This window comes from Erpetoichthys calabaricus, chromosome 18, assembly GCF_900747795.2.
Source record: "Erpetoichthys calabaricus chromosome 18, fErpCal1.3, whole genome shotgun sequence".
NCBI lineage: Eukaryota > Metazoa > Chordata > Cladistia > Polypteriformes > Polypteridae > Erpetoichthys > Erpetoichthys calabaricus.
In genome coordinates, this window is record NC_041411.2 from 75,540,154 (window position 1) to 75,612,242 (window position 72,089).

The 72,089-nt window shown below is 44.4% G+C and overlaps 1 protein-coding gene across 1 annotated transcript; it reads left to right on the forward strand.

Annotated features, from left to right (window-relative positions):
• Positions 1-5,284: 5,284 nt before the first annotated feature.
• On the forward strand, positions 5,285-45,379 carry lrrn1 (leucine rich repeat neuronal 1). Its single transcript, XM_028825142.2, has 2 exons — positions 5,285-5,584; positions 42,866-45,379. Exon 2 carries the CDS (start codon positions 43,028-43,030, stop codon positions 45,176-45,178), a length of 2,151 nt encoding a protein of 716 aa, XP_028680975.1. The 5' UTR covers positions 5,285-5,584; positions 42,866-43,027; the 3' UTR covers positions 45,179-45,379.
• The last annotated feature ends 26,710 nt before the right edge of the window (positions 45,380-72,089 follow it).

The window sequence follows — 72,089 nt, forward strand, 5'->3', positions numbered from 1 at the left end:
AGCTGGATGGAGTGGGAGAACAGGGAGAGATATAAACAGATGATGTATTTATGTTAGTTGAATTATTTAGATCGTTAATTTTGTTACAGAAAAAGTGGAGCAATTCCTCACAGACTTCAGTAGAAGAGGTAGTCGGGCCAGATGCGGGTTCAAGTAGTTTATAAAGTATCTATCTATCTATCTATCTATTAACTACAAAGAACAAAACCCTTGGGTTATTGTGGCCACTTTCTATTATTCTGCCGTAATGGGTGTTCTTGGCATCAGTTAGTACTTCTCTGTAAGCTCTTTGGTGGTCAGAGAAAGCCTGGATGTGCACGGTGAGGCCCAGTCTTACGTGACATTCTCTCAAGGCGTCGGCCAGCTGCTTTCATAGATCGGCAATTCTGAGGTATACCAAGGAGCTGAATGTTTAAAGGAAACCTCCTATGTTTTAAAGGAGCTGTTTTATCTAAAACTGAATGAAGGGCTGAGTATAGTGGTCAACAAGGACTATCTAGTGTTGATGGAATAGGTGCAGGACAGTAAAAGATCAGAAATGGATCAAGAAAGGATAGAGGGACAGATATTTTTAAGGTGTTCTGTAAGAAATTTGTCGTTTACAGGTAAGAGGAGGGAGAGACAGTGAAACAGTGAAAAATACTGCTTTATGGTCAGAGAGTCCCAAATCAGTGCTGTAAGTGATGGCAACAGATAGTCCAGAAGTGCAGATCAGATCCACTCTATGACCGCCAGAGGTGGTTAGAAAATCAACAGTTGTGTGAGCGCCAAAAACAGTCCAGTAAGGATAGGACTTCATTTCTCAGTATAGATGTGGGGGTGTCAATATATGGACGTTGAAATCACCAAGAAGGATCATTCTCTAGAGTAAGAGCTTAGGTGGTCAAAAGTTCAATCAGATTGGATAAGAAGGATGCATTGTATTTTGGGGGACAATAAAAGAACAATGAGTGAGACAGGACCTGATTCCCGTTACTAGTCTTAAGAGCCAGGCACTCAGAAGACAATGGACAGTCAATCGGGATTCTTATATGTTTAAGTCCTGCTCTGACAATTACTGCAAGCCCGCCGCCTTGTCTGAGCTGTGAGGCTCTGTGTGGAAAGATGGATGGAAAGGCACTATATGATAGATAGATAGATAGATAGATAGATAGATAGATAGATAGATAGATAGATAGATAGATAGATAGATAGATAGATAGATAGATAGATAGGGATATGAAAGGCTCTATATTATAGACAGTGTGATGGAGACTGGAATCACTGTCAGAATAGACTCTCTTCCACTACCTGGTCAGGAGACCCAGGTGGGAAATAGACATGGAAAGAGGCAGGAGGTTCCCTGCCTACACAAGGATCTGGGCATTGGATTCCTTCCAAAGAATGGGTGTTCTGACATCCTGCCAGGTTTAGATGAAGGAACACTATCCAACAGGGAGGCCAGCTTGAAGGAAGAATAGGGGGTAAAGTAGGCATGATTAGATGGATATATATTAATTTATAATATAATAGGCAGGATTAGATAGATAGATTGATAGATATTAATTTGTAGTATAGTAGGCAGGATTAGATAAATAGATTTGTTACACGGGTGTGTATTTAACTTAGAAATGTATTGTGAACAGAGAGAAGGGTTTCATCAATACTCATATTGCAACCTTTCAACAGATTGATGGACAGACAGATTCCTGTAATTATCTGCAAGTAGCCTTCTATTGGATAGATGGATGGACAAAATAATAGAAAGACCCTGTATAATAGGTAGCTAGATTGCAGTAGTTGCCTCTAACTAGTCTTCTAATAGATAAATGGGCACTTTATAATAGACAGATGGATTGACAGATTCTTGTAATCTCTAATGGGTCTTTATTTAAAAAAAAAAGTATTGTGAACAGACAGAGGAATTCCTATAATACCTTCTTTTACTAGATGGAAAGATTCCTATAGTAGTGTCTAAAGTATCCTTACATAGAACTTGCTGTCCTTTAATAGGTAGGCAGATCCCTAGAGTAGGCATTTGGAGACTTTAATAGATGAGTTGATTGATATAGTCATTTCTGACTTGCCCTTTAATAGATACACTACTTGACCAAACGTATGTGGACACCATCCAAATTACTGAATTCAGGTGTTTAATTATTTTTTTATTGATTTTGATTAGAAACAGACGACAGTCCATGCAGTCAAGTCAAATTTAACAAACCAAAGCAAAATTTGACCCCCCACTGAAAAGAAGGAGGGAAGAGCCAACAACAGCAGCTACTCTATAAAAGGAGCAAGAAAAGCAGAGTATCCTTTTCTCTGAAATGGAAGCTTATTCTAAAATGTTATTGTTTAGATCCTGCCATATGCAATAAGATGCTGCAGATGTTCTATCAGACGGTTGTGGCGAGCACCCTCTGCTACGTGGTGGTGTGCTGGGGAGGCAGCATTAAGAAGAGGGACGCCTCACGCCTGGACAAACTGGTGAGGAAGGCAGGCTCTATTGTAGGCACGGAGCTGGACAGTTTGACATCCGTGGCAGAGCGACGGGCGCTGAGCAGACTCCTGTTAATCATAGAGAATCCACTGCATCCACTGAACAGGATCATCTCCAGACAGAGGAGCAGCTTCAGCCACAGACTGCTGTCACCGTCCTGCTCCACTGACAGACTGAGGAGATCGTTCCTCCCCCACACTATGCGACTCTTCAATTCCACACGGGTTTGAGGGTAAACGTTAACATTAAACAAAGTTATTGTCTGTCTGTATACCTGCATTGTTATCACTTTTTAGTATTTTCTTTATCAGTATGCTGCTGCTGGACTATGTGAATTTCCCCTTGGGATTAATAAAGTATCTATCTATCTATCTATCTATCTATCTATCTATCTATCTATCTATCTATCTATCTATCTATCTATCTATATTTTGAAAAAGTTTTGAACTTAGATTGAAATTTGAATTTTTTTTTAAGCTCAATTAGTATAGAACATCGGTTGATTGCCCACTGACTTAAGAGTGGTGGGATGGGAAGTTGTTTTACTATTAACAGGTTGTCAGGCATGGTCACCACCTTCCAGGCTCAGACAAGGGATGTTATACCCTGCCAGGGCAAGAGGGGGTACCACCAGTAACAATGCCGTCTCTTTTCTCCCCTGAAGCTCTGAGAAGCCGCCCAATGAGGGCACAAGTCACGCCCACCATCAGCTTAACCTGATCTCTCATGTTTTATAAACTTTAACAGAATGGGAAAAAGGAAAAAGAGCTGAGAATGTGGTGGATTGCATCACAGCTATGAAGCCTTTGTACAGCACTGGCTCCATCAGGCGGCATCCTATTGGCTGTCAGGAAAAAGGGGCGGGCATGATTGTGCTGGGAGATTAGCGCTCCCGTCAATAAATATGACATGGGCTGCAATTCTTAGTGGTGTAATTTGACATGGTGCAGCGCTGAGATAGTGATTGCCAAATCTGAGATACCCCATGGTAAAAAGTCCTGTAATACAACATCGACTTAAAGGCCATGTCACATTTGATGACTTTTCTAATGATTTCCAGTCGCAGCATTCATTTACATAGCGACATGCCCAGCGACCCACTCCAACTATTCCACGACTTCAGTCTGCTTTTGTCTTTAGTCGTGGGGGCGGGGTCTGTGTGCTGGAGAGCTGACAGCCAATGAGAGCTCATCTGGAAGCGCAATGGAATTCAGTGACAAGGAATAAGAAACACAAGTGCTTTGATTCTCATAAACAGAAGAGAGGCTTGTCTCTCTGATATCTCGTGTTTTTGGTACCACGAGAGAATGGAAAAGGTAAAAAAAAAAAGGGGGCCAAAACTGTGGCTGAGCTCACCATACCTGTTAACCCGTCATACAGTGGCAGCTCCACCAGGCAGCAGAAAAAGAGGTAAGGATGACTGTGCTGGAAGGCCAACGCTCAGTCACTAATTGTGACAATGCCAGTGATTTTTTTATTTTTTTCAGTTGTGTAAAGAGACACATTCCATCGGCGAGATCAGCAACTGCAATCAGCAAATCTGACTTACCTCAGGACAAAAAGTTGTATAATGTAACAACGGCTTTACCTGCTGATAGATAGATAGATAGATAGATAGATAGATAGATAGATAGATAGATAGATAGATAGATAGATAGATAGATAGATAGATACTTTATTAATCCCAAGGGGAAATTCACACTTTATTATTATTTACAATTATAAATTATTTATTTATTATTATTCACAATTTATACTATTAAAGTTTGGAATGTACATGGCACTAATCACCCTTTGCATGTCTTAATTGTATATACAATTGAAGAACGGGGTGGGGGTTAGATCCCGTTTTTGGTTTTGCCCCCATCATGCACCGTGCAACATAGAGCAGGATCTATGTCTTATATAATGTGGGGCTAAACACGATTACAAAATCATGGGGTGGGAAGAAGAGATCAGGGTCTTCTGAACAAAACCGGCCCCGCCACCTCCCGAAACGTCACTGGTTTAAAAGTATCGTCAAACAAAGTTTAAAGCTTAAGTCACTCACCGTGACGAAGACAAACGCTTTTTAACGATGCGGATTAAAGTCGAACACGGCAGATAAGGGCAATTGCAAAAAGTTCAATAAAAAGTCAGGTAAGGCAGGGAAAGAGTTAATAGGTTCGGGTAAAAACTCAGCGGTGCCCACTTGCCTCGGTGCCCTAAACACGTACTTATTTTACTTAATGGTTAATCCAGGGCTGACGCTATATGAAATAAAATATGACCTAGTTTGTCCATACGTTTAAAATTGAGTTTGAGAATTCTGCTACATAAATTGCAAATATTAATATGAATAAATTACTACTATGAAAACAATGCTGCAATGTAATCTAGAGACAGAGCGCGATGTTCAGTACGCTATATAATGTATTAACTTGTGCTGTATTTGTGATGTTGGATAACTCGCGAGTTAAAGTCCGTGAGGTACCATATTTTAGTCTCGTTTGTTCAATAAAGCGCCGGCGCATGGGGATGGCGCTATATAAACAAGCGCTGATTGGTTCACAGCAGTGATCTCGGCGTCCCCAAACAGGTTTCCGTGACTCTATGGCTTCGCATGGCTCCGAAATGAAACAAAGAAGAAAAGGAGGCAGTGTGCCCTCGCTCGAGGTGTTCCCACAAGTGAATAGCGCTCGCTCCGTCTCCTTTGCTCTGCCCATTGAGCTCCTTTTTTATCCTTTGTTCCTCTCCCCTACTCCGCCTGCCCTGACAGATGGTGCTCGAGTGACAGGCAGCTGCCGACAGCCAATCCCGAGGCTGCGGATCAGCTGACGCGTCCGGCCGCACCAGGTGCTCCAGTCGCTCGTCTGTACTGTGGTAGCACAATGCAGAGAGGAGGTGCGGTGTTATCGGCAAGAGTGAGGCAGTCGCGGCGGGACGCGTAGGACACACGCCTTGTGGATACAACGGCAGCCAAAGCAAGAAGGGGTGGCGATCTTTTTGGTTACTTGTCTTCAGTGTGGCTGGACTGGCATACAGATCGATCCGTGCGTGCGCCCGCCCGCCCGACGCAATGTTCAAGAGTGATGCACCTGGCAAGACGGATCAGCCCCACGATAGGTGAGTGCCTGGCAGCTTGTGCACATTTGGGTGGGTGAGATCGGGTGATTTCTTTCCATCGACAAGGCAGGCAAACAAGCAAGGAGACAGTACACTTGAGTGACCCGCTGCAGTAAAGCCAGAGGGCAAGACGCTACAATTCTCTCCAGCGCGGATGATCCAATGATACCTCTGGCGGGTGACGCGTGCGAGCCGCTGCGGACGCGTCGCTCTCCGAGGTGCACGCGGTGGCGATGGCGCATTTAACGGTTTACTTTTGTTATCCCGATAGTCGCATTTGCCGCTTGTAGTTCTTAGGATCTGCACAGAGAACGGGGCAAATGAGACCGGTCCCGACCCGAATCTCTTCCTTTCCATATCGGTAGCAGCTTCTTTAATGAGAACTTGTCGCAGAAGCACTTGAGTGTCCTTGTCGTGAGACACGAAGTGTAATGGCTTTAGAGAACTTTAGCAGACGACGTGATTTATGAGAAAAGTTTATTTGTTTTCGTATTTACCGACTCGACACACTTGGTGTTAGTTTTAAAGCTCCGCCCAACCTGCGCTACGAGTTCTCATGTTAATTTAAAAACGCATGTTTTGGGGTCGTTTTTATTTTTAATAGTAGTTATAGTGCCTACTGCCCACCAATTTCTATACATTCGACCAATCCCGCTGTTTGAAACTTTTTTTCCTCCTTTTTTCTTTTTTGTGATGCGGGTGCAGCTGATGGACAGCCGTACGCGCTCCCGCTGGTGTGAGTCCGGCTCCGGGAGCGCGCGTGCCCGTGCCGGGGAGCCGCTAATCTCTGATTTGCATTCGAATGTGCGGCCACTCTGGCAGATGTCTCGATTCGCCTATTCACATGGAGGAATGCGAGGAGACAAGGAGTCTTAAGAAAACCCCAAACAAAAGGCGTCGGCCAAGAAGAAGCACACAAAGAAAAGTGTCGCTGCATTGTGTCATTTGGGGTTTGGTTGGGGGGGGGGGCACAATAGTATCCAATTCGCAGCTGTTCTTTATTGAAGGCCTTCACCCCCATCTGACCATCAAATTATGCTAGAAGTGTCCGTCATGTCTAATTATTCTGCCGTGTGGGACAATTCGATCGCTGGACTGTACCGACGCGCCAGTATTGTAATAGGTGAAAAAAGACGGAATTACTAGATAACTATGGTGCATTCTTACTCGTTAGCAGAAATGTGCAATTTCATTGGGGCAAAAGGTGATTTCCAAGCTGAAGAGGAAAGAAGGTTAAATGTTTTGGCTGCATAGCCCTCATCAGGTGTGCAACTAAAAAGTAAAAAGCAGGTAAATGAATAAGAGGAGAAAGAGGGAACATAGGGCAGACAAAAGGTGAGAGGATATGTAGGAAGTCATTTAAAAAGTTAACCAGTCATTAAGACATGAAGTGATCTTTGACCAACCCCATCCCAGTCTGAGAAGGAGCTAAATATCTTCGGATTCTCTTTGAAAAGTGTCTTTAAAGCGCTGTGAAAGAACACAAACGGAGAAATCCGTGTGGCTACGATCAGATGAAGTGATCTATGGTAGGCTTTGTGAGGTTGTTGATCTTCATGCCTTGAGCGTCCTCCCTGAAACGGTCTGCTAGCCGTCCCCCTGGACACTTCCTACAAGAATTGCAGTCGATAAGATTTTTTAGACTGGCAAGAAACCCGTTGTTTAATATGGAAATGTATCAGAGGGACCAGAAACAAGGTGGCTCCGGTTACAGCTTAAACTTAAGCGCCTTGAGCATGGGAAAGGCGCTATATACATAAATTGCATTATTATTATTATTAAGGTTGCTGGTGAGGAGTGTGTCTTTCCTCTGTAAAGTGAGCTGCAGATAAATAGTTTGTGTAGGTTAGGTGGTCAATGGAAGGAGATCGAGGAAGGTTTGTGGGAGATAAAAAGACTCCTGTGGAAGGATCTGTCTGCAAAATGGGGCAGTTTTGTTTGGTGACCTGTGAGATAGAAACAGTATTACGGTGGAACTGGAGGACCATCCTCTTAGAGTGCATGTGGCGAGGTCTACTCCTGGCTTGATCAAGGTCCCTGTCTACAATATGACAAGGGTGTTCCCTGTCAATGAAGAAACTCGTCATTCTGAGTGCTTTGTTACAGAAGTCAACCTCATCACATGATGGAAACTAAGGAAGTGTGAAAGAGGTGGAGAGTTTTTAGAATGGAAGGAGCTGTAGAGAAGGTAACTGTGTGAGTCAGTTGGCATGTCATAGACAGCTGATGGAAAGACTGCTAACTAATAATAGCAGAGTTGTGGTGGAAACGTCAACTGTGAAACTGTGAGATGGATGAGGAGGTAAGGAGCAGGCGCTGATACATCACATCGCGGCACCCACCACATGAAAAGCCAACTCCAGGTCCCAGATTAGGACCCAAGTGCAGCCATGCGACGGGTGGCACTTCAGCACCACACCAGTTCAGATGGAATGGAACAGTGTGTTTTTTATGGTGGCTGGAGTGCCAATTCTCCCACCAACTCCCAGATGTTTCCCTGCAGGTTGGAGAACCTGTTTGCAGATTAACGTCAGCAGTGTGTCCAGGACGGAGCATATGCAGGTTAAGGGTCTTGCTCAAGAGCCCAATGGAGTAGAGTCACTTTTGGCGTTTACGGGATTTGAACCGGCAACTTTCCGATTACCAGTGCAGATCCCTACCTCAGAACCACCACTCCACCTGGAGATGGATGGAAATCTGTAAGATCAGTGAATTCCTGTAGCACGTCTGGAGCTGCACCAACACAATCTTCAATATATCTGTTATACAAAGCCTAGGTAGGACGAGAAAACGATTCGAGATGCAGGAGCACGTCTGGTGTTCAAAGAGCCAAGGTGGGCACAGGTCACTCCTCTTTTCAGATCACTAAATTTGCTCCCTGTAGCAGCTTGGTGTTTGCCTTCAAGGGAACCCCGTTCATATGGAGACACTTGTGAGTTCCTCTGCCCCTTCTCGACCATTCACATCTACTGCTGATCAGGTGTGGCATCAAATCTCAATCCAGACTCTTTCTTGTGTAACTCCTGGCTGGCAGAACGAGCTTCCCACCTCCTTTCGAACTTCTGACTTCCTCAATGTGTTTCAGAAGTGTTTGAAGACCCTCTTGTTTGGTGAACTTCCATCTAATGTGCTCGATTTTCATAACGTAGGAATTGTAACTCGCTCGTGATTTGTTCTGAGCGCCTCACTTAACGGTGATCACTTTTGTCACTTTTCTCCTGTAACATTTGATCCCCAAACGCCCCCCCCCCCCCTCCCAAACCGATGTTTACTCAATTATGTTGACTTCTTTTGTAAGTCGCTTTGGATGAAAGCATCTGCTAAGCAAAGAAATGTAAATGTAATAAAACAAACACTCTCCCGCCCGCCGCCTTTGGTTGTTTCTCTTTATATGTTCATCAATCAATCAGTCGTTCAATTAACGCTAACCCTCCTTAGCTTCAAGTCACTCTGTAACTCTGTAGGAATAAGTATGAAATCATCTATACAGTATAGCGTAAAGGCGCTATAAAACAATCGGTAGCACTTTTCAAAGCCTGAAGAACTTTTCATATGCAAAGACCCTCCCTTCCCAGATCGATACGACTCTTTGTCAAGCAATGGCTCTACAGGGACCCACATAGCCCAGAATAGTGCCACCATTTTTATGATATACTAGACAAAGAGCCCGTTTCGCTAACGTAAGATGAAACGGGCACGAGTGGAATAGTAATAAGTATAAGCACCACAAACCTGATATAGGTGTATTGAATGAATGCGTAATTAGGCCTTGAGCTGTAGTCGAAATCGCCTTTCAGGCCTCTAGATCTTTAATCGAAGTCGCCTTTCTCTTTGAATTTTCGCGGCCGTAAATCCACCGCCTGCCGTGATGTCGGTCTCGTAAGGTTTTTCGGGCAGCCGCGCAGAAGGTGACTGCGCATTCGGCTTTGGACGGACGTGAGTGAGATGAGTGAGTGAGGAGACTGGCGAATTATGTATTAAGATGTGCTCTGACACAGGGCCGTCTTAACGTACGGGCACAATGGGCACTGGCCGGGGCCCCCAGCACCATAGGGGCCCACCGTGTTTCTGATGCCTACGTATGTTTCTGTTTCGCTCTCAAAACAGGGGCCGCGCCACACTACTTTGCCCGGAGGCCTATGACTCTGTTAAGATGGCCCTGCGAGTCTGAATGACACCTTAACGGCAAAATCCCAAACGATGGCTCGTCCCCAACTTCCATGGACAGCCAGCATGGCCCAACCAGTAAGGCATTGGCTTGTAAAGCACCGGATTGCCAGTCAGCACTCATGCCTGGTCACCTCACCCGAAAGCATTCAAGATGTAGAAATGTGGAGAGCCTGTAAAGCACTTTAGATTGCTGCTCACTGTCAAGTCGCTATATAGTTAAGTATTGCAGTAGTCATACCACAGGGACTTCAGACCAGGTCATCCACCTGAAGCTATGGATGTTTGGGACCAGCCAATATTTGGATGGGAGACCATTGAGAGGTCAAATTTTGGGTTGCTGCTGGAAGAGGTGTTGGTGGGGCCAGCAGGGGGCACCTACTCTGTGCTGTTTGTGAGGATCCCAATGCGCCAGTGCTGTGATGGCAGACAGTGTGCTGCCATCCTTCAAATGAGACATAAAACTGAGGGCTTGACTCTCGGTGGTCATAAAAGATCCCTGGGCATCACCAGTAAAGAGTAGGGTGTATCCTGATGTCCTAGCCAAGTTGCCCACCATGGCTTGGTCATGTTGTTTATTTTATCTCATCGCAACCAGTCAATTGCAGATGCTGAGGCAGTATGAAGCATGGCAAGACCACTGCGGAACTTTAGGATGGTACAGTCATTGACGATTTGCTGTTGTCCACAGGAACAGAGCAGGTGGTCACCATATCCCCATCTATGTCGGCGTGCAGCACATCTGCCAACCCCTGTTTGGTAGCAGATCAGCATGGGCCCAGTCCAAATAGGGAAGGTCAAAACCTGGCACGCTGACCAGGAAAGAGTTTACAGGAGGGTCTTCCTCCCATCGCTTTTTCCATGTGTCTGCAACAGTAACTTCCCTAGGTGACAGAGTCTCAGATGTTGGATGATGTCACCATATATCGGTGAACAGTCTTGCTTCTTGTATTTTGTTAAAAAGCCTGGGTGCTACATTAGCTGGCATGGGTAGCCACTTGAGAGGGGTTGGACGGAGACCACCTCTTATGATGCTCTGAGATTTGTTGCGCTGTGCATCCACACACTGGAGACCACTGAGTATGACAGAGCCAAGGTGGAAGACCTCAACACATTTGCTTGTACCAGCCAGCTTTGACCGGTTAGTTATTTCTTGGTCATTCCGGCCCCCTAATCATCCCCTGCCTCTGATTGGTTAATTCAAGGTAGCTACTCTAAATAAATCTTTGGAGAACTAAACCACAAATCTTCAGGTGTCTTTGTGCTGAGAATTTGTTTTTTAGACAGGCATTGTGGACGACGGTGTAAACGCGATCAGTTAAGTGAATTTACGAGCGGAAGGCCAGAGTAGGACAAATTGCCACCTGACATGCCCCGTTGGCAGACTTAAGTCGGGTGTTTAACCGGCCTGCGCAACTTTAAAATGCTGCTATGGAGTTCATAAGAGGTGATCGCGATCGCTCCTTCTTAAGGGACCTTTTGTGTTTGCCTGTAATTTGACAAGGGGTTCGAGAAGTCAGTGCATTTTCTGTGGCACTCCGGGGCGCCGATCCAGATCACACTCGAGATGAGACGCCAACCCCAAATGGGCTTCGCACGGGTTGGATGTTTGTAATCTCGTAGATGATTCAAAGCGGGGTCACGTTTTGGAAGCAGGGTGTGACCAAGTAGAAGCGAAGCCCTCCCCTTACCCCCTTATTTAGTGACTGAGGTGACCACAGGTATCCATTCTGCTAACGTTCACTTCGGACACACAAGCCCACTTCCGCTCTCAGATCATTACCTGCAGCCCCCTTTCAGATTAACCGCAAAGTGAAAACAACAAGCTGTGGGTTCCATTAGAGGCAGCCAAAAGCAGACGTTTCAGTCCATTCATCCATCCATCCATCCATCTTGTAAAACTATTTCTCTTAATCAGGGTGGCGAGGCAGCTGAAGCCCATCCCAGCATGCATTGGGTGCAGGGCAGGAACAGCAGCAGTCCGTCAAAGGGTGAACACACACATCGGAGCCGATTTAACTCGGAAAAAGGCCACCACTGCGAAGAGTGGAATTCTAATCGTGTCCCCGTTATTTGAGGGGCATGGACTGTTGTTTGCTTTTTTTATTTATTATTTTATTCTATTACTACTGACTGAAAGAAATCTTAGAGGGTGGGTCAGGGGGCCGCCGTTGTGTCGCCAGTCACTGTTGTATTTAATGGTATTGTGTCGCAGATGGTTTGTGAAGAGGGTCGTGGTGGGTCGCCGCAGGTTGATCGACATTGCTTTGACGATCGTCCTCGATTTAACGCTCTGATGCTTGTCCATGATTATCCAAGGGGGGGGGGGTCTGCCCCCCCAACTTTGATCATTCAGGCATTTAACTAGGAATGGGTCTCGAAGACACTCAGAATGGTAAGATTGGGTCACAGCACAGAAATGAGTAAGAAGCCCTGTTATAAGGTACGTATTCGTTTTGCTTTCTGGTGATTGTTTTTATATAGCGCCTTTCTATAGTGAACACAGTTCTGGCACACGCTTCAATGCTCATTAGAGGGCAGTTGTCTGTATGTCGTTAGATGGCAGTCCCAGCAGATTAAGGGGGTCACACGGGGAGTTAGGGACAGAATGAAGTTGACAGTCTGGACTGTTGGAAGTACAGTACATCGTTAGATACGCTCTTAAGGATCCTGGTACTACCCTGGCACTTTACTGGGCTTGGTGGCTCCTCGTAGATCCCATTGCTTGGCAAAGAAACGTATCATTCTCTGAAGGGATCTTTCCATATGAAGTTGGTTATTTGGACTTTGAAAAGTTTCCTAATATGCGGATAACACAGACATCTTTAATGTCTGGTGGGCTACCCAGCAGGACACAAACAGATTAAGAAAGTCTGAATTTAGCCTGCGTGACCGTGTGCAGCGAGAGTCCTCCAGAAATCACGAGCCTGTTGGTATTTCACAAATCCGTTTATCATCTAATCATGGCTGTTTACGGAACAGATCTAAAAGAAGTTAAGGTTATTTCTGGAACCTTCATGTTAATGGTTCTTCTGGGAGCCCTAAATGGTTCCCCTAAGGCATCGCTCTCAAGAACCAGTTTGGCACTTTCATCAAAAATGGGGCAATATAAGCAAGAAGGGGACAAGAGCAAAGGTTTGTCCATTTTCTCCTCAGGGTCCGGCCCATTGCACATTTTTCTTTTAATTAGTTTGACTGTGTGGCCTAGCAGAGGTTGGATTTATTAAGCAGTCGTCAGTTCTTTTTTTTTTTTTTTTTGGGAGAGGGGGTTGGGGGGGGAAGGAGGGGGAGTTTGTAGCCATTTTTCTGGTCCTGTATTTATTAAACACAAATGCCCCATTAGTGAGGTGTTGGGCTGGCCTGACACAAGTCCTGTGTGCTGAAGTGCTCAAGCAGAAAAATGAGAGGACAATGGACCACATGTGGAGCGTGTAGATTAGCAAAGTCTCAATGCGCAATTCACAAGGGGGGCTCTTTAAAACGAATAAAAAAAAAAATCCAGATTTGTCTATTTCTGCTGAGCTCAGGGTTTTGTTTTGTTTTGTTTTTTTTTTTTCTTCTCACTTCACACTTCAGCATATCTAAAAGTGCGGCATTCTGAACAGCCGTAGAAATACACTGGAATACGCTGGAGTGAATCTGCCTGTCTGTTTGTGTAGCTGTTTGGAGACTGTAACAGGAAATCTATTAAGCAACAAATCAATACATTCAAAGACTGGTTGGGGTCTTCTAGAGGGACAAATACTGTATGGTGTGTGTACTGTATATATATATATATATATATATATATATATAAATATTAAAGACTCGTTAGAAACTAGCAACTACAGCAAGGTCTAACTGTACATCAGTTGAAAGCAACATTTTATTAATTAGCTTGTCTCACTGCATGTCTATTACATAGATAGATAGATAGATAGATACTTACCTATCTATCTATCTATCTATCTATCTATCTATCTATCTATCTATCTATCTATCTATCTATCTATCTATCTATCTATCCTGCCGACTACACTAAGAGTAAAATTATCTATTTTTTAATTATTTATTTATCAATTGTTCCTTATTTGTCTTTCTGTCCATCTCTCATATAGTTCCTTACAGGCCTCTATATCTGTCTGCCTATTAACATAGATAAATAGACATGTGTAGATACATGTACAGAACTACTGTATATAATTGATATATAATGATATATAATAATGATGAAGAAGAAGATAGATGGACACACATGTAATCATTTATACTGTAATAGATAGTTTCATACATGTCTATCAATCTGTTTATCTGTCTTCCTCTTCCTTTCCTTCTATCTATAATATAGCCCCTTACATGTTTGTATGTCTAACCACATTCTTCATCTATCTATCTATCTATCTATCTATCTATCTATCTATCTATCTATCTATCTATCTATCTATCTATCTATCTATCCAATCCTGCCAACTACGCTATCTAATCCTGCCAACTACGCTATCTATCTATCTATCTATCTATCTATCTATCTATCTATCTATCTATCTATCTATCTATCTATCTATCTATCATCTATCTATCTATCTATCTATTATATAGTGCCTTTCATATTCATTTACCAAGACACAGATTTGTTTAAACAAACAGGAAAACAAAGCAGTTTGAAAGTGATTCACATAAAGCAGTGTCTGTCCATTAATTAATTTGAATTTTGGCCAGTCGGTCCGGTGATGACGGTCCATTCCTGTTTTATCTTCATCCCACAACAAGAAGCCGGTGCCATTACAGGGCGAGGTGCCTGCTAAACCCCTAACAGGTGCTAACTGATCGTACTCGGACTCAGTCAGGGCTGCAGCCTTAACTAAGTATGAGTAATGTAGGAAAATACGTGTGGACAATATAAAGTGTTGGAGACCACCCCAGTACCCCATTCAATACATAAGGCAAAAGAAATGACAGTTTGTCAGAAAACAAATGATGGAAGGGCACAATGCGTCACGCAAATACAATCTTAGGTGATATCATAAAAAGTGTTGAATTTAAGTCTATATACTATGTCACGTGAAGCTGTGCAGAGGCCAGGGACATGAGGACATGTCCTACTGTGACACCCTCTGAGAGTTAAAGCTGTTTAGTCTCGAGCAGACGAGACCGAGTGCGGACCTCATCCGGGTCTTTAATATCCTCAAGGCGCTGATCAAGTGGATCCAGCAACATTCAGCTTTAGGGTGAATGGGGTTCTCGAGGATATCAGTGGAAATGAAGGAGAAGTGCGTTTAAAACTGAAGCCAGGAAGCACTTCTTTACACAGAGAGTTTTGAAACTCTGGAACAAACTACAGAGCCATGGAGTAGAAGTAGCAACCTCGACAACCTTTAAGAAGAATCTGGATGAGATATCAGGACAGCTTAGCTATTAGCTAAACAAACAGGCTTGATGGGCTGAATGGTCTCCTCTCGTTTGTCCAAGTTCTTATGTTTCTTATGTTGAAAGGCTTCTCAGATTTAGAGAGCGTCTGCGAGGGGAGCTCTGTCATCGTCCATTTTTTCCCCTACAAGGGTCTTGATTTTTCTAAGAATCAAGGCTGAGGGGATGTCAAGAAAAGAGAGCTAAAGCCCATTGAGGCGTTCCTGGTGTGATTTTGGGCCATACAAGAAATCAATTGTTGTTTTAGTTGAGGCAGAGTTTCAAGACTTGACCGCAGACATCTGGCCAGACATTCTGTTCAGACAGGGTCCGGTTCAAAACTCTCTGACTGGTTCTGCTCTGCTTCCAGTCTTTGACCTCTCCATGTGTCCCTTCAGGATGTCCTCTGCCCGTCTGGTGATGTGCCCAAACTGGACAGAGCTTCTATCATCTTTGCTCCCAAGCCGTGGAATGGCCTCCCTTTGGCTATCTGAACTACCTCATGTTTCGGTGTCTTTTGAAGACGTGCCGTTTTGGTAAATATTTTGGCACTGCTTGGTTCCTCTTCTCCAAGACTGATGCTATTGTCCTTGATAATGAGTTTGGGATTTGATTTACATCTTCGTCTTGTTGCAGCCTTAATTATTTAGTAGCAGTAGGGCTCCCTCTGGCTCGTCTTTTTCATGTTCTCTGTTGTTTTTGATGATTTCTCCTTCTGTTCACTTAAATGTGTTGTACCTTGCTTTGTAAGCCACCTTGGATAAAGGCATCTGCTAAATAATAATAATATGGCAGCAGTGGTTAGGGAAGCCAATGGAGGCTCTGACCGGGACTCTCGAGAGTCTGAGGGTCCTGGCCTGCGAGGGTCCTGATAAAAACCAACATCCAGGCCTTTATTGACCTCTTGGGCACGGCCATCAGCAGTGTGTCTGTCTGCGGAGAGAGTGTCGACCTCGTCATTGAGAGGTTTACTTACCTCGGCAGTGACATTCACGTCTTCCTATGAAGTCAGTAGAGCATGGGGGGGTCATGAAGTCTCTGGAAAGGGGTGTGTGGCGCTCCCGATATCTATGCAAAAGGATGAAGGTCCAAATCTTTATAGTCCTGCTGCTTCCTGTTTGTGAGACATGGCCGCTATCCAGTGACCTGAGATGAACACTGGACTTCTGTGTCTCTTCGGAGAATCCTTGAGTATCGCTGGTTTGACTTTGTGTTGCTCGTGGGGTCCCGAATGAGGAACATCGTGTGAGGGAGCGTCAGGTACGGCACTGCGACCATGTGGCGTGATCAACCCGAGGGTGATCCAGCTCACAGGACCCTCCATTGAGGAGTGGCTGGACCAGGCCAAGGGGTTGTCCATGTAACACCTGGCTGCAGCAGATAGAGGGTCATTTCCAGAGGGTGGGATCGGACCACGTTTCTGCCTTGGGGGGGTTACCAGCAAGGATCCTCAGCTGTTTCATCATATGGTGGGCGCTGTACCAGTGCCTGCTCCCCAACCTGAGTGGTTAAGGCTTTGGATTTCAAACTCTGAGGTTGTGGGTTCAAATCCTTCTGCTGGCACTGTGTGACCGTGGGGAAGACCCTTCAGCTGCCTGTGATCCGAATGGAAAAGAAGAAAGAAACTGTCTTTGAAATGTTGGGTAAAGGCGTCCGCCAAATAACAAATAATGATAATAAGAACACACAGCAGGGTGTCCCCGCCAGTGACAACAGAGAGCCTCAAATGCTTCATCCTCCACAGGAGAAGTTAATGACCTTGCAAACCCAGGCTGGGTGGGTCAAGTTCTTACCTCTTCAGAGCTTTGAAGGGTCTTGTCATTGTCTTGTGTGCAGCAGCGTGTGAGTCGCCCCCCCTTACAATACTCGGATGAATGAAAGGCACTATATGACACCGATTAGGAGGTGCTATACATGCATGGGTATGACAACGCAGTATACAGATCACTCGTTTTTTGCTCACCCACTGAGCCAATTTAGATTCTCCTCATCACCCAACAAAGGCACTTTAAGGAAAGTGAAAACTGAAGGTGGATCATCACCCGGCCAGGAGCTGAGCGCAGGTCCCTGCTGCGGCAAGACCACCATGCTGAAAACAGACTCCAGTTTCGGGGTTGTAAGGGTCGATGTCTATCCTGGCAGTGTCGGCCCTCGACAGAGCGCCAGTCCACCGCGTCTCGTTAATTTAAGTACAATCAGCTTGGAGGAAGGAAGATCCGCCAAATCCCTGGTAACCGCATGCTTGGCCACATACTGGAGATTAGTGGCCGGTAAAATACACAGAGAAAGCGCCAGTCAGCATATCTGGTGAACTTAAAAAAAAAAAAAAAAAAAAAAAGACGTTGGCACTTTGCCGTTTTCAAGGGGGGGATAGAAAACAAAAACTGGGGGTTTCAGCTCTTGGTAAGCCGCACAGAAGCATCTGCAGCAGCAGCGAGACACGCGGCGCTAATTGCCGTTCTTCAGATCACTACGCTGGGCTTTCTTTGGTCTTAATTAGCATCGGGGATCTGAGAGAAGTGTGCCAACACAGTGGAAACACAAAGAAGCAAGAAACAGACCTGCCAAGCGACACGTATTCTATACGTTCTAATCAAGTGTGAGTCGCTTTGGATAAAAGCTTCGGCTAAATAATGTAAATGTGGTGTAATTACCATAGATTATATAGTGCTCAAGTAGGCATGTACATGTGCGCGTGCAGATAAGGCTGAGCGTGACATTATAATCCTCTGTTCATTTGCCTTCCACTTTTCCTGGTGTAGGTTGTGAAGGCAACAAGCTGAGCAGGGCGCAAGAGACTAAAAAATATTACAGTCTGGGTCTGTAAGAGTGTTTTTCCACTCACCATTCTGGGCTCTGTTTTGTTGTGTGTTCAAGTACTGTGAGATGCGAGTATCCCAGTTGAAAATTTCACTTTACAGTTGTATTCGAAGACGTCACATAATTTTGACCAAACACTTCATTCAATAATCCACCTTAATAGAAGGACAAGTGGCTGTGCATGTGTGTGTCCATCCTATTGCTATGTTTCTGTCATTCCAACAAGTGGTGCATCTCAGTAATAAATTGCACTGCATCTGTCATTTCAACAGATGACGCATTACAGACATTACCACTGATTTTTCACATCCCATACCAAATAGTATATAACAGAGACATATGCATTAAATTAGTCATTCCAACAGTTGGAGCATTACATACATTAACACTGCTTTTACAAATGTCATACCAAATGACATATAACACAGACATACAGTATGCACCAAATGTCATATTATAGAGACATGTGCATTAAACTAATCATTCCAATTAGTCATTCCAACAGATGGAAAATTGCAAACATTAACACTGCTTTTACAAATGCAATACCAAATGACATATAACACAAACATACAGTATGCACCAAATGGCATATTACAGAGACATATGCATTAAATTAGTCATTCCAACAGTTGGAGCATTACAAACATTAACACTGCTTTAACAAACGCCATACCAAATGACATATAACACAGACATGCAGTATGCACCAAATGGCATATGATAGGGACATATGCATTAAATTAGTCATTCCAACAGTTGGAGCATTACAAACATTAACACTGCTTTAACGAACGCCATACCAAATGACATATAACACAGACAAGCAGTATGCACCAAATAGCATATAATAGAGACATATGCATTAAATTAGTCATTCCAACAGTTGGAGCATTACAAACATTAACACTGCTTTTACAAATGCCATACCAAATGTCATATAACAGAAATATACTGTATATATTAAAATTGTTCATTCCAACAGATGGCACATCACAAGCATTTGTAGTAATAAAATTCATCACATTTATCATTCCAATAGATGCCATATCACAAGCATTAACACTACTTTTACAAATCCCATACCAAATGGCATTTTATTACTACATGCATTACATAATATATTCCAATAAATGGTGCACTGCAAACATTAACACTGAGGTCTGCATTGATTATGTACAGTAGAAATTAACTTGTCTTAGACTGGTAGCACAGCTAGTCCTCCTTAATAAAAGTATAAGTGTCTTCATATCTATGTGTCCATCCAGTTACTATGTCTGTTGTTCCAACAGGTGACACATCACAGTCATTGTCGTAGTAAAATGCTTGCTTTTGTCATTCCAACAGATGGCACATCACAAACATTTGCAGTAATAAAATGTATTTTATTGGTGGTTTCAACATATGGAACATCACAGGCATTATCACTGCTTTTATGAATCCCATACTAAATGGCACATGACAGAGACATATGCATTGCATTTGTCATTCCAACAGATGTATTTAATTATTTCAAATGTTTGTGACGCACCATCTATTGGAATAACCAAGCCATTGCAAACAGATGCACGCACAGATACACGGACACACTTCTCTTTTTATTAAGGTGGAAACCTCATACTGTTCCAATGTGGTGCTGAATTGTCACTCGCTGCACTGGGGTCCCAGTCCAGGTGGTTCATTGTCTGGTGGGTGCAGCAACGAGCTATCGGTACGTGCTCCTAGTGACTGACTGATACTAAAACCTTTTTAGAATTCTATAAATGCACCCATTTTATGTCATCTTCCCCCAGGCTAATATAATGGGTTGACTTCTCTAAATAATCTTTAAATGTGATGGAAAGTAAGAGGATGTCCTCGTGTCCACCTTGGCACAGTTCTGGTACCCTTACATGAGTGGATCACACTCCAGCAGCTTGAACATTTTTTACTGATTGAGAATGTCATCTTTCTAGCTTCCCGCCAATTGGCATATGGTCACCTCCTGGCACATGCAGGCCTGAAAAAATGAAGAATTGTCTGAATTTGTACAACTCTATGGACCTTCATCTGCCAGCTAAACGGGTGTCCTCACTCAGTCGTAGAAAGGCGCTCTTAAAAGCTCAACTGATCAGTTTGAGGTGGAACTTTATCAGCAATAAACAGATTTGCAACCTTTGAAAAGAAATAAAATAAACCCATCCCGCCCAAAAAGCATTTCACACACCATTTATTTGATCGCATTAGTAAGAAACACCAGGATTATCAAACTCTGGGCATCCGTCCATCTGTCCAGTGTGGTATCCTGCTTATCTTGTATAAAGTTGTGAGTGCCATAGCCTATGCAGGACGTGTCCATTACTATGGAGCTGCCCGTTACCATCATACGCACATCTGGGGCAGCGTCTGCTGGTGTTGACGTGAATGCTTTGTACGGTTCTGCACCCGTTGTGCTAGAATGTTTTAATGGAGAGTTTCGTGACATTGGTTAATGAGCAGACACCTCGTTTCTTTATGCAAGTCTGCGTGCAGAGTGTGTTTCTTAGCAGCCCCCAGTGGAGGATGCGATATCTCTGAAGAAGAACACAAACTCTGAACTGTTGCTACAAGTAATATGTGTGGGCAGTCATTACAGATTGAATATATATTTATAGCACTGCTTTCACAAGCCTCGTCATCATTGTTTAAATCAAATCAGCGTTTAGGCTGATGTGACCTCTGCACGGCTGTGTGTGAAGCTGGCACACTGGTGGCATTTATAGGTTGCCATGGTGACAGAGACAATAACAAGCATGATACAAGATGTCTCATGTGACTGGCGAGGTTAGCTGAGAGACATGCTTGTAGATAGGAGCCGACTCCTAACGTGCACCTGTCTGTCTACACGTCTGTCCATCCTTTTCCTAAACTCACAGTTTTGATCCATGGAGTTGAAGGTGTATGGCTTTTTCCAAACTCTTTACTTTTCTCCTGGCCATCTTTGAAACATGGTAGATGGCAAAATGGAATATTTCTGCTTGGTGAAGGCTTAGCTTCAGAAGGAAATGATCTGCCTGCTTTACAGAGTTTCACTTAAGCAGTTGCACTGGAACCTGTTAAACAGCGAGGTGCACCAATGAAAGAGGAAACGATACATAAGACCGTAGAGTTTTCATAGCGGCCTCCTCGGCTGGATTTCAGTGCTTCCAGAGCCATAGTTTCGTCACACTGGGATGCTGGTTCAATACTAAATGCCAACATCCGGTCCATGTTGGTCTTAAACACTGGCAGGAACAGAAAGGGTGGGACTTCTGGCAGGATGGTGGAAGTGACATCACGGTTCCACTTAGTTTTCTTCCTCTGTTCTAAGAATGAAAAAGTGTGACACACTGCATTCACTCTCAGTCACTCACACCTGTGTAGAGCGCCAAAGATTATCTATCTATCTATCTATCTATCTATCTATCTATCTATCTATCTATCTATCTATCTATCTATCTATCTATCTATCTATCTATCTATCTATCTATCTATCTATCCAATCCTGCCAACTACGCTATCCAATCCTGCCAACTATGCTATCCAATCCTGCCAACTACGCTATCTATCTAATCCTGCCAACTACGCTATCTAATCCTGCCAACTACTCTATCTATCTATCTATCTATCTATCTATCTATCTATCTATCTATCTATCTATCTATCTATCTAATCCTGCCAACTACTCTATCTATCTATCTATCTATCGGCAACTCCACCATTACTCTCCACCTGTCCATTGTGAAATCCTGCTGACTATGCCAAGTGCTTTGTTGTAGAATCTATCTAATTGTTTCTGTGCACACATCAGATTTTGCTTTTCGTTTTGGCATTGTGCTGTGAGTTTTTGTAATTATATACAGCATGCTGGATTTTTAAGTTATGTTTGTCTTTTCAAGAATACATTAAAATGAATTTAGTATTTTCAAAAACATAAAGGATAGCTGAAAAGTTTTTTCAAGATTAAAGAATGGTCAAGGGGTAAAAGAAGTCTAATAAGAGCAGAAAAAGCTAAAATGAAACACACAAGGAAGAACATTTGTATTTTTCATTGGTTCTCGCCACTCAGTTACACACCGGAATCTTCAGGCAATGCTAAAGAAATTTTGTTTTTCGGAAGAAAATCAGCAACATTTTTAAATGAACGGTCAGGCTGACACCAGGAACAATAGGCCAGCTAATGGATGGAAGTGATTACAGAAGATAAGACCGAGAGCCAGCAGTGTGGATAAAGATGGCAGACTTGTGTTTTATGAAGCTTTCGACTGTGGTGCGCTTTACGATATTCAGTATCTGGATATTCATAAAGCCTTTGGAGGGATACTCCATCACAGGACTACAGATGACAGGATCTAACGATCAGTGTGCAGAATGTAGAATTGATTTAAGCACAGAAAGAAATGTGTGATGGTATAAGGAAGGTTTTTTAAAGGAATTGAGTTCAAATTGGTTTGAAATTGATATAAATGATGTACAATGCACACAGACACCACTAAATAAGTTGGCTTAGTGTAGATAACTTACAGTTCACAGAATCCTACCTGAAGGACTCGGGCATAAATAACAATACAGAAGAAAGGTGTAGGACGTATGCTAAGGGTACACATAAGGCAAGAGATAACAAATATTTAAAACTTTATTGTATTCCCTGTAATGTAACTAGTCTAATATGTAAAGTCTGTGTGTGTGTATGTCCTGTATACAAATCCACACCGCTTGATCAACTTCTGCCAAAATTTGCAGAACTCTCTCATTTGATCTGAAGAAGCCCTTAGACTGTTGTTTCCCAAGATTTGAAATGTCTTCCCAGTTTTTCCCATGCCAGGGTATTTTCAATCCATGGGGGATTGGGGTAGGGGGTTCAGTCAAGCATGATCAGGGGTTCATCTCATGCATTGGCCAAAAGTTAGAGCGCTTCTTCTTCTTGCCGAGTCGAGCACGTTAGTCAGAGCGAGGGTCGAGGAATTCACCCAAGACTGGCCACCTTCTATCTGTGATGCTGTTGCTGTGAATTTATAAAGATCGCCAGAGTAGTCGTCTTTGGGTTGGCCCACCTGCAATGCCAGAACTCACAAATTAGGAAATGTTGCTGTAGACTGTGCACCTATGCCAACAATCATTGATTGTGCTGGGCTGGGCTGGGAGTTTATGCAAATTAAATAAGGATGGATAAATAAAATCAATTAAACCCAAAGAAGTGAAACGACAGACAGAAGGTATTATGACGTTCTCCGTATTTATTGCATATACCAATGTGTGGGTTCTGCAGTGTGCTGGAGATGGGCAGACAGGCTTCTGTGCTTTGGTGCTCTTTGGTGCCACTAGATGGCAGCTGCGGTGGACATCCTGAAGTGTGACCTCAAAGGAGGGCTGAGAAAACTCTGTAGCCGCCTCTGAACGAGTGAAGAACTAAGCCGACGTCACATCATGCGACTGTCTCAGAATGCTATGAAGGATTAACAGCTGTGCAGTGAGTGCCCTTTACTTCTTTTTTCGATTCTGTTATGGTATGTCAGATATGAGACATCAGACAGACGAGATTCTCAGTGCCCGTGCTGCCTGATGGAGCCGGAGCTGTACAGACATTGTGTTACGAAAAGTTAATAGCTGTGGTGCGTTCTTCTTCAGTTTCAAAGTTTTTTTTATTTTAACCAATAAGTTTTAGTACATAAAACACAAGACATCAGACAGATGGCCTTCTCTTCTATTTGTGAGGTTCCTAATTACTTGTCGATTACATTCTGTGCATTTTACTTCCGGATGTGCATTGGTTGGTCTCCTGCATACACAGACTGTCCCTTCATCTAATGAGAAATCGTGCCAGTCATAGACTAGTTGGGCACGTCACCTTAGGCAATCATGGGAGCGTAGCACCAGCCGCCTTCTCACTGGCTATGATTATGTGAATGAAGGCAACGATGGAAAATTGCCGGAAAAAGTCGTCTAATTTGACAACGGCTTTAGTGGTCATCTTGGCACAAGCAGCGACATGACCAAGAGGAGAAACTGCCAGCTCAGGATCACCTTGGTGATGCCGTCACTTTTGTGACATTGAGGCGTGGGAGGTGTGGAAACGGGTGGAGGATGGGGCGGGGGGGGGGGGTGTCAGCATTTAAGTCTGTCGGATCAGCAGTGTTGGACATGTAAAGAAATAAGCTGCTGTCCTCCCGAGACCTGGCAGCTCAAGCCAGATGGCACCTGCAAGGACGGCATCGTCAGCCAGGCCATGTGACGGAGCTACTGCTGCCCAGCTAAGTTGATTAATTAGGTCTCTGCGCATTACTCTTGGGATGGGGGGGAATGTGCCAAGCACAACAAAGCTTGAGGGTACGTGAGGTGGGGAAGTGTCTTGAGGAGGATGGCATTGTGCATCTGTCCGGAGAATTCACGTTTTTTTGGCCAACTTTGAATTCTGTAATGCAGCACTCACTGTTAGAAGAAATGTGTTCAACTTTGATATAATCACAGGTCTACAATGTAGCGCCTTTACTTTAGACCACCATCCCAGAGCCTCTTTTACATGGGGTCTGCTTAGCAAGTGGCAGGGATTTTGACTACACATTAAAACTGTGTGTGTATATAGATATATATGTGTGTATATGTGTGTGTGTATGTATATGCACACACATACTGTATATATATATATATATATATATATATATATATATACACACACATATACACACACATATATATATATATATATATATATATGTATATACCGTATATACTCGAATATAAGCCAAGTTTTTCAGCTCCCAAAATGTGCTGAAAAACGGCGCCCTCGGCTTATATTCAAGTCCGGTCCTGCTGCCCCTGCCAACCTGACAGAAAGCTGGAGTGTACAGAGAGAGCACACAGGAGAGAGACACATACATGCGCGGGAGAGAGACACACACACACACGCGCATGCAAGAGAGACCAACGCGCACACACATGCAAGTGAGAGAGATACCATATTGTTTTTGTTGACCCTCTTCTCCACTTACAGAGCTAGTTTACTGTTTTTCTTTGAAATAAATACTCAAAAACATTTAACCTACTGATGCCTCAATTAATGTACAGTAATTTTACTGGTGTTTATTTTGATTATTGAAACTTACCAGTAGCTGCTGCATTTCCCACCCTAGGCTTATACTCGAGTCAATAAGTTTTTCCAGTTTTTGTAGGTAAAATTAGGTACCCCAGCTTATATTCGGGTCGGCTTATGCTCGAGTATATACGGTGTATATATAATATATACATATATATATACACACACACACGCACACACACACATACATATATATATATTTATATATATTGTGGAAAGCATACCCCCAGACACAGACAGACAGACACCAGAATGTCCAAAACACACTTCTTTATTTTCCTACAGCACCACAATGCCTTCCTTCACCAACCCTCTCTTCTTCTCTCTCTTTTCTTCTCTTCTCACCTTCAACCTTCTCTCTCTTTCTCTCTTCTTCTTTTCTTCTCTGTCTCTTCTTCTTCTTCTTCTCTTTCACCTTCGACCTCCTCTCGCCCTCCTCACAAGCTTTGTCTTCTTCCTCCCAACTCTGGCTCTCTTAGTGGAGGGAGGCGGCCCCTTTTATTACGACCCGGATGAGCCCCAGGTGCTCCCCATGACATCCCTTCCTGGTGTGGCGGAAGTGTCAGGAGAGCACCTGGAAGTACACCGGGTGCCTTTGGGATTACTTCCGGCAGCACTTCCTGGTGTGGCGGAAGTGCTGCCATCCAGGACTCCCTAACTGTCCGGGCGCCCCCTGGCAGTGGCCACGTCTTCTCACAGTGGTGAGTATCCTGGCTCCATTCCTGTGGCCCCAAATTAGGCCCGGGCGGCTGCCCTCCCGTGGCCGAGGAGAAGTATTGTCCAACTTGGGGACTATCCAGGCGTCCCGGCCGGGCAGTGTCCCTGCTCATCCGTGACAGTGCCCCCTCACCAGCTGAAGCCCATCTGGCAAAGCGGCCCGTCCCGCGAGGGATAGAAATGTCCCAAGGCGGGGTCCCGGAATACCATCTTCCACGGTCCAGACCTGTAAAATAAGAAACAGACGCGGAGACGTCGTCCCGACGCCGCCTAACGGCATCTCTGCTCAAGGCATAGGGACAACGTCTCCACAGATGCCCGACTCCATGGCAGATGTAACACCGGCGCACCCCTCGTCTTTCCGGTGCCCTCCAGGTCTGAAAACAGGACGGGAACGCCCGTGCCTGTATCTCTTCAGCTTGGCTTGGGGCAACTCTCCACTGCCTTGGAGAGAGCTCTCTCACCGCACGCGAGCTCTCGTGGTCTTGTTTCGCCCTGGGAGACCCTTCCGTTTTCCTCCAGGGCCTCCCGTTCCTCTGGGGTGCTGTAACAGCCTGGATCCCCTTATGGGACAAAGAGGGACCCTGTGCTGTTTGCACACCTCTCGAACGGGTTATGAGCGCCGCAGTTTCCTTGCGCGGGGTGGTCTGGGTACCAACACAAACAAGCCGGCACCGCCCCCGCGTCTCTGCTCGTACTGCAGGCTCAGTACTCGTCCCCTGATCTACTGTCGGAACCCTTGCTACTTGGATCCCTTCCGTTACATCCGGGTCCTTTTCGCTAGGGTTTCCATTATTATATTTGGTACCAGTATCACTTACCTGTACCCCGACATCGGACTGGCAGGAGAATCCCACGTCGCGCCGCCTCAACCATCTCAGTACGGTTCTCAGGGGCGCGTCCGCAGTCTCTTCCAGTGTCTTAATTACGCCCTTTACCTCACTCAGCATCTGTAGAAGAGGCCGTATAGGACGAAAGACTTTCTCCAAGTCCCATACAGCCAACAACAATTCACTAACATCAGCCGGCGGTGAATTCATGCCTTCTCTGCACTCACCTACCGGCTGGGAGCCGTGGAGCCCCTGCGCATGCTCCGTTGGGTCTTTGAGCGTTTCAGGATTGACGTTCGTTGGTCCCGCCTTCAAGTCTTCACCGGCGGGTATACAACAGACCCCGTCCAATCCTGTGCTTGTCGCTGGGAGGAACGTCCGGTCTTTCGACGCTCCCTCCACCCTATGAGCGGACTCGATTGGGGAAGAGTCTTCCGGGCAGCTTCCGCCCCGCAGCCCTTCTGCAACCAGTAGCGATTCTTCCTCGTCTTCCGTCTCCGTCTCGCCATTACTCCAGGGGTTGGCGTGCTTCGGCCACAGACGCGGATTCGGGCAGTCTCCTGCTAAAAAGCAAGACCAGGAGACAACAGGGTAAGCCCCGCCAAGCGTATCGCCGTCACACGCGAGACTTACCTCCCGGTTCCCGTCTTCTTGAGCATACTGCTGCTGGGTGGCCTCTTCTGCTGAGCTGTTAACCCGTGCGTCCGGAAAGACGACGTTGGGCAGAGGCGTCGCTATCTTAGGGGCGCGTTTGCCCTTCTTCTTCCCCATACTGCTAAACGTCCGTCAAGCGTGGTCTTTGGCGAGCGTTTTCTGGGACGTTGGCGCAGGACTGCGTGCCACAATAAACGTGTGTCTTCGTCCGCTGTGCGGGCAGCCTCCACAAAATTTTTTTTTTTTTTTTTTTTTTTAAAACGGGGTCCCCTCCTTTTAGCAGGAGGAGGGCCCCACGTTGGGCGCCATTGTGGAAAGCATACCCCCAGACACAGACAGACAGACACCAGAATGTCCAAAACACACTTCTTTATTTTCCTACAGCACCACAATGCCTTCCTTCACCAACCCTCTCTTCTTCTCTCTCTTTTCTTCTCTTCTCACCTTCAACCTTCTCTCTCTTTCTCTCTTCTTCTTTTCTTCTCTGTCTCTTCTTCTTCTTCTTCTCTTTCACCTTCGACCTCCTCTCGCCCTCCTCACAAGCTTTGTCTTCTTCCTCCCAACTCTGGCTCTCTTAGTGGAGGGAGGCGGCCCCCTTTTATTACGACCCGGATGAGCCCCAGGTGCTCCCCATGACATCCCTTCCTGGTGTGGCGGAAGTGTCAGGAGAGCACCTGGAAGTACACCGGGTGCCTTTGGGATTACTTCCGGCAGCACTTCCTGGTGTGGCGGAAGTGCTGCCATCCAGGACTCCCTAACTGTCCGGGCGCCCCCTGGCAGTGGCCACGTCTTCTCACAGTGGTGAGTATCCTGGCTCCATTCCTGTGGCCCCAAATTAGGCCCGGGCGGCTGCCCTCCCGTGGCCGAGGAGAAGTATTGTCCAACTTGGGGACTATCCAGGCGTCCCGGCCGGGCAGTGTCCCTGCTCATCCGTGACAATATATATATATATATATATACAGTACACACACATATATATGTATGTGTGTGTGTGTGTATATATATATATATTATATATATAATATATATGTGTGTGTGTGTATATATGTATATATATGTATGTGTGTGTGTGTGTATATATATGTATATAATATTTGTGTGTATATATATATATGTGTATATATATGTAAATATGTGTATATGTGTGTATATAAAGTCATTCTGTCCTTCTTCCAGTCTGGTTCTTTACTGAACTGCATACCTCTGGAGGCTTTGACAGTTTTATGGTGCCATCCCAGAAAGGGCGGGGCTTCACAGCGGAAGTGGAAACTGGGTCACTCACCTTCCAGCCAATGAGCTTCTGAACCAGACAAGTTGTTCCTGCTTGACGAAGCTGTCAGGTTTCTGGTGTCCTCGCTTTACCACCCCTTGTGTCTCGGTGAACATCTCTGGCTTTTGACCATCTCGGAAAGTAGGAGCTGTCAACGGCGCCCAGGGCTCCGGCTGAGTGAGCCATTAACTGCTTCAAGAATTTACAAGTGTGTTCAAAGAAAGAAACCCCTGGATTTATTGGTGATTAGTGGCCAGCGACAGGGAGCACGAGTGTCCTAATTGCTGCTTTAACAGAGGAGAATTTGTCTGAGAAAAATCAATGTTGGGGAACATGCAGTAAATTGCAGAAGGTGAGCATGGCTGCTTGATGTCTCTGTGTGACAGGCATCTCTGCAGCACCTGCGCTTAGTTTTTCAACCCCAACAAAATCACACTAATAAGCGGGCACAGAGAAGACTGTAATCTGATGGGTGTAATTATAATCCATTTGTGCAGTGAAGCATTGAAACAAAAAGACACCACTGATTTCGATCCTGCCGGCTTGTTACGGCTCACTTATAACACGAGTGCCCTCATCTTTCACCCAGCATTTCTCACATCAAAACGGCGAAGCTGCCCCATAACAAGGTACTCCTGGGACTGCTGGGATTTGCAGTCCATTTAAGTAACAGGGCTACAGTGTCATCTGCAGTTCTTCACAATAGGTCTCAATACTGGCAAAATAATTTCTATTTACTTATTGGTGACAAACCCGCGAATAGGCAGATCCATGAATCGCAAATCCACGGATCACAAGGGCCAACCTGGAATAGGACGGGATGCATCTGAGGCCAAATTTCACATGTCATAGCAACGGGTCTGAATACTTGTGTTGGTGGAATATCTCATTTTTTTAATTTTTAGTACATTTTTAAAAATTCCTAAATTCCTGTTTTCACTTTTTTGTTTTGGGGTATTCAGTATTGCTTAATGCTGGGGTGGGCAGATTTAAAGGATTTTAGCACAAGGCTGTAACACCACAAAATGTGGTAAAAGTGCCTGAAGGCGTCTACCTCTGCCTAATGTCTCTGTGAAGCATCTATCACATCTGGTGACATATCGCCCCCTGGTGGTCTAACATATTTTGTTCCAGCCCAGTTAAAAGTGAGCATTGCAGAGTCTCTTTCAGCTTGCCATTCCCTCCGCACGTCCCACCTCTGTTTTCAGATATCCACAGGGTTGTAAAAGTGGCAGGAAAAGCCTTGGTGTTTCCGAGAAATGGGACAAGCAGAAAGTTTATTTTCCTACCTAAGAGATGCTAACATTTCTAAGAATAGACCACTTTTTCACCAGGTGACAGGTCTCAGGAGGCCAATTCCTTGTAGCTTTTTGAATCTTCTGAAAAATGTAAATCCGTCGTCTTTTGGTAGACAGAATGCTTGGGGAAGCCCTTGGAAGAAAACGAAAGTAGGGTGAAGAGCAGAGTGGCCAATCAAACGCTCGTAGATGAGGTGACGTTAAGTCATCACTGTGACTCTAGTTAAAAGACTTGGTGGGGACACCTTTGTAGCGATGGCCCACGTTGCTATTAGAGATTTGGTTGAAGTCACTTGAAAGATTAAGAATGAAAAATGTTTATATACAAACGAAGCACAGGCTGCTTAAGTGAGTCTCTCCGAATCGCACAATACGTTGGAGTCACGAACTGAACACGCACCTTTCCGTTCCCCACACCACGCTGCCCTTGAAATGTTTTCAAAGTGAACAAATCACAGTGATTAACGGCCTATTACTACTAAACATGCAGGCCATTTCTCTTGTTATGGTTGTCTTCATATGTAGGACAGCGTTAACGCCCACCCCACAAACCTTCGTTATTTTAAGTAAAGCCTAAACACCTGATGGCCCCAAAGGAATTCCTCCCACTCACCTGTCCACCTAATCCGATAAAATGAGTCGGGAAGAAAGGAAGACCATCAGAGCGTGCGCCTAATTGGTTTTCTATTGCGCTGCCCACATGAGAAATGTTTCTTTGAAACGTACAGTAGCTGGTGCAAATTTAAATTCCCTTCCTCATCTGATAGAGAATATCACCTCCAGTCTGCCCAGTGAGACACAGTGGCCGCCACTGTCACTGTGTACTCTGATTTAACAAATGGCTTGCTCAGGTTTGGGTTCCTGGCATAAGCAAACCTAAGAGACCACCTGGGGTCCTGTGGCAAATGGGGAGCTGCCCACTCACACAGAGAAGACAGACTGGGTAAACCCCAAAATAGGCAGAACACTTAGGGTCCAAAAATTCTAGAAACATAGCCTCCATTGGGGTCTTTCAGTGGTAGATTTATGGCCGGTAGTAAGAAAACTAGTCAGTACTAGCGCAGTCATGCAAGATGTCACATCTGTACTAGCGGAAATGTTTGTTTCCTAAAGCCGGCACCCCTACTACAGGATTTGACTTGACGTGACTTCTTGTTGTGTATGAGGGTTGTGGAAGTTCAGCCCCCTAACACAGACAGACACCAAATGTCCAAACCACACACGTTCAATATTTCTTTTCTATACACAGCACCTGAAAATGTCGAAATTAGACAAACACTCAGTCCCTTCTTTCTCCTTTTTCTCTTCTTCTTCTGCCGCCTCTACCCCTCTCCTCGCAAGCTCTGTCCTCTTCCACCCGACTCCGGCTCGACTCATGGAGTGAGGCGACCCCTTTTATAACACCCTGGATTTGCTCCAGGTACTTCATGATGATCTTCTGACGGCACTTCCTGGTGTGGCGGAAGTGTCGCATGAGCACCCAGAAGCGCTCCGGGTGTGCCTGGAATTTCTTCTGAGTGTGGTGGAAGTGCTGCAATCCAGGGCTCCACGATCCTCCGGGCACCCTCAGGCAGTTGCCACGGGCCCCAACCGGGTTGAGCTTTTAAGCTCTGATCCCGTGGCCCAATGCAGACCAGGGCAGCTGCCTTCTCGTGGTCCCGGGGAGGTATTGTCCCTCTCCTGGTCCTTCCAGGTGTCCCGGCTGGGTCCGCCACAGGGTATCAAACTGTGCAACTTAGAATCGCAGGGAGAGACTAATTACACAATGCCTTCATGGCATTCCATCATATTTCCAAGTCCCCCGTTGTGCTGCAAACATATCTTGAGATCACTTCAGCTTGGCAGCCAATTATTATAAACGTCCTCAGTTAACCCAGTGACAGCTCAACCACTTCAGGTAGTCTCGACCCACCAATGAACCGATATCAGTTCTAGCGCCAAAGTCCTTTCTCCATTTACGTGGTCCAGAACACTCACTTGCCTTCGTTTCTTGTTCTTCAGCTTTTACTGTATAAGCGTCCTGCAACACCTTTCCCGGTTGAGCACACATCCAAGAGTCCGGCGACTGGCTAGGATGAAGTCAAACCTGGAGCTCTCTGTCCTCTACCCCTGAACTTTGGCAAAAGTTCAACGTCCGCCATGAAAGACTTAAAGGTGGGCCTATGTGCTCCACGGAAAGGTCTGCCTGTCATTTAGGCCAGTGTGGTAAGGGGCTATAAAACCCAAAGGCAGCGAGCGTTCAATGTCAATGACACCGTTGATGGGATTCAAATAGCATTTGTTGTTTTTTTTGTTTTTTTTTCTCCCCTACTGAATATTGATGGGCTGCCTTAAACTAACGTCGGACACCTTCACTCTTAATTATTCCCTGGAGTGGTATCCGCTTGAAAAGTAGCGGATCGATAAAGTTGTAATTATTTTATTCCTGCGGGAGAGAAGAAGCAGAGCGAGGGAGTGGGGAGTTGGGTCACGCAGGCCGAGGCTTTCTAGTGAAAGTAAGCCTTTGCAAAGTTTGTCGGCATCCTCGAGCAAACCTCAAGTTGAATAATGAAAGCTGCGGTCAAATTCAGGATGGAATGATGAGACAAGGCAATCTTGCTCTATGTTTGGGAGTCATGGATGCTATCCAGTGACCTGAGACGAAGACAGGACTCCTTCTGTACTGGGTCTCTGGTACTGAGAATCCTTGGGTACCGTTGGTTTGACTTTGTGTTGCTCACAGAGTCCCGAGTGAGGCACATTGTGAGGGAGCGTCAGTTACGGCACTACGGCCATGTAGTGTGATTACCCGAGGGTGGTCCAGCTCACAGGACCTGAGTAGCTGGACCAGGCCAAGAGGATGCCCACTTGACATCTGGCTGCGGCAGAAAGATGGGTGGGACTGAACGTGTCTGCCTAGGGGGGTTGCCATCCAGGATCCCGAGCTGTTTTGTTGTGTGGAGGGTGCGGCAATTCGCTGTCCTGAATGATGACGTCGCCATAACTCAACGTGGCCACAAATACAGGCGATGAAGACGGGAGAGAGGGAAGCGTTAGAAAATAAGAAATTTGACAAGCGAGGGGAGACAATTCGGTCAATCAAGCCCCTTTGTTTTGCTCATAGCTAAGCCCCGTCTAGTGAATTGTTCCTGCCTTGCATCCTATGCTTGTTGGCTTAGGCTGCAGCTTCCTGCAACCCACCTCAGGACTAAGCAAGCTTAAAAAAATGGTGTGGCGTGGTAATGATATGTTTCTTGACACTGCTACAATGACCACTATGACTTCACCGACTTGCTGAGAACCTCACAGCAACTGTTTGGCCTTTACAAACTTTGATCACCCTGCAGCACATCCAAATGGAAGCGATAAAGAGTTAAATTAGTTTTGTTTTGAAAAGGGGGAAAAAAAAAATAAATAACCCGTAGATATTTCACAGGAAGAGCTAAACCGAATCTCTCACCTTTGAAGTGACAGAAGCAAATTAATCACACTTTCTAAGTCTTCGGAATTTGCATAATTTGCATATTATAATAACATAGCATTCTCAGTCCTGCTAATCCAATTCAAGGAGATGATGATGATGATGGTGGTGGATGGCAGTCGATAGTAGCGCCCAGAAATGTTGGACACAAGACTGGAACCAATCCTGAGTGGTCCTCAGTCTATTGCAGAGCCCACTGACACATGCACCAGCATGAAGCTAATTAGGAGCCAATTAACGTAACACACAGGAAAACCGCACTACCTCGAGGGAAACTCAGGAACGTGCAAACTCCACAAAGGCAGCGACTGGCTTCATGCTGTAATATGTCACTAAGGTTATTTTTATTACTTCTGCTGTAGACGTTTGGTACACTACCAGAAAGAATTTTTTAAATATGTCAGGTTTATAATGTTAGTGCAGCACTTGGCAGGGTGGAGTCCTGAGTAGTGATGAGTAAAACAGGCAAGTTTCAATTTGTATACAACTTCACAAAAAATTGTGACGCAAAACTCACTGAAGAGGTTTTTTTGGGGAATTTAAAGGGTGTGGCGGACGGCCGGGGGATTATGCCCGGGCCGCGACGCCTAGAAGGACCAGGAGAGGGACTACACCTCCCCAGGGCCACGAGAGGACAGTAGCCCTGGTCTGTATGAAGGCCACGGGAACTAAGCATGGACGTTCAACCCTACTTGGGTTCCATGGCCACCACAGTGGGGGGGTACCCGGAGGACTGGAGAGCCCTGGATGTCAGCAGAAAGTGCCACCGGAAGGACCATTATAGGGCACCTGGAGCACATGCGGGTGACTATAAAAGAAGCCGCGTCCCTCGAGTAGGTGAGCCGGAGTTGGGAGGGAGAAGACAAAGCTCAGAGGAGAAGAGTAGAGGTGGTGGAAGAAGGACCAGAAAGAGGTCCGGACTTTGAAAGGGTATTTGGTGCAGGAACAATGTATTGTGTGCGGGAATTTATAATATAAACGTGTGTGTTTTCGGGACATCCTGTGTCTGCTTGGTTTATTTTTACTTTCTCGTATATGAAGTATAGGGAAAGTATTGGAATCGTCCAAAAATTCGATTTCGAGATTTTGATAAATCTCAACGTTTTAGATGTCCCTGAATCCGAAAATACCATTTTTGGAATTATGCCTGTGTGTGCGTGTGCATGTGCATGCGTGTGTGTGTAAACATGATAACTTGAGTTCGCTTTCACTTTGGTCCACCAATTGTTGCATACAAGTATTAGGTACAATACATAGATTTCTATCAACTTTTGGGCTATTTCCGCTACCCGGAAGTGGTACTTTACCTTTTATTCATGCAGCTGCAGAGTCCGATTAATTCAACTTTACTTTTATAATAATTGTTCAATATATTATTAATTTGATTTGTTGTTGATGGTTCTTTAATGTACAGTAACATAAAAAATAATCATTGTCTTGTGGTTTACTCCTCAAATATCGATCCCCATATCTGAGTATACGAGAAAGTCGAGGGGAGACCACTTCTGATTTTTTTATTTTTGGCAGTTTGGCAGACGGCCAGGGTCTTTACCTGGCTGGGACACCTTTATACTGGAAGGACCAGGGGAGAGATCATGCACAGGGTTTTACCTCCCCCAGAGCACTAGATGGCAGCCCCCCTGGGTTGCTACAGCACCGTGGATTCCCACAGGGCTCCATGGGAGTTGGCGAATCGGTAGAGCCCTGTTGGGTGCCACCATTGGGTGCAGTAGGGGCTGCAGAGCCCTACCTCGTTGGGCTCACGCCTCACCCGGAAGTGCTTCTAGATCATGCTAACAGATCACTGGAAGTGCTTCCGGGTGCAGGATAAAAGGAGTCAACTGCCTCTGCTCCAGGAGCCAGAGTCGGGAGGTGGTTGGCAAAGCTTGCTGGAGGAGGAGTGGAGGGGGAAGGAGAGACAGAGACGGAGACAGAAGGGCAAAGAAAGTGCTGCTGTTGTTGTGACCTGTTTATTGTGTTTGGTACTGTGCTGTGGGAAACGATTCAAAAGCATTTGCCGCAAATGAAACAGTTGTGTTCTGTGAAAGAACTTGTGTCTGCACCTGTTTGTGTTGAGTTTGGGGAGCTGGGGGGCTCACTGCAGGCCACAGCAGGAAAACAAAGGAATATTGGTTTGTAAAGCCCTTCTTACACTCCCATGTTTTGTGGTGTTCTTTTCTGCAGCCGTAAAGCCGATGTCACAATATTCAAATTCCATTCGTAGAGTATGTCAGACTTGTCAACAGCAGTTGCTGACCTCATTGCCAGATCGGCTAAAATTACACGACTGATAAAATCGGTGGACATGTCAAATTCCACAACCGTGTGACGACTGACAGCCAGTAAGGTGCTGCCTGACAGAGAAAGAGTTAACACATAAGGCAAGTTGAGCCACAATCTCGGCTCTTTTTTCCCATTTTTGTCGTGGTACGTTTTTCCATTTTTCTTTCCTTTCCATTTATGTCTGCACCTTGTGACCACCAGGGGGTGTTGCAACACCCCAAACACCCAACACAACAGCTGGGACACAAGTTCCTGTGAGGACAAAGGGTTTTATTGTGCGAAACATTTACACACACTGCAAAACTATAAATCACACTCTATATCCTTCCATCTCCTCTCCGCTCCTCCAGGAAAGATTTGTCTTCCTCCTTCCAACTCTGTGTTTCCTTATGGAATCAGGCTACTCCTTTTATGTAAAAACCCTAGAGAACTTCTGGTGTCCCCAAACTGTGGCTCGGGAAAACTTCCGGGTATGTTTGAAGTCCCACAAAGTAAAGTCTCTAGGCACTTCAGCAGCTCCTGGTGGCACCCCTGAAACCCAACAGGGCTGACCCATAGAACTACAATTCCCAAGATTCCCTATTCATATCCACAGGAGTACCATAGCCCAGGGTTACTGCCATCTATTGGATGGAGGGAGACAATCATCTGAAAACATTGCCTTCCCCTGTCCTTCCATAACAGTGGCGTCCCAGCTGATTAAGGATCCCTGATCATCTCCCAGCGTGCCATCTCTCATAACATAAAGTAGCTAACATGTGCGACTGAGTATGCCCACCCCCTTATGATACCCCCTTTTTTTTTTTGACACCCACTGCACGCCTAACCTACCTGGAAAGGGGTCTCTCTCTGAATTACCTTTCACAAGGTTTCTTCCATTTTGTCCCCTACAAGGGTTTTTTTTCTTGTCTTCTTAGAAAGTCAAGGCTTGGGGGGCTGTCAAGAGGCAGGGCTGTTAAAGCCCATTGCGGCACTTCTTGTGTGATTTTGGGCTATGCAAAAATAAATTGTATTGTATCTGCGCCTAAGGCGAATGCTTAATTCGTATTAATGGTGGTGCCAGCCCTGCACGTAGGATAATTATCGTATGTCTAGCAACACTGCGCTGCACTCACTCTCCGTGAAAACTGAACGGGACAGCCGACATGACCAAGATAAGAACAGTCATGTGAGCCACGGTGGACAAGGTGTAGCAGTTACCAAATTCTAATTTTGTTTTATTCACAAGATCTCATTATTTTTATTATTGTGTATATCTGTATGTCATTTATTTTATTTAATGCAGGAACCCCTTTTTGTGGAACCTTCTGTACCCTTTGCAGTTTTTCACCATTAATGATCCAGGGTAAATCCAGCAATAGAAAATGTCTGTTGTACCCCCCCCCCCCCCCCCCCCCCACCCCTTTCCCATGATGCTCTAAGCATGTCCTTATTTTGCTTAATGGTAAAACAGTTACACTAGAGCTGTAATTCTTAACCTTTTCTGAGTCACAGACCCCTTTAAGAATCTGATGAAAGCTATGGACCCCCTTCTCCAGAAATATTCACATAAACAGAACTTTGCATGCAGTGAATATAATGGACTTTATTTATCGAGATTTGATTGTCAGTCAGTCATTCTCAAACCTGCTATATCCTAACACAGGATCACGGGGGTCTGCTGGAGCCAATCCCAGCCAACACAGGGCACAAGACAGGAACAAATCCCCGGGCAGGGCGCCAGCCCACCGCAGGGCACACACACACACCAAGCACAAACTAGGGACAATTTAGGATCACCAATGCACTTAACCTGCATGTCTTTGGACTGTGGGAGGAAACCCATGGGGGGAACATGCAAACTCCACGCAGGGAAGACCCGGGAAGCGAATCCAGGTCTCCTTACTGCGAGGCAGCAGCACAACCACTGCGCCACCGTGCCACCCGAGATTTGATTGTCTCATATATATATGACCTACATAGAGTTTTATTAAACTTGAAAGTAAACAATCTAAAATAAACACTCCTTTTTATGGAAAAAATAATGGCCACTCATTATAATTATGAAATACAATCCTCTTCTGCAAATTAAAAGTATAGGAACCTAATCAAGGACTTTGTTAAATGGTGCGACTCAAACCACCTACAACTGAACACCAGCAAAACCAAGGAGCTGGTGGTGGATTTTAGGAGGACCAGGCCCCTTATGGACCCCGTGATCATCAGAGGTGACTGTGTGCAGAGGGTGCAGACCTTTAAATACCTGCAAGTGCAGCTGGATGATAAACTGGACTGGACTGCCAATACTGATGCTCTGTACAAGAGAGGACAGAGCCGACTATACTTAGAAGACTGGCGTCCTTCAACATCTGCAATAAGATGCTGCAGATGTTCTATCAGACGGTTGTGGCGAGCGCCTTCTTCTACGCGGTGGTGTGCTGGGGAGGCAGCATAAAGAAGAGGGACGCCTGGTGAGGAAGCCAGGCTCTATTGTAGGCACGGAGCTGGACAGTTTGACATCCGTGGCAGAGTGACGGGCACTGAGCAGACTCCTGTCAATCATGGAGAATCCACTGCATCCACTGAACAGGATCATCTCCTGACAGAGGAGCAGCTTTAGCGACAGACTGCTGTCACCGTCCTGCTCCACTGACAGACTGAGGAGATCGTTCCTCCCCCAAACTATACGACTCTTTAATTCCACCCGGGGGGTAAACGTTAACATTATTCAAAGTTATGGTCTGTCTGTATACCTGCATTGTTATCGATCTTTAATTTAATATTGTTCTTTATCAGTATGCCACTGCTGGAGTATGTGAATTTCCCCTTGGGATTAATAAATCTATCTATCCTATCTATCTATCTATCTATCTATCTATCTATCTATCTATCTATCTATCTATCTATCTATCTATCTATCTATCTATCTATCTATCTATCTATCTATCTATCTATCTATCTATCTATCTATCTATCTATCTATCTATCTATCTATCTATCTATCTAAAACAGATCTGCTACCATTACCACTACATCTACTCCAAATCAACAGTCCCAGGCTGTATAGTGAATATAAATGTTCATTTTTATCTGACCCTCACAGACCCCCTGAAACCCATCCATGGACCCCCATGTAGCTTTGCTAAGTACATAACGTCCTGCTTCTCAAAAACGCATCATGGATGTTACTGTAAGCAGCGCATACCTGTACTAATGATCTCCGCAGGGTCATTCCCACCATTTCACGTCACTTCATGAGCCTGCCTAGACAGTCACAGATCTATAAAAATGGATGGCAGAGTTAAACTCTCGACGTCCTCTACCCAGTGTCTGATGAAACGGGCCTCTCTGTGCCTCAACATATAACCCAGGGAGGGCCTGGAACCATACGGACTGGACAGGAACGGGTTAAAGATGCCTGGCAGGCTACAGTACACTTCTGCTCCATTTTTCATTTGCTTTGATTGATTCTTTCACTTCAGTTGCTTCTTCTAATGTATTGCTTTACCCGGCGCACAATGAATCAGTGTCAGAGAGTTTTATAAATATTTACAAAAAAAATGACTTCATTTTGGTATGATGCTATTTTAGTTGCAGAAAATGATAAACTGCACAATTGCGTGCTTCATAGGAGACGCACTAATATTGGGTATCAGTACAATCAGCTCTATCAGGAGTGCTGCAGTGGACAGAAGCCTGGTGAGCTCTCATTTTAAATGATTTTATTTCTTTAGTTTGCAATTACAGGAGAACTGGAAGCGATGATGACTGTGGTCCCCAACCCCCCCACCCCAATATATAACAGTGGCTGATGCAAACTGGCTAATGGGGCTAAGATTAAATCAAGTACTGGTTAAAAAATCGATTAAACAGTTCTGCTCAGCCCACCACCTCCACATCTGAAGTACCACAGAATATGAACAGCTTACTAATAGGAAGGTGTTAGTGGACAAGAAGAGGGAGCGAAATGGCAGAAATTTGGTCAAATAACAGGCAAGGGGCAGACTACCAACAGAAACCCAAAAAAAGCCAGATATACTAAATAAAGCACTGGCTCTAGGCATAGGCCGAGTAAGGGTATCATGCCATGGGGGGCGCCAAAACCCCTTCTTGAGCCCCGCTCTGTTCTCGAGCTATGCATCGATTAACCCCAAACTTGTCGATTTCATATGTGATCTTGAGGGTTCCAACCTTCAAGGGGGAATCCCCTCCCTTGCTAATCGATTTTTATATGCAATCGTGAGGTCACCGATCTCAAATGTAGACTCTCAGCAATTTCATACTCAATTGCAAAGGCGTCGAGTCTTCCACCCCAGCAACTGTCACACACATGCGAATAGGAGACAACTAAAGTGTCTGAATAGTTGTAATTCCATGCCTAACCAGGGGGTGGCAAGGTGCACAGATTGTCTCTCTGAATCCCCTTACAGACCCTTCCCGGGAAATCTTATCTGGCTCCAATGTTTCGGATGATGCCACTTCCGTTTTGGGCGCTGCTGATGACATCACTTCCGGTTCCGGTGGTGAAGATGAGGTTACTTCCGGTTCCGGCCCTAATGACGTCACATCCTCCACTTGGCTTTAAAGCTGCCATCTTAAGGCAGTAGTTCAGTTCAGTTGTGGACTCTGATCTCGAAACATCTCTTATGTACTTTTTCAATTATTTGCAGCCAGGATCTCAATATACGGGTGGCTGCCCCAAACCTTCGTGACGTCTGAGAGGGTTTATTGTCACACAACTCATTGTCTTTACGTGTTTATGCGATTGCAACGGTGTCAATCCCAAACAGACATCTCCAGCCCCGGGCACTCGTTGGTCGATTTCATATCATATCCAGTCTTCAAGGGGGAATCCCTTCCCCTCTGCTCATCCCCTGCGCACCTTTTTGAGTGCTATGGTGTTGAGTTGTTTCAGTTGTTCTTTACAGACTTTTAGAGTTAAAAGGCTCTGTAATCTTTACCAGGATGTGAACGCACCGTCCATAAAAAGTTATGGACACGAGCAATTCTGACATGGCTAAAATTACAGAATCCTACGATAATAATTATTTTACCTTGCCTCCTGGTGTAAATCTAATCCTGTCTGAATAGAGATTTAGTTATTTTTTGACATTTTTTACAGTTATTATTTTGGTTCTTAAATTTTTATGGGTGGTTTTTATGGGTGCACATTAGTAGCCATGAGAGTTTGACATCAACACACCGCCTCAGTATGGACAAACTCCCATGCGAACTTCGGATCAACCTCAACAACAACCGTGAGAGTATCGTAAAGACCCACGGGACGGCAGTAATGACACACACACCAACTTGAGGATATCCAAACTGGGGGTTTAGTTCAAATCAACAAAATGGCACGCCTAAACCTTCCTGCTGTTTTTGGCCACAGGAAACGCCTCTTGAACGTCTTAACCAATCTAACACTTCTTCACCCCTCACTCCTTCAGAAGAAACAGCATCCTTCCTTCATCGGTCCGTCTCCTATTTAACTCCTGCCGCCACACCCAGACTCCACCCACTTCCCTTCACCTTCCTGAAGGTTCTGTGAATAGCTCTTCCTTAGCTTGAACATCTCGCAATTCTCAGTCTTGTCCCTGGACCCGCCTACCCTCCTCAGCAGCCAATCGGCTACTACAGTATTAAGTTGTAACAATTTACAAAAAAGCCTAAAGAAAGGAAAAAAAAAAATCAATTTGTTCTCCAACTCATTTTGGATTTTTATTAGGAATTCTGAATAGCGTTTTGGCTTCAGTATTTAGGCTTTTGTGATTAATGTGTACCAGCCTCCTCGACCTCTCGTTTGGTTTATCGTAAAAACAAACTTCTCTTTTATCTGTGCTGCTCAAACCACTGAGGTTAGATTCCTTAATTGATTCCTCAACTTGGAAAAGTTAAGCGAGTAAGTTAACCAGCTTCACTTTTATTTTGCATAAATGACAATTTGTAGATAGCGTAATGGACGGCATGCAGAGACTGGCTCCCCCGGTTGGGATTGAACAAGGACCCTTACCTGGCCGGGAGTCCAGTACAACAGAAGGACAGGGGGAGATAAGCACTGATAAATGTTTTATCCCCCAATACACTAGGTGGCAGGTGACCTCCTAGGATTAGAATCCTCACGTGACGGGCATGCTGGGACCTGTAGTCCCATAAAGCAGCCTGGGTGGGTTTCTGTGGAGGTCACCAGGGGGAGATGATAGGATCCACAATCCCTACTTTTAGGGACTTCCGATTGACCCAGAAGTAGTTCCTTGGGGCTCTGTTCTAGAACCGGAAGTACTCCCAGGTCCACGATAAAAGAGGCTGCTCAACCTCATCCGGGCGAGATGGAGTCAGGTGGAAGAAGGACAAACTCACCTGGAGGAGTGGAAGGAGAGAGGAAAAAGAAGGAGAAGAATTGTGTTGGTTTATGTCACGTTTGAAGCCTTTGTATAAGGCATTTGAGGGGTCCTTTCATCGGATTGGCTGGCCCAGCACTGGCCAAATGGGGGAGGCAGCTTGATGGCTGAAGTCTCCAGGACTCTAAACAAATCCAAATCTTATTATGTGATATCATCTACTGTTGAATTCTGCTCCATACTTGTAATATTTTTATTTTTATACTGTATTGATGATTACTTGTGTTCTGTTCTGTGTATTGTATTGACCCTCTTCTTTTTGACACCCACTGCACGCCCGACCTACCTGGAAAGGGGTCTCTTTTTGAATTGCTTTTCCTGAGGTTTCTTCCATTTTTTCCCTACAAGGGTTTTTGTTTTGTCTTCTTAGAGAGTCAAGGCTGGGGGGCTGTCAAGAGGCAGGGCCTGTTAAAGCCCATTGCGGCACGTCTTGTGTGATTTTGGGCTATACAAAAATAAATTGTATTGTATTCTATTTGCTGCAAATTAACCTGGAACTGGTGTCTAAGGTTTGGGGTGCTGCAACGCCCCCGAGTGGTCACACCAGGCTAAACTGAAAATCACCTAGAGAGAATATTTTACATTTATCTCTTTTACTTTCAGTCCTATCATAATAAGAAGATGACGGAACCTCTAAAACAAATTATGACACACATTCCCAAGAATTTAACTGAAGGGGGTCCATTGTGGTTTGTAAGTTTTCAACCACAAAGTTTCTGGGGAATCAGCTTAAGGACAAAGAAAAGTGGAAATGGCTGTCATATTGTTATCTTATCCAAGTGGTGTTTTAAAGAGACCCACGATTTCCCAGTGATTCCCATTGCCTGATATTTTTGTGCATCTTCAGTCAATCCAAACCCAACTCCCACGCCCTGTGGTAGATCTTTCTTTGCGATTCCACTTCCTGACATACATGTTCTTCTTTTTCAGGTTTGTTCTTGAAGCTTAAATCAGTGAAGAGAAGCTCCCAGAAGACGTGAGAGGTTCCATGAGAGACTGCTAAACCGCTTCCGATCATTGCTATCCAATCGTCTTGGCTTATTGAACTTTGTAAACCTCCCTCCAGTTGACTGGGATTTTTGGGACTACGGCATGGCGGGGGAGAGGTTATCCTTGGTAATTTGCCGGCTGCTCCTAGGATTACTATTTGCGTCACTCACCGTTTCCTCCGTGCCGAACAGCGAGTGCCCCCAGTTGTGCGTTTGTGAAATCAGGCCTTGGTTTACTCCACAGTCAACCTACAGGGAGGCCACAACCGTGGACTGCAATGACTTGCGCCTTACCCGAATCCCCAGTAACCTTTCGAGTGACACCCAGGTCCTTTTGCTGCAAAGCAATTACATTGCAAAGACCACCGATGAGCTGGAGCAGCTGTTTAATCTTACCGAGCTGGATTTATCTCAGAACAACTTCAGCAACATAAAGGACGTTGGCTTGACCAACCTGTCCCAGCTTACGACTTTGCACCTTGAGGAGAACCAGATCAAGGAAATGCCCGATCATTGCTTGCAGGATCTGACAAACCTTCAGGAGCTCTATATCAACCACAACCAAATCAGCTCCATCTCTAGTAATGCTTTCTCTGGCTTGCGAAATCTTTTGAGGCTTCATCTCAACTCTAACAAGTTGAAAATCATAGACAGTCGCTGGTTTGAATCCACTCCTAATCTGGAGATCCTCATGATTGGGGAGAATCCGGTAATTGGAATATTGGATATGAACTTCAAGCCACTAGCCAATCTAAGGAGCTTAGTTCTGGCAGGAATGGATCTAACTGACATTCCGGGAAGTGCTCTAGTTGGTCTGGATAACCTAGAAAGCCTTTCCTTTTATGACAACAAACTAGTAAAGGTCCCCCAGCATGCTCTGCAAAATGTTCCAAATTTGAAATTCCTGGACCTGAACAAAAATCCCATTCATAAAATCCAAGAAGGGGATTTCAGGAATATGCTTCACCTGAAGGAGCTTGGCATTAACAACATGGTGGAGCTGGTATCCATCGATCGATATGCCCTTGATAATCTCCCCGAGTTGACCAAATTGGAGGCCACCAACAACCCTAAACTGTCGTACGTAAACAGGCTGGCGTTTCGTGATGTTCCTTCGTTAGAAAGCCTCATGCTTAATAATAATGCACTAAATGCCCTTTACCAGAAGACTGTGGAGTCCCTTCCAAATCTCCGCGAGGTCAGTATCCACAGTAACCCACTTCGATGTGACTGTGTCATACAGTGGATGAATTCAAACAGGACAAACATTCGGTTCATGGAACCTCTATCCATGTTCTGTGCCATGCCCCCCGAATACAGGGGACAAAATGTTAAAGAAGTTCTAATGCACGACTCGACCGAGCAGTGTCTTCCAATGATTTCTCATGACACTTTTCCTAATCATCTAAACTTGGACATAGGCATGACGGTCAGTCTGGATTGTCGCGCCATGGCTGAGCCAGAGCCAGAAATCTACTGGGTGACACCCCTGGGAAATAAAATAACGGTGGACACATTATCAAACAAATACCGGCTCAGCAGTGAAGGCACATTGGAAATCTCCCGCATTCAGGTAGAAGACTCTGGCCGGTACACCTGCGTAGCTCAAAACTCGGAAGGAGCAGATACCCGAGTGTCGACCATTCGCGTCAATGGCACCCTGGTTGATGGCACTCAGGTGATGAAAATCTACGTCAAACAGACTGAGTCGCATTCCATCCTAGTGTCCTGGAAGGTTAACTCCAATGTGATGACCTCCAATCTGAAGTGGTCATCTGCGACGATGAAGATCGATAATCCCCACATTACCTATACCGCCAGGGTGCCGGTGGATGTCCATGAGTACAATTTAACACACCTCCAGCCATCCACCGAGTACGAAGTCTGCCTCACCGTGTCGAACATCCACCAGCAAACGCAGAAGTCCTGCGTGAATGTAACCACCAAGAACGCTGCCTTCGCCCTGGATATTTCAGATCAGGGAACGAGCACAGCTCTGGCAGCAGTCATGGGGACGATGTTCGCCATTATCAGCTTTGCTTCGTTTGCGGTCTACATCGCTAAAAGGCTCAAGAGGAAGAACTATCATCACTCGTTGAAGAAGTACATGCAGAAAACGTCCTCCATTCCCCTCAACGAGCTTTATCCACCGCTCATCAACCTGTGGGAAGGAGACAGCGAGAAGGACAAGGACGGATCCTCGGAGACCAAGCCCTCTCAGGTGGACACGACGAGAAGCTACTACATGTGGTGAACCTCAGAGGACTTTGTTTGCTCCCCATCCTCTCTCCTCCTTTTGGTCTCTCTCTCTTTCTCTCTCTTTCTCTTTCTCTTATTTTTCGCTTCTCGTTCCAGGAAGCACAGAGACACTCTTTTTGCTTTATTGTGCAAAAGTAAGAAGCTGACCGTTTTTGGTTTTTTTCTTCTTCTTTTTTTGTACTTTCAGCTTTGCTCGTCTGTGGCAGAGTGAAGCCAATGGGACGCACACTTCAGACGGTGGTTTTGTTTCAATTTTAGTATAGCGTATCGCCTTGACTTTGTTTTTTCTCTTCTCAAAATGTTTGATTGGCAGCTCGACTTTAGCCTCTGAGAAATCTTAGCTGCGGCTCTTGTTCTTTTTTGTGATGCTGTCTCCAGGACTTGTCGGTGACTTTTGGGGGTCCGCTTAGCCTTCTGTGGAGCAGAGGATGGGATTTGGGCTGGTAATCCCTCCACCCCGACGCCCCGTTTTTGTTCTGCACCGCCTCAAACTGAGACAGCAGTGCGCCTCTCCATTTAGTAAAACAGTTTAACTGTTGTGCACTGAAAATGATTTGTCTACTGACTGTAAAAGCTGACACGAGTGGATTAGACTCGGCATACTCTGTCTACTGAATAACGTTAGCTAATCGTACCGTAATGTTGTATCAACTATCATTTACAAAGTTTGTTGAGTTGAACAAAACTACTAATATTTTGGGTTTCTTTTTGTATTAGTTTGCAGGTACAAGTACTGTAAACAAGCAATAGAAGAGTGAATGTCTGCTAACTTTAGTTAGGAGGTAGAACTTTAGCCACACTTTTTTTTATACTTCTTATTTTTTAATTTGCTAGGATCTCTCGATGACCACTTAATCTTTTGCTGTGACTTAAACAAAAGAAACAAAAGATGTTGTATAATGAAGCCAAGACTAAAATAAATTACAATTTTGTTCCATTTTTTTATATAAGAAGTTTGGGTTCACTTCTTTTGTTCATCTGAATGCTTTCGAATATCCGTTCACGTTCAGCGTCCAGCATCGTGGAATGTCCAGCGTGAGACTAGTGTTGGATCGATACTAAGATTTTTACTTTGCTAACCATACCAGCTTTCTCACCTCAGTAACGGTACACAGGTGGTTTCGATGAGCGGGGCTGCTTGAGAGGTGGGGGGGGGGTTCCCCCGTTGGTGATTCAAGGCCTGATGAAATACATTGAAGAGTGAGGGGGGTTCCCACTTAGGGTTCCAACTGTGTGCTATAATGAATTAATGCTCCATTCGTTATTTGACTGGCTCCTTTTATAGGACACACAGAAGGTCTCCAGGTGCCCAATGAGTTTCTTCCGGCAGCATTTCCAGGTTTGGTGGAAGTGATTCCAAATTGATCCCTGTAAATATCCAGGCACCGCGAGCCCCAGCAAGGTTGAGCTTCCATGCTTACAACCTGTGGCCCCACTGCAAGCCAAAAGGGGGCTGCCCTCTGTTGGTCCAGGGGAGAAACGGTTTTGAAAATACCCTCTCCCCCGGTCCTTCCATACTCGGGGCGTCCTGGCTGGGTAAGGGTTCCGGTCGTCCGCCACAGCAGATACTTGACTGTCGCATGAAGTTTGTTTCGCCCTTAGTTATTTCAGCCACTCGATTGTCAAAACACCACAATCTTGGGTTGTTGGTTTGCTTGACATGAAGGGTTTTGCCGCTTGTTGATTTGCAGCCCGTGGACACGGCGCAGAGAGCTGGGTTGTTTGATGCTGGAACTTTCCTATTTGATGATTTCAAGCCACAGACACTCAATCTTTTCTTCGAGCAGGTTTCCCTCCTTGGTGATTTCAGCACGTGGACACTGGGGGGCTTAGGGGTGGAGAGACAGGGTGTATGGTGGTGTTTGACTCAGTTGGGGGGGGGGGTTCCCCCTTGGTGATTTCAGCCCGAAACACTGCCTAAACATTTTATAGACAGTCATCTGGGTGTCACCTCTTCTGATGGTGTCGCCCGGTGTGGTCCTCATCCCAACCTTTAGTGATGACACTGCTGATTACTTTTAAAATTTTAAACACTTCAGGAATGTCACCTCTTAATCTCCATTTGCTTGAACTGAAAAGGTTCATCTCGATCACTCTCTCCTCGTAGCTCAGTCCTCTCCGTCACAGTAGCTGCCAAAAGGGGCTACTACAAAGGGGGGCTGTACTGAGGGTCTGAATCCTTCTTCAAATGAGAGATTTCAGTTTTGGATTTTTAGAAACATTCAAACCTTTCTGAAAACATGTTTGTCATTATGGACTATTGAGTGTAGGTCACTGGCACATTTATTCATTTAAAATGAAATCCACAACACCATAAAGTGTGAAGAAACTGAAGAGGTCTAAAGACTTTCTTAGTCCACTGGAATCTGGTCCAGTGAAATATTTGGAAGGATACCAGAAAGTATCAAAATTTCTCATCTGCTTCAGGTTTCAAATCATTGTGATGGTATCCTTGGAAAGGGGTCAGGGGGAGATCATCGATGTCAAAGTGACCTGACATAGCGGAACACGCCATAAAACTCAATAAGGTCTGTTATTGGTAAAGATGGGGTTCTAATTAAGGAACAGGGTTGGAACAAAAACCTGCCGCCACTGTGGCCCTCCAGAATCAACTCTGCAGACCCCTGAAACAGTGCCTTGAATATGTCGATCGCTATCTATCTATTGTAAGAATGACAAAAAAACACAGATAACGCGTTGAGGTACCGTGGTGATCCCCGTATATTCGGCAGTCCTAAAATAAAGTTTCTCTATTATAAAAGAAAATCTTGAGACGAGACTATTGCCAAGAGATTTTGTTCAAGTCCTGCCCTCCTCTCAACCATTTACGGTTAACAGCCCATGCCCGTGGTACTATCTCCTCTCACCTCTCATTCGTGTTAATGCTTTTGTCAGACACAGTTCTTCCACTCTCAGCTCTTATAAATTTTTCCGTTTTCCTCACTTTAAGTTCCCAGTAAAAGAAGACTTCTTATGTCCAAATCTTATTGAAGAATATCATCCTGAAGGGTTATCAACAGAAGAAATGGGTCATCCTAGCACTGCGAAACGATGAAGTCAGACGAATTAACGTGAAAATTGTCGATCGGTTACACAGCAAATTGGTTAAATGCGTATCAATAGACTATGCTGTCGAACAATTCTGACATGTAAAATTTTAACAGGCGACAAGAAAGGTAATGTAGTGCATCTTCAGGGGATAACATCAGATACCAAAGGAGATCTCGATATGCCATTCGTATTAAAACGTTTACAGTTTCCTGTTACAATAGCTTTTGCTATGACAATTAACAAATCACAGGGACAAACATTCGAAAAAGTCGGTTTATTTATTAGAGAGAAAGAAACGATATTCACTCACGGGCAGTTTTACATTGCATTGTCACGATGTAACTCCAAACACGGAATCAAAATTCAATGCGATATTCAACAAAAGTTAATTCCAAGTATTGTTTTTACTGAAGTTTAACTGTAAAAGTGTAAGTTTAAAAAGTATTTGCGTGTTAATTTCAAAGCCAAACAGAATGAAAACATACAGTCATATGAAAAAGTTTGGGAAGCCCTCTTAATTCTTTGGATTTTTGTTTCTCATTGGCTGAGCTTTCAAAGTAGCAACTTCCTTTGAATATCTGACATGCCTTATAGAGACAGTAGGATTTCAGCAGTGACATTAAGTTTATTGGATTAACAGAAAATATGCAATATGCATCATAACCAAATTAGACAGGTGCATAAATGTGGGCACCTCAACAGAGATATGACATCAATACTTAGTTGAGCCTCCTTTTGTAAATCTAACAGCCTCTAGACGCTGTCCTCCTATAGCCTCTGATGAGTGTCTGGATTCTGGATGGAGGTATTGTTGACCATTCTTCATACAAAATCTCTCCAGTTCAGTTCAATTTGATGGACAGCCTGACTCAAATCATCCCATAGATTTTCGATGATATTCAAGTCAGAGGACTGTGACGGCCATTCCAGAACATTGTACTTCTCCATCTGCATGAATGCCTTTGTAGATTTTGAACTGTGTTTTGGGTCATTGTCTTGTTGGAATATCCAACTCCTGCGTAACTTCAACTTTGTGACTGATGCTTGAACATTACCCTGAAGAATTTGTTGATATTGGGTTGAATTCATCTGACCCTCGACTTTAACAAGGGCCCCAGTCCCTGAACTGGCCACACAGCCCCACAGCATGATGGAACCTCCACCAAATGTGACAGTAGGTAGCAGGTGTTTTTCTTGGAATGCGGTGTTCTTCTTCCACCATGCAAAGCTCTTTTTGTTCTGACCAAATAACTCAATTTTTGTTTCATCATTCCAAAGCACTTTGTTCCAGAATGAATCTGGCTTGTCTAAATGAGCATTGGCATACAACAAGCGACTCTGTTTGTGGCATGAGTGCAGAAAGGGCTTCTTTCTCATCACCCTGCCATACAGATGTTCTTTGTGCAAATTGGAGTTGATCTGTGGGTTGTCTGTAACCATTCTCACAATCCTGCTCATATGCCACTCCTGTATTTTTCTTGGCCTGCCAGACCTGCTGGGTTTAACAGCAACTGTGCCTGTGGCCTTCCATTTCCTGATTCCATTCCTTACAGTTGAAACTGACAGTTTAACCCTTTGCGGTCGTTAGGCCAGAAAACTGGCCTTAGTAAAAAGTGCGCTATAGGTCGTCAGGCCACCGCTGGTGGCCCTGCAAGTTTCTGACCGATTTGCACAGTCGCCTGGTCGAGAAAAGTGGCCTGTGTTATTCCTACGTGCTTGAAAAAAATAACTGCTGTAATTATTGGCGTTTTTTCAATAATTAATTACAACTAATGTAGCGTGACGTTGAAAATTAAATACGACTGCAAAGGGTTAAACCTCTGAGATGGCTTTTTGTAGCCTTCCTCTAAACCAGGAGACTCAACAATCTTTGTTTTCAGATCTTTGGAGAGTTGCTTTGAGGATCCCATGCTGTCACTCTTCAGAGGAGAGTCAAAGGGAAGGAAGCACAACTTGTAATTTACCACCTTAAATACCTTTATATCTCGTGATGGACACACCGGTCTATGAAGTTCAAGGCTTAATGAGCTCATCACACCAAGTAATCAGCATTGAGCAGTGACAGGCATTCAAATCAGCACAATGACAAGGGAACCCACATTTGTGCACAGCCAGTTTTTCACATTTGATTTAATTTCATACAACTAAATACTGCTTCACTAAAAATCTTTGTTCGGAAAACACCGCAGTACTCAGATGTTCCTAGGAAATGAAAGACAGACCACTGTTATCTTTACTGTTGAAAGGAGAGTCAATTATTATGCAACCTGAGAGGGGCTCCCAAACTTTTTCATATGACTGTATAATGCAAAGAATACCTCTAACACACCATGAAACATAATTTTCTTTCAATTTATTACATTTTACTATTTGTTACTATGGCTAATTACTCGCTGTAATGTAAAATAGTTCTATCATGCATATGTTACAATTCTCATGAAAATAACAATCTGTTTAAATTGTACATCCGCTTCCCCATACGCGCGTGGCAGATCCGTGACGTGGCTAGCACATAGCGCCCGCCCAGGGGTTGGCGAGCAGGGGGCAGAGCCCCCTAGTAAAGAATTAAAATTATAATTGCTGTTATGACGCGAGACAATTTTCATCTGCCCCAAGATGGCGACAGAGCCAGGTTTCACATGGGAGGACAGGAAGAGGTGGGTTCAGCAGGTCAGGAACCAGAAGTGATGTCATTAGGGATGGGACCGTCAATCAAGAGAAAAGGCATTAGGCAACAGCGCCAACTCCTGGTTGGGAGTGTAATTACATTTTTATGAGCCATTCTCTCATGCGCACGTGTGTGACACTATTATTATGGCATCTTTCACATCACTCCTAAAATACACTTTTAAAGTGGGATTGTTTTCTATTTCTTAATAATGCATACATTTTGTGCGCATTATCTGGTATAAAAGAAAAATACCTTGATTTTGGCAATGTAGAATGTGCTTAACGAATGCAGTGTCAAAGTAGCACAAATCTGTCAGAACCTGAGTGGATTTGGTTTTATTTGATTGTAAAAGATATTTTATACTCTCCGAGATTACACACAGGCTGTGGTTGTGCTCTGGATTGATTTTTTTCCCCCCGTTTTGTTTTTATATTTCCCCCTGCTTGATAGTTTTAATTTTTTATGAAGTTTTTATTGGGTTGTGCAAATATAGAATGGACTTCAAAAATTACGACTAGTTTAAATGAAACATAAATAAAAAAGACAAAACTACCCAAATAATAAAGATGTTAAGGGAGATGATAAATTATATAGAAATTCTGAAAAGAGGGCAGTAGCCCACCACCAGGTCAAAATTAAAAAAAAAAAACACACACACACATGAGGAGGCCAGTAAATAAAACACATCACCAACTAGATACCCCAAGGGTGGGCAATGGCAGTCCTGGGGCGCCGCAGTGGCTGCTGGTTTTCCTTCCAACTCAACTGCTTAATTAAAAATCAACGATTGCCAATCTCAGACCTTATTTAATTTTATGGCTTGTTAGTCTGCAATGTTAGCTTCTTATATTGTAGATTTTTCCCTTTCCAAGGATATCATCTAAACAATTTGAAGCCTAAAATGGATAATTTGCAGTCTGTCACATTTTTCCCTTAAATGTTTTATTAAACCAAATAGTGCAGAATGGATCCACACAGGTGTGAATGGAAACACGTCTGATGGAGAACTGCCGGCTCCTTTGTCATTTGCATCTTATTGCTAATAAGGAGCCATTAAAACAGTAAATACAGCTGTTTAAGACCGAAATAAGCAATTAAGGGTGTGGGGCCTTAACAAGTGAGACCACTAAAATGAAGCCTCAAAATGTCACTTGAGCAATAAGAGCTTCATCAGCAATAATTGATTTTGCATCAAGTAACTGAGTTGGAACAAAAATCTGCAGTCATTGTAGCCCTCCAGGACCGATACTGCCTACCCCTGAGCTACCCACTGGTCGAATAACAGACATGCATTTTTGTTTATGTGTATGTGAGTGTATATATATATATATATATATATATATATTGTCACAAACTAGGACAAATGCCACAAAAAAGGTTTGGGGCAGCCACCCATTTATTGTTTCCTGGCTGCAAAACTGAATGAATTGATATGTTGAAATATACAGATTGGAGTCCAAAACCGAACTGATTTGCTTGTAAAAAGATGGCAGCTTTAAAGAAGAGTGGAGGAAGTGATGTCATCAGTATGGCCGGAACCAGAAGTAATGTCATTGGGCCCGGGCCCGGAAGTGACGTCATCGATAGGACTGGAACCAGAAGTGACGTCATCATGGCCATGCGGAATTTCCCATAAAAGGTCTGAAAAGAAGTGAGAGTTAGCACACTCCGCCACCCCCTGGTCTGGCATGGAATTGCTCTCATTCAGGCCCTTTAGCTGTCTCCCATGCACACTTGTGTGACAATACATATATATAATATAGTAAAAGTCTCAACACACAAAAAAAAGGTTTGGGGCAGCCACCTGTATATTGTCCCTGGCTGCAATTGGGTATTTATAGTAAGCAATGTTGCTTCGTTGAGTTCCTAGATTGAACTGACTGAATAGTGAGATGATGGTGGCTTTAAAGGCCACAACCGGAAGTGACGTCATCTGTGGCCAGCACCAGAAGTGACATCGTTCGTGGCGCCAAAACCAGAGGTGACATCGTTCGTGGCACTGGAACTGGAGGTGATGTTGTTGGTGGTACGTCGGGAAGGTTTTCCTGTATCTGGGCTGCAAAGATAACAGAAGTAGGATTAGTGCACCCTGCCACCCCCTAGCCTGGCAGATAATTACCTCCACTTGGTCCACTTAGCTTCCTCCTAATCGCACATGTGTGACAATATACTGTATATATATATATAGTAACAAAAGGCACTATATAGGTGCCTGACCCGACACAGATGGACACAAAGGCACATATGAACCAACAAAAACCTTTATTTTTCTTCAGCTGTGGGCGCACGTCTTCCCCGTGACCCACAGGCAATACACAGTCCACAAAGCACTATTCCAACACCAACACAATCTTTTCTCTCCTCTACCACCACTCCTCCTGAAAACTTAGTCCTCCTCCTCCCGACTCTCGCCCCTGAGTGGTGGTGGCTGGCCTTTTATAGCCCACCAGGAAGCATTCCAGGTGCTTGACCACCTGGACCTAATTGCACTTCTGGGTGGGGCTGAAGATTCGTCCAGCCGGGCTACGGACTCCATGCAGCTCCCCCTAGTGGCCATTCAAGCCCCCAACCAGGCTGTGGAGGACTCCATACGACAGGTTGGGTGATCACCGTCCGCCAGGGAGGTTGCCATCCAGCATCCTGGGGGAGGTATTGAGCTGCCCATGGTTGCTCCCCCTGAACAGATGCGGAAGGTGTGTCCCTGTCCGCCACAATATATATATATATATATATATATATATATATATATATATATTTATATATAATATATGATATGACCTGTAGGGGGTGCAAGTGAGCTCCAAAACCCTCCCATACACAAACACCAATATTAGTCCTTCAGAGCAATCTGATTTCTCAGTTTGGCTTTAATGGGCTTGTTCAATTTGGCTTTGGTGCTGTGATGAAAGAGTGTGATTCAAGTGTGAGATACATGAGGAAGAGTGAAGGCATATGAGGCAACCTGAGAGAGTCGCCTTCAAAGACGGAAAGTAAAAAACCGGACAGGAGGCGAGAAAGGCTTTATGGGCATACACTCGAGAAAGGGATATTTCGGTTGCACGTAATGACATTTTTTTTCTTGTTGAAATGACTCATTTTTCTCGGGGTAAACATAACGCTAAGGAGGCTGCTAAATAATACATAAATAGAGCAATATTATCAGATGTGACAGTAAACAATGAACAACAATGAAAAAAATCAACAAAAAAGGCAGAAAGAAATGAATGTATCATCTAACCATGACACTCACGTACACTCCACCCCTCCTAACAGTCTCATCTTATTTCTCTCTTTTCAAGTTTTTGTGCCCCCATTAGAAATTCCATGCCAAACACCACAGATTTTGTGCATAGCTCCTGGGAGCTTAGGGGGTTAAATGTTGAAAAACTCAACTCAGCCTTTTTCTGTTAAGCACTGGCTCGTTGTGAATTTTGCCATTCTTGTAAAACGGGTCCTGAGCCTGCCTATTAAGAGCGCCCTGCCAGTTACCACGAGAGAAATGCGGAGTAAAGGCAATTAACTGTACTGAGTTAATCCGTCTTCCTGCAGCCTCTAATTATCTTAACAAAGCCGCTGTCTTTATACCTATTGATAATTGCTAATGATTTCCCCTGGAATTTCTAATGAGCGGCTGCTGCATTGTGTCATCGACTTTCTCAGGCCCCGCCTACCCGAGTGTGCGGAGGGCTAAGCGATTGCCCTAAAAACATAAAGTGGTGCGAAATGACGCTGCTGTTAGTCTAAAATTAGAAGCAGTGGTAAAGCTTGATTTATTAGCTTGTTTCAGACGGACGCATCCACCTGTCTGGGCTTCTTCTTCTGTAATTGAGAGACGGGGGCTCTTCAGTTCTTGCCTGAACCCCTCAGCAGTGGAAACTCAAGGCAACTCCATAACTCATACTTACACCAGAACTCTCAGTATCTGAGACACTACCTACTTGGTAATTCAAGCAGTAAAATTAAATTTCTCTTCATTTACATGTACTGTACATTTTATATTTATTTGCAGAGAAGACACTTTTATCCAAAGATACTTGCAAAAGAGGTCCACAAAATCGAATAAACATCAGGCTGGGGGACTTTTTAGAAACGGGGTAAGGTTACAAAGTTGACGGGCACTTCTTGACTTTTAGCTGCTGAGTACCAGCACTTTCAAATGAGTATCGGCACCGTTGTCTAGCGTCCCAAATTTTCAATCGCAGTGCTGGAAACTCCAAATTGACAACCTCCAACATTCACTGATCTTCTATTGTAGCTCCTAAATCAAAGCAATACCCAACCACCAGTATTAGGTCAAGGGTGCTTGCTTTTGTAATGGGGAAACGGCAAAAATTGCATCACCATGCTGGAAGCCCCCTACGTCTGTGCCCCTCACTCTTCGTGTTAATAAATCCCTTGTTGCACATTGTGTGTATCCACTTCAAGCACCGAGTCCCCAATCAAGAGAGTCTTCAAACGCTACTCGGACATATTGTGGGAGTCGGAAATTTGAATGGAGGTGGGCAGCTCGTTCCACCAGATAGGAGCTAAACATGGAAAGAGTGTAGATTGAGATCTGATGCAGACAGAGGTGGCATCATCAGCAGACCTGAGTGGTCAAGAAGCAGCAGAGGACCTCACAAGTGTCTCCATATATAGAGAGGGGGAGAGAGACAGAGGTTCGGAGGCATGTGCTGATAGCTCGTTGCCACACCCACCACACGATGAACCACCTGGTGTGCAGCGGGCGACACCTCAGCACCACAATGGAACAGTGTGAGGCTTTTTTACGGTGGCTGGAGTGTCAATCCTGCCACCAACACCCAAATTTTCCCTGTAAGTCTCACTTGCACATTAACATCATAACCAGGACGGCATATACGGTGATAAGCCATTGTCTGCTCTGTAGGCAAGCATCAAGGATTTGAACTTAATACCTGCAGCTACAGGGAGCCAATGTAGTGGTCTGAAAAGAAGAGTGACAAGTGCCCACTCGGCTGGTGGAACACCTTTCATGCCACTGCATTTTGAATCATCTGCACTGACTTGTCACTTGTTCTTCTTTCTTCATGCATAATGGGGTGGCTGCGGTGCCTCACAGATACAGCATCCCAGCTTGAAATCCCATGCCTAGTTTGCACGTTCTCCCTGTGTTTGCCTGGTTTTTCCTCTGGGTGCTCCAGTTTTCCTTGCACATTCCCGAAAACTTGTAGCATAGGTTGATTGCCAGGTCTAATTGGCATAGACAGGTTTAAGAGTGTTACATATTGGGTAACGTGAATTGGTCTCTATGGCCGGCTGTCTCATTGCCTGCATTCGATGGATCGATGTTATGGAGGAAAATTAAATAAATAAATAGGCAAAAAAAAAATATTGTGAAATGTGAAAATAAATTTAAAAAAAACAATGATATGGATACGTAGGTAGGAGACCGGTTAAGCACCCAGCACCAACATAGTCCGTTTTGCCACCAGTCCTTCCTTCACGGTTTTGTCCTATTCCTCCCGACTCTGGCCATTGACTTCTGGCGACCGGGCCCTTTTTATAGGGCATCAGGAAAGATTCCAGGTGCCCAATGAGCTTCTTCCAGTCGCACTTCCAGGTGTGGCAAAGGTGCGGCCAAACATGGCCCTGCAAATGTCCACGCACCCCCTAGTGGTGGCCACGGGCCCCAACAGGTTTGAGCTTCTATGTCCTCTGTCAGTCTGGTGGAGAAACTGCCTTGCAAATACTCTCTCCTCTGGTCCTTCCATACTCAGGGTGTCACCACACTAGGGTCGCAGTGTCACCCCAAATCTTTACCTTTGTCATGTCCTCTTGTACAACTCATAACCCAATGTGCACAGTCAGAACTCAGAACAGGATTCACGAGTCAAGCAACGTGCTTACGTCTGTCTACTAACCGGTCAAAATGAACAATTCTGTATACCTCAGAGCATAACCTGACCATTTTCACCATCCACACTTGCATTAAGTTGATTTAACCTGAAATAAGCAAGTATTTTATGCATATGACGTTCCTATATTTGCATACAGTATGACAGTTTACATAAAGCTCCGCCCCTTTTGTTAAGTTGTCATCCAAGGGATCCTCCCACCTTTGTACAGTTGGAATGAAACTTAAAGACTTTTAGCAAACTGATCTTTCACTGAAAGCCGTGGATTTTGGGTAGTTGTATTTTTAATTTTTGATTTACTGTGTGGTGGACGGCCGACGCACCCAGGACTTTAGATGGCGACTTCCCTGTAGCATAGCGGTGCCCCGGATTCCCGCAGGGCACTATGGGATATGGAGTTCCGCTTCACAGCCCTGCTGGGTACCGTGGGTGCCGCCAGGTGACACTGCAGGGAGACACTGGGATTTCTGCTTCCTATATAGCCCAGAAGTACTCCTAAGTCATGGGGTGTAATCAGAAGAATAAGTTTAATGTCACTGTGCTCTGTGCTTTTCTTTTCTTTCTACATACACAGCTGTGCCAGATTTAGTACAAAGGAGCTCAGCATTTAGAACTGCTAGGCCAAGATAAACAGAGACAAATGGGCAATATGCACTATTTCTGTGTGTTAAGAGTCAGCATGCCTCTCTTTGCCTTGTTTGGAATGGCATGATTTACCTAAGTAAGGGCCTGCACGTGGAGAAAACAGTATAAAAGACTTGTTCAGCAGCCAAGCACCTCAAAACCGGCGGACGACTGGGGGATATCGTCATTCAGTCCTGAAAACCCTTCCAGCGCAGCGACGAAAATGGCAGACTGTATACATCAGCGTTTCTCAACCTTTAAGTATTTGCGACCTGAGTTTTCATAACAGTTTTAATCGCGCCCCCCTAACGTTTTTTTGAAAGGAGCCCACTAATACCAATTTGTTCTTTTTTAATTAATGATATATCAGAGATGCATATTTTATTATACCTACTTAACTTTTATCGACATTTATCTAACTCTATATTTATTTTTCTAGTATCAGAATGTAGTTTAAGTTAATTTGTTTTGGTTTCAATAGATGTATTTTTCATATTTTCGATTCTTGTTTTCTTTTTTTTACATCTTCGCGCCCCCCTTTTGTTACTTCACGCCCCCCTAGGGGGTCCCACCCCACAGTTTCAGAACCACTGGCATACATCGAGATCCCACCTGGATAAAAGTCTTCCTTTGTCTGTAATGCCGCGTAAATCGTCATTAAAGAAAGCTAAGTTATTTTCATTTAAGTGATTTCTTACCGCCGTATCACTATGAGAGAGGTATCGCCTTTTAATATTATATCTAAATAGTTTTGGGTTACTTAAGACGCCGCAATTGCAAAAGAACTTATTCCAACCAGGGAGCTAGTGCTCTCAAGAGGAAAACATGGGGATGGAAGGACAGAAGTACTTCCGGGCTAAAGAAAAATGCAACTCTCCATCTGATCCGAAAGTGCTGACGAGTCACATGGACGGAAGGACAGAAGCACTTCCAGGTCAAGGACTATGTAAAGGACTGGTGGAGACCCAGCAAGCGAGCCAGAGTTGGGAGTGAGTGAGTGAAGGGGTATCCTTCAATACGGATTGGGAGTTTGGATGCTTAACCCTGTTTTGGGTCCATGGCCACCGCAAGGGGGCGCCTAGACGATTCTAGAGCCCTGGATGGCAGCACTTCTGTTCATCAGGGCACACCTGGAGCACATCCGGGTGCAACATAAAAGGGGCCGCCTCACTCCATTTGGGGAGCCGGAGTCGGGAGGAAGAAGACAGAGCTTGCGAGAGAGGAGTGGAGGTGGCAGAAGAGAAGAAATAGAAAGAATAGAGAAAGGGACATATCATTGCGGGGTTTGTGTACTGTGTGTGGGCAAGAAGAAGGAAATAAACATGTGTTGTGGGACATTCTGAGTCTGTGTCTATCTGTGTCGAGGCTGATCGTTCACACTGCTCATTTTGTATTGGAAAAGAAGAAAGACACGCTTTTCTGATGTAGAGCGAGCTTGAAGTTTGCCAGTTGTGGACACTTGAGGGCACTGTTGCTCCGTGAAGCCCAACAGATAGATGCTCTGGACGCAAGTTAAAAGCACTAAGAAGACTTTTGATTCTTTCTTCTTCAAAACTACTGCCTCTTCTAAGCACCGCATCTACAATTAACACAATAGTAACACAATAATTCTCTCCTCCACTCCTCCCAGTGGTTCTATTCAATAAGGGCGCGCACAAAAAGGCGAGCTTCAAAAAGGCGACCTCAATTGGGCGCGGCGAATATAGGTGTTCGTAGATAATTTAGATAATAATAGATAGATAATAATAGTAGATAATAATAAAATATCTACATGGCATTGCACATAATCTACAGCTTCAAGTGTAACACAACAATGAGTAAGAGCAGAAAACAACGAAATATAGAGAGCTTTAGAAATAGTTCGTTAGAAGTTCATGCATTAATTAATTGGATGTTTTAATATTCTTGCTTTCGCCTTTTTATACGTTCAATCATTGCCTTTATCTAATAAATTTTCTGTAATAATTTTGTTGCGTTTGCCTTTATTCGCTACGCTCAATTGAGGTCGCCCTTTTGAAACTCGCCTTTATTTACGCGCGCCTTTATTCGCCGCTCCCAACTGAGGTCACCCTTTTGAAGCTCGCCTTTTTGTGCGCGCCCTTATTGAATAGAACCGCTGGGAGGAGTGGAGGAGAGAATTATTGTGTTACTATTGTGTTAATTGTAGATGCGGTGCTTAGAAGAGGCAGTAGTTTTGAAGAAGAAAGAATCAAAAGTCTTCTTAGTGCTTTTAACTTGCGTCCAGAGCATCTATCTGTTGGGCTTCACGGAGCAACAGCGCCCTCAAGTGTCCACAACTGGCAAACTTCAAGCTCGCTCTACATCAGAAAAGCGTGTCTTTCTTCTTTTCCAATACAAAATGAGCAGTGTGAACGATCAGCCTCGACACAGATAGACACAGACTCAGAATGTCCCACAACACACATGTTTATTTCCTTCTTCTTGCCCACACACAGTACACAAACCCCGCAATGATATGTCCCTTTCTCTATTCTTTCTATTTCTTCTCTTCTGCCACCTCCACTCCTCTCTCGCAAGCTCTGTCTTCTTCCTCCCGACTCCGGCTCCCCAAATGGAGTGAGGCGGCCCCTTTTATGTTGCACCCGGATGTGCTCCAGGTGCGCCCTGATGAACAGAAGTGCTGCCATCCAGGGCTCTAGAATCGTCCAGGCGCCCCCTTGCGGTGGCCACGGACCCAAAACAGGGTTGAGCTTCCAAACTCCCAATCCGTGGCCCTGATATAATCCAGGGGGGCTACCCTCTTGCGCCCCGGGGAAGATTCTGCACCTCTCCTGGTCCTTCCCGTCTCCAGGCATCCCAGTGGGGCAAGGACCCTAGTCGTCTGCCACAGCAGAAAAAGTGATCCGTGTCGTGTTCAACTTTCACAATGTCTGAACCTCTTCGTACCTTTAATAAAATTTGTGAACTTTAAAAAATTTGAGTGGATCAGATTGATTAGATGAATGTAAACCGTTTTACCCATCCGTCTTCTTACCTCCATTTCACAGTTAATGGTTGCGATTGCGCAGAAGTCAGGATTGGGAAGCAGTCTGTCGTGTCCCCCACCCTCACTCACATGGGGTCACAGGGTCTATTAACCTGACAGTATGTGTTTCCTATTTTTTACCAGTGTATTTTTTTTTCTCTGTTGTATTTGTTACATTAGTCCGCACTTATTTGATTACTTCATATTTGGCAGAGGTGTTCATTCAGCCCTTAAGCCATCAAATTCTGTTTCCTTGCTTTTTGTTTTTGATTCCTTCTCCAGTTCACTGAGATTACCTAACAGCACAGTCGCTAGCTAGCGGCTGCTTTCTTTTCACCAGATCTCCGTATTTGTTTTGTGGACGAGGAGAGGAATTCCCTTTGATGAGTCTGAAATGCGCCGCTGGTTTGTAAACAGGCGGGTGACATCCCGGTCCCCCCTTTCTAACTGCACTCTCTCTCGCTTTCCCTATCAGAGGATTCTTTCAGTTTGCCCCCTGGGTGCTGCAGTGTCTCCATGTCTGATAACCCACAAATCACCAGAGCTGTTTTTATTATTATTATTATTATTATTAATATTTATGTGCCACTGCCATTACTTTCGGGTCAGAGAGTCAATCGATAGCGGTGCCCCAGTAACCGCTTTAAACATCCCAAATCCTCCCTCATGCATTAACCGAGTCGCGCCTCGAGCCGTCTGGTGTAGCTCAGCTGCTGCCACTCGTATTATTAGTATGGATCCTTTTTCTCAGTTCAGTCAGCAAGCTGGTAATGAAGTGGGGCTTGAGCTTTGCCTGCAGACATTTCAGGATGTTTTCATGAGAGTGGGTGGAAGTTGAACCCGAGCACAGCTACGTGTTTTGATCAGATGCCCTGCACAGAGCTGTTCTTCTCAAGTTCAGCCCAAGTGGTTGTGTCTCAACGTTGTGATGGACTAAGAGTCCCAAAGTACATCAGTAGCTATGAGGTCGGTAACATGACACTCCAACATCACGAAACAGCCGCAACATTGCGTGCCCACCTACATTATGGTTAAGATTAGGGTTATTGGACTGAAGGGGCATTTCACGACTGATGTGGTGGGCATTACCTGATGTACGTTCTAGGTATTGTTGACTGCAGTTAGCACATAGAACTCAATAAGTTCCAAAAGTACTTGCTAGAAATGAACACTAGAGGGGGATATCACAGTCAAATCCTGGCTAGTAATGAGGTCAAGCACCATATCTTCATAAAATAAAAAGTCTCTTCTCACAAAATGCCCTTCAATAACAATGACGCTCCATGGAGCACAAGAAGCAAAAGAATTGCCCAAAAACACTAGGGCCTTCCAATACAAACAAACTTCCAAAACAGTATTCCAGAAACGTAGTCAAGAATGAGCAATAAGGTTTAAAAATTCATAAATACAATAAATCAAAGAAACACAAGTAAACTCACTGACTCTGTAGCATGTTTGAAATGAGCCTCCAGACCACAGGTGTCGAACTCCAGTCCTGGAGGGCAGCAGTGGCTGCAAGTTTTCATTCTATCCTTCTTCTTCATTTGTGACATGTTCTTGCTGCTAATTAACTTCTTTTGCCTTAGTTTTAATTAATTTCACTCAGACCCCTTAGTTGTCTCTTTTTCCTTAATTAGCAGCCAAACAATAATGAGACACGAAACAAGCCGCCACATGACCAGCTCACCTGTGCTCATCACACAATATCTGAAAATAATGAAAGGTGAAGGTCTCAGTAAGGATGATCGCTCCGGTCACCAAAACATTTTGACGATGTTCTTACAAAAAAAACAGAAAATCAACAGTTTTGGAAATGTCTGCCATGGCAGAATGAGAGCAGCAACAAGCTGTGGAATTAAATAACGAGTTTAATTAACAGCAAGAATCAGCTTTTCATTAAGAGACTGGTTGGAGGGAAATTGGTTGGAGTTTAAAATCCCAATTTGGCTGGTCATCTGTCGGCTTGTTTCATCTCTCATTTCTGTTTGGCTCTCATTTAATGAAGAAAGGAATAAATTCAGAGGACCGAATCCTTAAAAACAGGGCTATTAATTTCATAATAATATTAATTTCCCCTTGGGATTAATAAAGTATCTATCTATCTATCTATCTATCTATCTATCTATCTATCTATCTATCTATCTATCTATCTATTAACTCTTTGAGGGCTGAATATTTTTTCCACAAAACAGTTTCTAAAAAGCAATGGTTTCACACAGAAAGCAACATAAAACGTCTGTTGCTGCATGCTGTGACTGCCAGTTTGCCAAGAATATGCATCAGGCTTGCTGCCAGGCTGTCTTTGCGTGGCTGAGTCAAAGTCACAGTGCATTGCAATCTGGTTTCTACCTATTATCATTGTTAAGTGGTAGTCTTCCGTGGCGAACGTTGGTCCCCCGCTAATCGTTGCATTGACAATCAGCTGAAGCTAGAACCTCACATTTGTTTTCAATCACTCCGACGAGTCCAGTTCAGAGATAACAGGCAAAATGTCTTCCACGGAGTGTTTTGCTTTACACATTCACTTAATCTCTCACCAAATGTCAGTGCCATTTTTGCCGTTGTTTGCGCCTTGCTGCTCACACGAGCGCAGGAAATCTCAGTCAGACCAGTGAATCTAACTTTCCTTCTAGCAACGAGTGTCCAACTAAAACAGAGCGGTTGGTTTTGTCAAAGCTTACAGTCGATTACCATCGTCAACTCCTCCTTTTGACAAAAGTCGACATCAGTCCTGAAAGAGTTGAAATGATGAGAAAATGAGTTAATTAGCAATGAAAACTGGTCAATGATTAGGAAAAGGATTAGAATGGAAACATGCAGCCACTGCGGCCCTCCAGGCCTGGACTTCGACACCCCTGCTCCAGACCTTCCAGATTTATTAGGTGGTGGGCAGTTCCTGGCAGTGATTGGCAGGTGGCTCTGCCTCTTGGGGGAAAAACCTACAAAATGCATGTAATATAGCAAAGGCAACCAATATACAAGGACAGCACCAAAAAACAGAGATTAATGTACATAACCAACATGAATACAAGAATCTAAAACTAAAAAAGAGACACAAAGCATGAATTTGAACCTCAGACAGGGAAGGAACCCTGAAAGAAACATGACGACTCTGGCTGCAGTATTTCCTCTCAATTAACTTCCATTTTTAATTGGACTCCTACCTTAATTAAAAAAGTTACATTTTAATGTAAATCGAGAAAATTACAAAGTTGGGTTAGCTTTTTTATTGGGACGTGGCAATCGATTATATGTTACTGGCTACTGGGAGACGGTCACGATCCTCTTCATGAATACCCCCTAACTCCAGTGTTGAACCCCCAAAATCGTGTATGAGGAGAGTTATAGCCCCGCACACCAAAGCAGTCACACTTTTTGTAGACCGCGCTCTGCTCATATGTATGATGCGATTCTGGGGTTCTCGGGGGCTTCCACAAGTCTTGGAAAATCACACTTCCTTATTTTTTCCTCCTCTTCCATAAGGTTTTGCTTCCTTTTCCTATTGCTTCCACCATTGTTCTTTTCTGCAACAACGCCACATCTTGTTTTGAGCCCATTTATAGATTTTCGACTAATAAATTAATTTTGCATTTAGTTGGTGTGCTTTTGCATGTTTTAGTTGATTTTTTTATAAATGTTTTCGCTACATTTACACATCTCTGGTGTGACAATATAACCAATTATATTGGACCCGGTGAAATCATATGAGGGATCGATATTCTGGTTATCGACAGTCTGTGATTTTCTGATGTGGATGCTAGTGAGGAGCCAACAAAGAAGTATTTTAAATGCGTTTGTTAATTGTCCAGTAATGGAGGGCATCAGGAAAAGCTCACAAAACTCACTTATTCTTTACACGTGTCATTCAATATTTGGGCGAGTCCAAAAGTGACAGGAGGTTCTGGTATACAGTGGGCCATTCAATACCTTGTTCATTGTTCACTAAGAACCGTAACCCTAAACATCTTTAGGAGATAACTGTCAGGTAAGTGAAGTTTCCAGACAACTGCAATTATCATTCATGGCCAGGAGCAAAAAAACATGAGAAAGGTGTGCTGTTAGGTGAGTGCAAAAGTGAGAGGAGGTTCTAGCATATGGTGGGCCATTCAAATTACTTGTTTGTTATTCACTAAGATGGACCATACCAGGAAATGCATCCCTAAACAAACGTTATGGAATAACTATCAGGTAAATGCAGTTTTGGGGCAACTGAAATTATCAGTCAGAGTGAGAAGCAAAAAACCATGAGATGTGCTGCTGGGTGAGTCTGAAAATGAGATGAGGTTCTGGTATATGGTGGGCCATTTAATATCTTGTTCGTTATTCTTGAGGATCAATCAATTCAGGAACATGTAATCTAAAACAGTTTTAGGAGATAACTGTCAGGTAAGCGCAGTTTCCAGGGAACTGCAATTATCATTAGTGGCCAGAAGCAAAAAAACGTAAGAAAGGTGTGCCACTAGGTGAGTCCAAAAGTCAGAGGAGGTTCTGGTATGTGGTGAGCCATTCAATATCATGTTCATTATTTACTAAGATGGATCATTTTTACGTAACGTATCCCTAAACAAGGTGGCGCAGTGGTAGCACTGCTGCCTCGCAATAAGGAGACCTGGGTTCGCTTCCCGGGTCCTCCCTACGTGGAGTTTGCATGTTCTCCCCGTGTCTTCGTGGGTTTCCTGCCACAGTCCAAAGACATGCAGGTTAGGTGGATTGGCGATCGTAAATTGTCCTTAGTGTGTTCTTTGTGTGTGTGTGTGTGTGTGTGTCTTGCGGTGGGCTGGTGCCCTGCCCAGGGTTTGTTCCTGCCTTGCGCCTTGCTGGGATTTGCTCCAGCAGACCCCCGTGACCCTGTGTTGGGATATAGCGAGTTGGAAAATTACTGACTGATCCCTAAACAAGCTTCATGGGATTAACTGTTAGGTAAGCACAGTTTCCGGGCAACTGCAATTCAGTTGTGGCCAGAAGCAAAAATCCATGAGAAAGGTTTGCAGCTAGGTGAGTCCAAAAGTGAGAGGAGGTTCTGGCACATGGTGGGTCATTCAACATCTTGTTCGTTATTCACTAAGATCGATCATTTTAAGGAAATGCATACCTTAAACAGCTTTAGGATATAACTGTGGTGTAAGTGCAGGTTCCGGGCAACTGCAATTATCCATCATAGTGAGAAGCAAAAAACCATTAGAGAGAGGTGTGCTACGGAGTCCTGCCATGTGCAAAAGTTCGCTGATGACACTGCTATCGTGGGCTGTATCAGGAATGGGCTGGAGGAGGAGTATAGGGACCTAATCAATGACTTTGTTAAATGGTCCGACTCAAACCACCTACACCTGAACACCAGCAAAACCAAGGAGCTGGTGGTGGATTTTAGGAGGCCCAGACCCCTCATAGACCCAGTGATCATCAAAGGTGACTGTGTGCAGATGGTGCAGACCTATAAATATCTGGGAGTGCAGCTGGATGATAAATTAGACTGGACTGCCAATACTGATGCGCTGTGCAAGAAAGGACAGAGCCGGTTATACTTCCTTAGAAGGCTGGCTTCCTTCAACATCTGCAATAAGATGCTGCAGATGTTCTATCAAACAGTTGTGGCGAGCGCCCTCTTCTACGCAGTGGTGTGCTGGGGAGGCAGCATTAAGAGGAAAGACGCCTCACGCCTGGACAAACTGGTGAGGAAGGCAGGCTCTATTGTTGGCATGGAGCTGGACAGTTTAACATCTGTGGCAGAGCGAAGGGCGCTCAGCAGGCTCCTATCAATTATGGAGAATCCACTGCATCCACTAAATAATGTCATCTCCAGACAGAAGAGCAGCTTCAGCGACAGACTGCTGTCACTGTCCTGTTCCACAGACAGATTGAGGAGATCGTTCCTCCCCCAAACTATGCGACTCTTTAATTCCACCAGGGGGGGTAAACGTTAATATTTAACATTATACATAGTTATTGTCTGTTTTTTTCACCTGTATTATTATCATTCTTTAATTTAATATTATTTATTGTATCAGTATGCTGCTGCTGAAGAATGTGAATTTCCCATTGGGATTAATAAAGTATCTATCTATCTATCTATCTATCTATCTATCTATCTATCTATCTATCTATCTATCTATCTATCTATCTATCTATCTATCTATCTATCTACTGGGTGAGTCCAAAAATGAGAGGAGGTTCTGGCACATGGTGGGTCATTCAATATCTTGTTCATTATTCACTAAAATCGATCATTTTAAGGAAATCCAATCCTAAAGAGCTTTAGGATATAACTGTGAGGTAAGCGCAGTTTCTGGGCAACTGCAATTATCAGTCATGACCAGGAGCAAAAAACATAAGAAAGGTGTGTCCAAAAGTGAGAGGTGGCCCTGAAATACACTTTGCAATTAAATGAAGGACTGTAGCATTGAGCCATAGCTGATGATGCACACTGTGAAAGCAGCACAAGAGCAATTAAGATTCTAACTAGTGAGAAATAAAATAAAAAGCATCATCTTACTGCTGCCAAGCATAGTTTCATAAATTGCACAATTTAGAACAAAATTGTTTCTTCTTATCTCACAGCGGCTAACAGCTGGATCAGCTTGTTTTGCCGAGCAGCGCGGCTGAATGCCTAATGCCCGCAGCAGACCTAATTGCTGGATTCACAGATATTCTTGCCTTTTTAATGATTCCCGAGACGCCCGCCAGCCTTGTGTTCTCCACGTGCCGTAGCCGTATGCAGTTAAAGAAGAAAAAAATAAAAAGAGAAATCAAGATGCTAGAATAGGAACTAGAGGGTGGAAATCTCAAACTGAACGTTCACAGAGCAGCCGTGGTGTCTTAGCAGCTTATGAATGAAATTGATCGGCTTTTTACTTAAGGTCTTTGTGTGAAAAGAGCTGATCTGAATTGCAATTGCATTTGCTCAATTCAGCGTGCGTCTACAAGCCAAAGTAAGAATGACATTTCTTATTTTAAGCTGAAGGGCACGGCAGAGAACTCTGCTGTGTTGATCCCAGCCACAGAGCGGTCCTGTAAATCCGTCCCCGTCTGTCTCAGCTGGACAATTAAGTGAGAAAATTGCTCGCCGCTTCACTTGGGAGCCACAAATGTGATCTTTCCATTTCGGCGTCGCAGGTCAAGCCGTGGCACTGCCCGATGATTCCTCTGGTAGATCAGCTTGTCAGGCCATGACTGCTCCCTCTGTCTCACGAATCAATGTGGCCAGCTGTGACATGCCTTAAGGGGGGACTTGAAGGCAGCCATCTGTAATAGACGCAGGTAGACAGCTAGAGCAGTCAATCAATCACATTTTACTCTACATGGGACATTTTCCATAGCTTGTTTATGCAATCCTGATTTGATGGAAGATTTATACATTTTTAACAATGAACACTACAGTATAATAAATTAGAACCTTTTTATATAGCACCTTTCCATAGTAAACACTATCCTAAAATGTGTTTTACGTAGAGCTTAGGAGTACGTTCATCTGTTAAACCCTGGCACAGGCAGGCTAAGTGATTCACTCAGGGTCACATAGTGACCCAATGGTGGGGATATGAACAGGTCTCTTTCTGGTGTACACTCCAGTTCCTTAGCCTCTACACCACAATACTCAAGCCTGCCCTGAAAGGGGCGCAAGTCCGTCTCACACTGAGTCACTTGAAATCGATCACTTCCAAGTGCATCATTGGAGTGGGAGAGGATTCCAGATTAGTACAGGAAGCGTATCATAACTGACTTGACTTTCAGAATACGAGGAACAAAGTTTTTTTTTAATTTTCTTTGTATTTCAATAAAGCCACAGCCTAATGGGGGCTTAGAAGAAGGACTGGGCAGAGCTCACGCTTGTCAATAAAAAATGCCTTAAAATAGGAAACAAACAAATTGTTAATTATGTAGTTTCTAAGTATTGTAGCGTATGGCCTAGGCCCTTGTCAACACTGGGAGGACCAGGGGAGCAAGCATGGCCAGAGCGTTACCTCCCCTGGGATGCTAGATTGAACCCCCCCCCCCGGGTTGCAGAGGTGCCACGGACTCCCACAGGGCTCCATGGGAGTTGGAGTTTGGTGCAGCCCTGTTGGGATCCACAAGCACTGCCAGGGGGTGCTGCAGCAGGAGCTGTGGAGCCCTTATGGGCAGTTCTTCCATCACACCCGAGCCATCAAGCACCTGGAGTACTTCCGGGTACCTTATAAAAGAAGCCAGCAGCCACTACTTGGGGAGCCAGAGTCAGGAAGGGACAGGAGTAGTGGAAGAGAGAAGGAAGAGAATTGTTTTGTGTTTGTGCTTGTGCTGGACTGTGTTGAGCTTGTGGGAACGGGGAAAGCGTTGCCCACAAGGTAAAAAAGAAAATAAAAATTTCAGAGTGTGCCTTGAACTTATGTCCCACGCTTGTCTGTGTCGGGTTCAGCTGGCAGTGCCAGCCTGGGTGCTCCACAATATGAAAGTATCTTCATTTCTGTTCCTTGTCCACCAGCATGAGGAACTGCTCTCTGACCTGTAAAAGATGAGGAAAACCTGCAGTCCCTTGCGGTTCATTGAATGCACTGCTCTTGGTGAGTGTCTCTTGTGATTATTCTGTGCTTTGTGATATTTTCTGGATTCTTTTTTATCTAATGTTCTGTTTTTGACTTTGTATCCTGACTTTCACAATACAAAGACAAAAGGTTTTTAATGTTTTGGTTTCAATAAAGTAGGTTGCCAATGAGGGCCTTGGAAAAGTGTAGTCTGAACTGAGCAGAGTTCATACACAGGCAAGAAAACATCAGGGGGAAAAAAGCATTAAAATAAAAAACAAACAAATTGTTAATTATGTTTTTTCTAAGTATGAAAGTACCTTTAATGTTCCTTATGTTCTGTGAGTGGTCCCCTAAGAGGCGAGGGCCACCTGCCCATCACCGTGAGGGACTGATCTCCGCCCTGTAAAAAATGAAGAAAACATTTAGTCCCTTGCGGTTCATTAAATGCACTGACACTGGTGAGTGTCTTTTGCAGTTATTCTGTCCTTTGTGATATTTACTAGATTTTTTTGACCTAATGTTCTGTTTTTGACTTTGTATTCTAACTTTCACAAAGCTAAGACAAAAGGTTTTTTAATTTTGTTCTGTTTCAATAAAGTGGCCTGCCAATCAGGGCTTAGAAGAAATGTCATCCGGAATGGGCAAAGTTCATTTACAGGCAACAAAACAACAGGACCTTAAATTAGAGAAAACAAATAAGAAAGTAAAAATCCTTGAAATGAAATTTCAGAAAAAGTTGCTTTTTCTCACTAAAGAACTTCTCTGTTCACAAATGAAGGCTACGTCCACACTACTACTTTCTGAATAAAAACCCAAACATTAGTCTCCATTTTCACCTTTCGTCCACACTACTCTGGCATTATTAACCCCTGAAAACGGAGACTTTTGAAAATGCTCTCCATAGCCGTACACCAAAGTTCTGCTCAATAGTTCTTCTGTCTGGTCTGAAACCAGCTGGCTCTTTGGTCCATTGTGCTTCTGTGGTGTTCTTCATCCAGTTCCTGAGGATCTCCAAGGTCCAAAATGGCAGAAAAGGCAAACTGTCTGGTGTTTTTTTTTTGGGATGGAAACTATGAGTAACTCCATCCAGAGTTTTGAAAATTGATCTGTGTTCCATATAATCTCAAAATCTATACTGGGAAGATTGAAATGGGTAGGAGTGACCTGCTGGTTCAACTGGAGAGTTTAGACAGGAAATGCAGATTTGAAAAAAGGATCAGAGAAGGACACAATGGAAGTGACTGGGGCTGCAGTGACAAGTCGTATTGAATTTGGTGTGACCTCAAAGCGCAACATTATTGTTCATAATCCAAAGCAATTTTCAGGGGCTTTATGTCCCCTTTGTGGAGAAACTGCAGAAGGAAAATGAACAGGACACACTGCTGGCAAGCAAACAATTTATCTAAATGCGCAGCCATAATTGGGAACTCTGGGGCCTTTGAGGAGAAAAATCATGTCATTAATCACAAATCATATCTGAAGAATGCAAATTCCTCCATTAATTAGCAACAACACTTTTAAATATTCCAAGTGCTTAAAATGCACATTTTTATTATATTCTGAAGCAACGAAAAGGCTAATTAATTTTTCCCCATGAAAAGCTCCCTGAACTGTACGATCCTTGAAGTGTGATTGTGTTACTTACTGCACGAGGACGGCTTATCTGAAGAGCAGACCCGGCGATCACCAGCAACAGCAAATCACTGGCTAAAATTAGATCATGAGGCGCCCAATGATGTGGAAGTACACCGGGATCTGTTATGAATTGGGATATTTTGAGAATTTTTTTAGCTTAAAACTAGGGAGCTTTCACCCTCTGCTGACTTCGATCACCAACCCCCGGGTGGGTGCTACACACTAGCTACCTTGCGGATCTGCCACTTGCTTATGGGGAAGTGAATGTACAATGTAGGCAGATTGCTATTTTCATGGGAATTGTTACATATGCAAAACCAAGCTTTTAACTTTAGCCATTGCAACAGATAGAGGTCTCCCATAGAGCGCTGACTCATCAGGAACCAGTGTCAAAAGACAACTCAGTGGAGTGGAGGCAACCGGGCTTTTTATAACAGAGGGATCGAAAGAGGCAGAGCTAGTTTCCCGCATCGGGAGGTTTCTGGGAGCTGCTTGAAGAAAAGGAGACGACACAGTTAGCGACAGCGCCCCCTCTCACCCTGGTGGGTTACCCTCTACCTCAACTGAGCCAGCAAGGAGAACCTTGGACGTGCAGGCGTGATAACATCTTTTCTCCGCTGTAGAAATGATACGAGAGAAGCTGAGGAGGAAGGAGTGAGGAGTCAGGCTGCACTCTCCCTTTCTAGAGCTGTTTTGGGTAAAGAGAAACCACACTTACACTCAGAGAGACGCGAGAGAGTTGCCGGATCATAGGTGCTCATGAACAAGTCTCATATCTCACGGTAATTAAAACCTTCACAAGTGATTGATTGTCTAATACAAGCAGTTCATCCCTAGGTTGGGGTCTTTGTGGCCTCTCTGCATCTTGATAGTTCTGCAGATGATGACTTTGAATTGTTTTAATTCCATGAAGACAGAAACAGAGTCAAACGTGTCTTGAAGTTTATCAAGTTTTTGCTCTTTGCCTTTGAAATACTCCAGCATTGCTTCTACAAGTTTAAGAATAAAGTGTGATTAAAAGACCTATATAAGGTTTTATTTGTGCAGCTCTCAATCCGATACGTGACAAATATCAACCTTCCTTTGTCGGCTTCTTCTGGTGCACCTTTATAGTCCACGCCACACCAAATTTCCCCCAGTAACCCCAGTGGCAACATCCAAAGCTGACCAATGGTGATGTACTACCGGGGCTGCTGGGATTTGGAGTTAATTTAACTAGTGCTGCTACATACTTTTTAAAGGTTGTTAAGGTTTCTGCTTAAACATCCACTTGGTAGTTTATTCCAGATACCCCCAACCCTCTGAGTAAAGAGTCCATCCATCCATCCATTTTCCAACCCGCTGAATCTGAACACAGGGTCACGGGAGTCTGCTGGAGCCAATCCCAGCCAACACAGGGCACAAGGCAGGAACCAATCCCGGGCAGGGTGCCAACCCACCGGAGTCTGAGTAAAGAGTTCAATCTTTAAATGCACTTCACTCTTCCACTGATGTCCTCAAGTACGTGATTCACCATTGAATTGAAAGAATTCTCTTGGATCCATGTTATCGATGCCTTTGAGGAT

Coding starts and splice junctions, on each gene's coding strand:
- lrrn1 (XM_028825142.2), top strand. CDS start 43,028: ATGGCGGGGGAGAGGTTATCCTTGGTAATTTGCCGGCTGCTCCTAGGA.